The sequence below is a fragment of the Prinia subflava genome, assembly GCF_021018805.1.
Source record: "Prinia subflava isolate CZ2003 ecotype Zambia chromosome W unlocalized genomic scaffold, Cam_Psub_1.2 scaffold_32_NEW, whole genome shotgun sequence".
Taxonomy (NCBI): Eukaryota; Metazoa; Chordata; class Aves; order Passeriformes; family Cisticolidae; genus Prinia; species Prinia subflava.
In genome coordinates this window covers 408,550-480,638 of record NW_026960609.1, presented here as the reverse complement: position 1 = coordinate 480,638, position 72,089 = coordinate 408,550, and the positions used below count along the sequence as shown (strand labels likewise).

At 44.8% G+C, this 72,089-nt stretch overlaps 1 protein-coding gene across 2 annotated transcripts; it reads right to left on the bottom strand.

Annotated features, from left to right (window-relative positions):
• Positions 1–12,758: 12,758 nt before the first annotated feature.
• On the bottom strand, positions 12,759–45,224 carry LOC134565066 (uncharacterized). Of its 2 annotated transcripts, XM_063424443.1 has the most exons (6): positions 44,390–45,057; positions 19,915–20,084; positions 19,324–19,446; positions 19,096–19,154; positions 18,004–18,171; positions 12,759–15,913 (listed from the first exon to the last, which is right to left on the bottom strand). In XM_063424443.1, the coding sequence occupies exons 1-6, from the start codon at positions 44,679–44,681 to the stop codon at positions 15,676–15,678; spliced, it is 1,050 nt and encodes a 349-aa protein (XP_063280513.1). In that variant the 5' UTR covers positions 44,682–45,057; the 3' UTR covers positions 12,759–15,675. The 2 variants fall into 2 exon arrangements, with proteins under 2 accessions (XP_063280513.1, XP_063280514.1); XM_063424444.1 differs by lacking the exon at positions 44,390–45,057 and adding an exon at positions 45,065–45,224 and having other exon boundaries at positions 12,759–19,446.
• Between the last annotated feature and the right edge of the window lie 26,865 nt (positions 45,225–72,089).

Sequence of the window (72,089 nt, the reverse complement as noted above, 5' to 3'; positions counted from 1 at the left end):
ATCATTTGTATCTCCAGTTTATGGCAAACCAAAAACAACCTTGGTATTTATGCTTGTCAAAACACAGGGGGCTTTTTAAAATGTAATGGCCTCTCCTTCATTCCCAAACTAAAGAAATTATACAGAGACTATCTTATTTTATCCTACGATATCTCAGATTACTATTGCTACTTCCAATGCATGTCTGATACCCTCAGACATGAACCAGACATGTCCTCTGGAAGAGCCCACAGGACCAAGAAGGAATCTTGACACTGGTTCCAGGCAATAAATAAAGGTACTGTAAAGTTTTGTTATACAACTCAACAATGTGCACTCAAGAACACAGATATTTCACTGTTGTTATGATTTTTGGACGGTACAGAAATAACATACGGGACCCCAAAGTTCCGACGAAGTCAACGCAGCCGAGACTGATCACTGTAGCAAAGCTTGAAAAATTGCTACCTGCTTCCTCAGAGAGGTAAGAGAAATATCACCATGCTTTCCTAAAGAATGTTGGTCCTGCTGACCACGGGGAAAGATGGATCCTGCCAAAAAACAGCAGGTTGGACGGCACCCCGCAAAGGTGGACTTTGATTCCTAGAACAGACAGCCGGGCAGAGGTTCCAAAAAACTTGGGGAACCAGCCTCTCCTGAAAGAAGACAGTTTGTACCTTTCCTGACAAGAGCAGCAGGAACTCTTTGCTGCCGACAGCTTCTTTCGCTCCCCCCCGACCTCTTCCGTTTCTATCCGAGGGAGATCAAAGTGAGCGTCTGCACTGCCACCCCCCCCCCCCCGGCTGGATCGGAGATGGCACTTCCCTGGCTTTTCCTTCTCCTTTCTTCATATCAAGGATGGCTGGGCAGCGGTTCCTGCTTTATCAGCCACTGCGACTGGTCTGTACCATGACTTTAAAAGATGCCAGCCCATCCCAGATACAGCTGGTCAGATTCCCAGACCCTGAGTGTGACACAACAATCCTTTCTTCCTCTGCATGGCCCAGCACCTGGCCTGTGGTCGGTGGGGACTGGGATCGAAACTTTTAATCCCCTCGGTATCCTTGTGTGAGTTTAGGGCAAAAAGTTCGCCTTATGAGTGTTTTATGCTTTTAACTTTACCTATGCTTGTTTTTATGATTGCCTGTGTGAGTTTAGGGCTTAGTTTTTTCTTTGTTTTCTATGTTTTAACTTTGTTTCTTTCCCTCTGCGGGGGTGGGGGGTGGGGTGAGAAAGGAATGCAGCTGAGAGCACCTAGCCGGTCTCTCTGTTTTCTCTCTGTCTCTCTCTCTGTGCTCAGCCCCCTCTTTCTCCCCGCGGTGGTGGTGGGAAGGGGATCGGACCCTCCCCCCTCCTTTTTCTGTTTTCCTTCCTGCCATTTCTTCCCCCGCTCCTGCTCCAACGGGTGCAGTGAGAGCGGGGAGACTGCCCCCCAGGCAGGAAGCCGGCAGCTGGGGCTGCACAGCAGAACCTCGCTGCCGCCTTCCCTTCTGGCTTCCCGGGCGGGCGGGGAACACCCCGAGCCGGCAACTGCGATCTCTCTCTCTCGCTTGCTTTTTCTGTGCTCGTTTTTTCCCCCATCCCTGCGGGTGCGGGGGCTAGGGGGGTGTGCAGGGCCGCGGGTCCCTTCCCTTCCCTGTGTTATGAACAAGTTTCCCGGTCGGGAGGGGCTGGGCTGCCCCTGTCACAGCCCCGTGGCGGGACGGTCGCCCCGTCCCCCCCGGGGGAAAGCGCAGAGCACACATTGGCATGTTAAAAGAACTCTGGGAGTGCAGTCCCCCTCCTCCCAGTTTGTGCCGTCCCCCAGCCTTTTGGAGGAATGGGGGTTTTTCCTGTTTAACCCCCACACCCCAGCCAGTTTGAGTAGGGAGGGAAGCTGCCCTGAAGAAAAGTTGCCTGGCAACACTTTCCTACCTCATTAGAATGTGAAAAGGAGCGGCTCCGGCCTTGATTGCCTGGTTATTGTTCTTTGTAACTACCTTTTTTTCAGCAGGAATACCTCTGCTGCGACCAGGACAAATGCATATGTATTTGTATATGCAAATAAAACTGACCCGGTGGATCCTGGGAGGGTTTTTTAGGGAAAATGCACCCCAAGACAAGAATCTAGATTTGTCAGAGGAGAATTAGATAGTGCCCTGGCCGAGCAAGAAGTGGATGCACCCCCTGGCCTGGTTTGAAGATTCACCATGACCTACGAGGAGCCTGAATGGAATGGGAACTGGCCAGCTGAACTGACTGAGATAGAGAACGGGGAACTCTCAAAGGTTTTTCCCTGAGGGTAAAGAGCTGACTGCACTCCAGTGGCAGATCCCCCCCACTGCTCTGCCTTCTGATGGTTAACCAGAGAGAACTCCCAGCTGTTCCTATGGGAACAAGGACTCGGCATCTACTGTTTGCAGTGGAATGATGAACTGGGACAGCACCTGCTCCTTTGGATGGCTGCAGCAGGGTGGAAAACTCCGATTGGTCTCTGCAATCCTGCTGATGACTTTAATAATGAGCTGATCACTTTAATAAAGAGCTGAATATTAATAAAGGCATATGCCCTGTTGAAGGCTGGGACTCGATCTTGGGATTGGAGACAGAGCAACGCAGATCCAATCAATGTGATTAATAACATACGTTCTCCCCTTTATTCACGAGATGGCTGGTTGTATACAGTAAGAATAGTTTACAGTAACAGGTGCATTTCTATTGGCAGTGAGCGTGGACAAATATGTAAGCTATTACAGTTTAAGGCAGCAACCATATTTCCATGCTAACTATCTTAGCTAAGGCATGCACACACCTTAAGTGAATTTTCTAACTGCACCACAGGTTTATCTACTTCTAGGCAGGCCAGAATCTGAGGCCTAGTTTGGGATAGCTCAACCTTTATTCTATAAGTCATCCTGCTCCTGCTACACCCTGTTCCTTTCACCTGCACAGTGCCACCGAAGAGAGTGACTTGGAGTGGCTTTGCCGCTTCGTTCTCCCCTTCCCCCCCCCCCCACCATGAGTGGCAGGAACTGCTCCTTTCCCCCCTCCCTCCCAGCGGAGCTGCACGGCGCTGCGAATAGGGCATGGGGCGGCGTTTGCCGCTTCGAGACAGCTTATTACGCTGCGGGAGTGCTTGCTTGAAATTTAAGGTATAGTTTTTTTTACAGAGAAATGAGGGCCTCGTTTGCCTGATTTCCCCCACCCCTGCAGAGCTGCAGCCATGTGGGGCGGGCCTGGGGCCCTGAAGCCCCCATTGTCTCACTCAGGGCAGGGCCAAATAGCGTCCACCGCCTCTGAGGTGGGCGAAAGAATTTCTTTTCAGAGGGACTGGTTTATTAAAATATTAATATAGATCTAATATCAATATTAAACTGTGACGGACAAAAGACTCTCTAACAGGTAAAGTTAGAAAGTGTATGTTTATTGCGACGCTGGGCCAGCGCGTGGGATAGCTCCCTAATGCGCACTGCAAAGATCACAGGTCATTACAAAGCCTTTTATTTACAAAAATGTTGAATACACAAAATGCAAATGCATATTCATACTTCTGTCACTTCCTCTTCTCCGCTTCATATGCTAATTGACAACAAGGCTATTAAGCATGCGTAGTTTGTTCCCTGAAATGGGTCGGTGGTCCTTTTGTGAGGAGTGGTCACCAAAAGGAGGAAGTAAAACGAGTCTTCCTCGTTCTAAACTTTCAACCTTTTCAATGCAGATGTGATTAATGGATGGTAGAACTCCCCGTTTCCTGTTTTCCAGGACTATTTCAGTGGTTTCTGGAAACAAGAGGTCTGGTGTTGTATTGATTCGTTTCTCTGTTTGTTAAGCAATGAGTTATTAGATCCGGGGTAGCTTATCTTAAATCCGGTTTCTTTTAACCATCCTCTAACTTTTGACTGATTTCAGCAAAGCTTATCTATTCATTTCAGCTAAATCAGCAACATCTACTGTTAAGTGTAACCTTAGTTTTTCTCAAAGCTTCAAAATTAGTGTCTCAGGGATGAGTTGATTTTTGTTTGTGTTTTTCCCTCCCACGCTCCCTCAAAAATTTTCTTCTTAAGGCATCTCCAGTGAATAGAAATGGAGCTTTAAATGCCTATTCATAATAGAAGAAAAATGCAAAGAAAAACAAATAAGCCACCTTTGTTGCCTTTTGCAGATAACACAAGTATTATTGATAATTCTATAACTATCAGTTATGAGTTTTAAGTGTTATTGTTAGAAATGAGACACTTGACACGGCCAATATATCAAGCAGCAATTTAATAATTAATTAATTAGCATGGTAAAGTGTGAGCAAAGTGTGCCGGGTACAGTGGTAGGGGTTTTCCCTTCCAACTGCACACCGATTGCTGGACTTGCTGGTGTTTTATTGGCTATATTCATACATATTCATAAGTTTTCCTCAGCAGTTTCTATTTCCAATATTTAACGTCATTATTCAATACCTATTGTGGTCTATTTTAAATTTCAATATTCCAGGATGTATTTCCAGGATATGTTTTCCAGGTGGTGGGGTCCAGCATCCAGATGTGGGGTCCAGCTTCCATTTTCCAGGTCTATCAATCTTTGATAGTCATGTTCAGTTTTCCTTTTTCGGGAACCATAAATCAGCGAGCTGAAGTCTTTCTTTCGTGTCTAGGATGCTTTCCCACCTTCTGTGAAAGGCCTGGGCCCCCTTTTTATTTCCTTCTTTTGCCTAAAAGCCTTTTTACAATCTAAAACTACAGTTAAAAATTCTTTAACACAAAGCAAGCTTCTAAAGTTATAATTAAAAGACACTTATTACAGAATAGCTTGAGATTTATAATAGGTAATTGCAAGCAAAAGATTTATTCAAAAACTTCCTTCCATGCTTTCCTCAGCTGTTTATTAAAACTCATGTTTATAACTGTCCCATGGCCGTGTTTCACAACTACAATTACACAGATTTTCTTCATTTCCCTGACACAAAACATAACTTTGTATTTCACATTATCTCAATTTTTAAGATATTTGTTGATGATATATTGATTATATAATGGGAATTCACTGATATGATAGTTATTATCACAGTTCTATAGCCGACTGCTGCTGCTGCTGCTTCTTCTTCTCATGTACTTTGCTATTTGTCTATAATTGCCTGTAAGACACGTGTCACCCAAGAATTTTTCCTTGTTTTCTAGCTGTCTATGCTAGTTTTGCATTCATGATTTTTTAAATATTTTCAGATTTTCGGACAAGGTTATCTGAGTTTGTAAGAATGCCTCCTCTGTCCTGACAGTTTGGGATGCAGTTCCAATCCTGGTCAAAGACCATCTCCAGAGCCTGCTGAGCTCAGAGCATCTCTATCCTGACAAATTCAGGAGGTGTCAATTATTATATTAGTTTTTATCATAACATTTTTAAGAATATTGGCTTAAAATTGGTGTAAGGGATTCCTCTGCAAGTAGAGCTTTCGGCAGTTACCATGCTTGGGCTCTCTCTGGATGGGAATTGCCTGTTTGCCCAGATGTTTTAGCAAGAAATTACATATGAGTTATTTGACTCAGCAATTTGACCTTTAAATATAATAGCTGAATTGATCTTTGAGGTCAACCTGGAATTCCTGCCCAGGAAGGATGAACAGGTTATCACTGGAAAAGAAGCACTTCAGCTTTTGCAGTTCCTGGGCTGATGAAAATAATTATCACAAAGATAACTTGCAACAATGTAACATTTATGTTATGAACCTGAAGAAAAAATAATTCTGAAACCTGAATGTTGAATTTAGACAATGGAGTCTGATGAGTTATCAGTTTAGGGCAGTGGAGTCTGACAAGTTTGTTAACTTAAGGAGAAGATATGCATGTGTTTTATCATTAGCAGGTTCAGCAGTCGTGTTTCCCATCACCTCTGAGGACTGAAAAGGGACACTGCATAGCCTTAGTGGCTGTCACATAGACTGCAAAGATGACCATGTGGTTGGAAGGTATGGAGACAACAAAGTCCTGTGTCAGCAGCATGGTTCTGTTTCCATCGATCTTCCTTGAGTCACTCCCTGCTTCAGACTTCAAGAAGACATCCAGTGATACCAAGGATCAACATCTTGGCTCAAAGGACCTTTTCTTTTTCATTTGTTTTAATTTTATAGTAGATGCTGTTTCATTTCTTACATAGATGTAGTTGCATTTTAGGTAATATTTCACGTGCCTTTGGTGTATGTTTTGTAATTATCAAGGGCTGTTGTTTCACTTTGTGGTTTTTCCCTTGTGGTGACTGGGATCACGTAGATTTTTTGGAGTCAGATATCTTTTTATTGATATTTTATTAATTTTATTATTCTTTTTTTCTAGGTTACATACTACAGATATATTTTTAATTGATATTTTTATTAATTTTATTATTCTTATTATTCCTTTTTTCTAGGTTACATCCTACAGGTATCATGGGCCAATTGAGTGAACAATGGTCCAATCCTGCACATCCTGCAACATCCTGCAATGGGTCCCTGACTCATCAGGATCGCATGCTTTTGCATTAAAAAAAAATAAATAAAAGGGTCAACCAGCTTGTCTGAATTATTGGAAAATTTTAAGCACAATGTGCTTCAGGGCAGATTGCTTATCACTTGCCCAGTCATAAATTATCAAAATTGGAAAAATAAACCAGTTTGTGGTTGCAGGTGTTGATCAAAGCAGGAAAAGCCCATGTTATCTGAAAGGATGATTCCTAAAGTGATGAATCTTGATTAATTAGACCACCATTTTTGAGCAGGCTAATGATGTTTTGTTTTCTGTATTAGAATTAGCAAATAGCTAGGCTTGTCGCTGGTGCATGGACCTGATTGTGAAGGGTCTGACAGCAAATGCCAGAGAACTTCCCTGACCATTTAAGTCGGTGCCCAATGGAAGTTCTATTTAGTGATTGTTTGATTACTAAAGGGACTTCTGGTGTCATGTTTGTCCTTTTCTTGCAAGGACCCTGCAGGAGAGGACACTGACACAGACGCTGCCCTCAGCCTTAGACAAAAAGGGGGAGATGCGGTACTGACAATGGTCTGAAATTAGGCATCAAGCTCTGCTAGTGTCTGGGTGAAATCATCACATACTACCTTCACGCAGGCCTGAGAAAGTGGCCTGGGAAAAAATAAGGAGGAAACCAAAGCAAACCCTGGGAAGTGAGAAACCATCTGCAGGTGGTGTTTTTCCAACATGTTTACTGGCAAGGTTGTTGACAAAGGGTGTGGACTCTGAATAACCAATTATGTTCTTTGCACCGAACTACTCTATAAAAGTAGAATTTAGAACAATAAAGATTGCTCTCATCTTCACCATCATATCAAGAGTCATGTTATTTCCTGCCGTCCAAAAATCATAACAACATTTCATAATATTTGTCTTTGAAATAACTTTCCTTCAAAGTTCTGCTGTCAAGCAATATTTCAATGCATAGTAGATACAAACTCTGGGTAGAGCACAAAGGTTTCCAAAGCTGCACTCAGTGATGCAAGTGAAAGCAGAAAGTAGGTGACTAATTAAACATTTACTCTAGCAGTCAATCTCTTCTGGTATTAAAGGAGGGAATATAGCTGGATCCCCATGGCTGAAAACAGTTACCACACCTTGGACAATCAAGCTTCAAAATTCCTCTTTAAAGCCTTCATTTTGATTTTTGACTACTCTGTATTTTCCCTCTTTAACAAGCTGTCAATTATGAGGACACATTAAAATTCTCTTGGGTACACATTAGCTTATGCCAAATGGTTTTGTCTTAAATACTACATTCTTGTAAAGTTGAATGCATACCTACTCTCCTGTCCTGTTGCCTTTCGATAGAAAGGCGGGCGACCTGGTTCCAGAAAGCCAGCACGGCAGCTCGACGTCCTCGAGCTACTCGGGCCACTGACACGCTGACACCAATGTGGTGGATGGCAAATGGCGTTTATTGGATTAGCACGTGGGGTTAAATAGTCTAAGGGGTCTTTACTACGTCAGAGGGGGGGCGGAGGGTTCAAGGTGAGAGGCCAATGGGGTTAGGAGGGGTCACCACCGGAGAGACGGGGGGAGGGTCCTTATCTTTCCGTGACATCGCGAGATCTTCCGAGCGCCTTTCCTTATCTAACACACACATCTCCCCTCCCCGCCTCACAAATAAATGAGGCAGTTAGAACATAGGCATTAAAAAAAAAGGTACAAGGTAGTAACTTAACAAGGAGAACAAGGGGGGTTTGGAGAACCTGAGTAGGTTTTGCAAGGCAGATCAGGCAGACCTCGCGACTGGCAATGTTCATAGTTTGACTCACAGCATTTGTTGTTGTCCTACAAACAGAATGTTGGCCCGTTCTAAGCGTGTTTGAACAAATGTGACCAGCTTGTTTAGCAGGCACAGTCCAAAGGCGAGAGCTAAAAGCAGCATTGCCAGTGGACCTATCAGGGTGGAAATTAGGGTGGTGAGCCACGGCGATTGATTGAACCAGGCCTCGAACTAACCCTGTTGGGCTTCCCTGTCTCTCTTTCTCTGGGCCAGTCTGTCTCGGAGTTCCATCATGGAGTCTCTAATGACTCCTGTATGATCGGCATAAAAACAACATTCCTCTTTCAAGGCGGGACACAGGCCTCCTTGTTGCATGAACAGGAGGTCCAGTCCCCGCCTGTTCTGCAGGACGACTTCTGAAAGCGAGGAGACTGATTTCTCTAGGAAGGAGATGGATTTCTCGATCCTTTGCAAGTCCTCGTCGATGGTCATTTGTAATTGAGAAAGTCCTTGGTGTCGGGTCACGAGGGCTGAGACACCTGTGGCCGTGCCGGCTGCTCCCAGTCCGAGCAGCATCGCGATGGTTACCCCTGTTATCTCTCGTTTGTGGAGCCGGCCAGTTCCTCGAAAAGTTGGCACACCTCCTCGTCTGAATGGTACAGGACCCTAGGAACAATCAGAACTTGAACACAGAAATCATCAGTCTCATTGAATTTGGCAAGGGACACACAAGGACTCACCCCAGACCGCTGGCAAACCCACATCCCGGATGCAGATGATATCACCCACTTATTGATCTTCTTGTCAGGTTTGACAACTTCGGCGCAAACATTTCCTTTCCGCCTGGCTAAGGTTGCGTTGCCAAAGCATTTTCCTTGACCCGTGACTTGACTCAGGGTGATTCCTCTGCGGGGAGTGTCCCACCTGCACTGGTGGGGGACATCAGCTGTGGAATAACTGAATGGGATGTTTAGAGCAACTCCTTCATAGAAAGGAGGTTTAACGTCGTAACAGAGCCAGCATGAATCGGTTAGGTTCAGGTTGGATTCATTTAGAGATGAAAAGGTAGCTTCTAACATGCGGAAAATGGGGTTCGGGTCAGACACAGCTAAGCGGTCTATCTGAAAGACATCTGCATAGCCGGTCAGGGTATTGGTGACCTTTGTGGGCAAGGCTTTGGGGCGGGTTGTGTTTTCCCTTTTTAGTGAGTCTCTAATAACTTCATTGGGTCCAACTGCTCGGGGCACTGGCAGCTGGAGCCTGATAATCTGCACATTCACCCACTCTTTTGGCAACTGGAGGACTACTGTCCACGTCCTGCCTGTGGCCCAGCTAGGGTGATCCGGCTGTAAAATGGTCATGTTATAATCGGTGCATGTCCGGCAAGCAGGGTCCTGATAATAGTTTCGATAGAACCCTGTCCTGAAGAATGGTTTGTTACAGCTGGTGGGTGCCCAGGTGAACTGTAAGAATTTATCGGGTTCCTGTGGGTCCCACCCATATCCTGATGGTCTGGCATCTGTAACAATGGTTTCACACCCCCAGTAGCCACAGTACCCCCACCCCGGGTAGTTGCAGTACCTTTTCCCTGGGTTGGAAGCTGGGCACCAGTAGGCCATGTACATGTGCATGAGGTGTGGGGCGTGGCGGTCTATTTTCGGTCGCCCCGGGAACAGGTCAGTGATGTGGAAAACGAAGGATGGGGCGCCATGTGTGGTAATTTCTTTGAGCACCTTGTCACTTGAAAGGTGTTTCATGACCCACCTGAATGGTTGGTGGGGGTAATAGTCTGGGCTGGCTTGCACTCTGGCAACAAGCCCTAGTAGCAAAATCATGCAAAAGCACCAATGTTGTTTGGGTATCACCGGTGCGTGACTCTTGGGTGCTCTCGGTTCGTCCCTTTCCTCTGGAACTGGAGTGTACACCTTACGGGGGCGTCTCACAGGCATGTCCTGTAAACAGAAACTCACAATTTTCATTAGTCTCATTCTGAAGATCAGGCTTGATCGACTTAAGTGGACACCACCTGATTCTTCCCTCCCTTTTGACAGCTGCGTACCCTCTCCCCGTGAGTACCAACCTCCAGCCCCGTTCCCATTCACCCAGCTCATTTTTGATTACAACTTGCGGGCCCTCCTCTAATGCTCGGGTGGCCCAGTGCTTTTGAGCAGGACTGTTTGTTTCATCCCCCTGGGGAACTGGTTCAGTGCTAGCAGGGCAGTTGCCAGCAGCCATGACTGGTCTCCTGGGGGAATGGCATTGGTGAAACCCTCTGACTTCGCCAGCACCTCTATTCTGGTTTTGAGGGTTTGGTTGGCTCGCTCCACTATGGCCTGACCTGTAGAGTTGTATGGAATGCCTTGCACTAAAGTGATGCCCCACTTTGAGGCGAATTCTTGCACAGGTTTGGAGGTAAAATTTGAACCATTGTCAGTTTTTATTTGCTTGGGGATACCAAGCCATGCCATGGCTGTCAGCCAATGTTGAATCGTGGCTTTGGAGTTAGTTTTGGAGTGCTGTGTGGCCACAATCACTCCGCTGTAGGTGTCCACTGTCACTGCCAGCCATGCTCTGGGCTTCAGCAGTTGACATAAGGTGAAGTCCGACTGCCAGATTTCTGAGGCTTTGAGACCTCTTGGATTGACCCCACTGGTCCACAGGGGTGACTTCTGGCAATGAGGGCAGGTGGCCACTGCATGTTTTGCGTCCGCTGTCGAGATCCTGCACCTCTTTGCCAGAGCTTTGGCTCCGATGTGGAGATACTCATGTAGTTGGCGAGCTGCCTGCAATGTCCACACTCCCTTTGCTGCAGCGTCCGCTTTGCCATTGCCAGTCTGGAAGAAGCCCTTGACTGGGTTGTGGCTGCTGATGTGAATGACAGACACGGTACCCTGTCGCGAGGAAAGCGCTTCTTCCAGCATTGTGGCTGCTGCAGATGTTGACACACCTGGTCCTGACATGGCCAGGCACAGCCTTGCCACGAATATAGAATCTGTCACGATGTTAAGGTGTTCATCTTGGAAGAGTCCGCACGCCAAGACCACAGCTGCTGCTTCCAGTTGTTGCACTGACAGTGTGGGGTCACATGCTTTGACACAATGCCATTGTTCTCCGGTCTGCCACACCGCCGCTGCAGTGGAAGTCGCAGAGGAGGCGTCTGTGAAGACTGTCGGTCCTGGCAGTGGTCGGTCCATGACCTTTGGTGGCAGGTCTATGTCAACAATGGTCAGTAGCTGAGTCCAAGGTGGTCTGGTGGCGTAGCAGATTTCTCCTCTGAAGCCAGTGAGGGCAAGGGCCAGGTGCTCTGACGCTGCGGTTGACTCCGTGGTCAGCTGCTTGCGGAAGGGGAGATGGATTCTTGTTGGTTCAGTTCCCAGTTGTTTCAGGGTGAGTTTCCTGCCTTTCATGATGATGTTGGCGACACATTCGACTCCCGGGGAAAATGCACGAGCTGGTTTTCCAAGGACCACCCATTGGATCGGCTGGGCCTTCTCAGAGGGTCCTTGGGCCAGTGCTCCCACTCCTCCTTTCTGAGTGAAATGGACGTACAGATCAAGGGGCGCACCTGGGTTCCACCTGTCAAGTGTGCCAGTAGACATCTGATGTTCGATGAAGTCGAGGGAGCTCGCTGCTTGTGGCGTCAGCTCCTTGGGTTCCCAGGGGTGCTTTCCTTTCAGGAGATCATACAAGGGGTCCATGACCTCGGGAGGGATCAGGATGATGTTGCGGAGCCACTGCAGAGATCCCACGAGTCGTTGCATGTCATGGAGTGTCTTGATGTCTCGGCAGACCTTCACCTTGGGAGGGGTCACGTAGGAGTTTGTGATCCCCACTCCCAGGAAGGCCATGCAGGGTCCTCTTTTGATCTTTGCGCTTGCAATCTCAAAGCCGTTTGCCTGGAGAGTCTCTGTGATTGTGGACACTAACTGATCCACCTGGCTGGCTGATGGTGCGGCGATGAGGACGTCATCCATGTACTGAATGATGGTCGCAGCAGGGTGGGAATGTCGGACTGGCATCAGTGCTCTGTCCACGGTGATTTGGCATACCGTAGGGCTGTCTACAAAACCCTGTGGTAGCATGCGCCATTGGAAACGGAGGCTGGGTCGCTCGCCATTTGGGAACACAACAGAAAAGTCAAACCGTTCCTTGTCCTTGGGGTGCAGGGGTATCGAGAAGAAACAGTCTTTGATGTCCAGCACTGCGCATGGCTGCCCTTCGGGGATGGCTGAGTTCATGGGCATCAGTGCCTGGACAGGACCCATAGGTTTGGTTGTCTTATTCACTTCCCTGAGGTCGTGGACGAGGCGATAGCCTTCTCCAGACCTTTTGGGGATCACGAACACGGGGGTGTTCCAAGGGCTGGTGGTGGGTTCTATGTGACCCTTTTGCAGCTCACGGTCAACCAGTTCCAGCAAGGCTGTCATTCGAGGCTTTGGCAGGGGCCACTGCTCAACCCATACAGGGTCTGACGATTTCCAAGTCAGTTTGATTGGCAGCAGTGGGTGCACGGCAGTGGCCCTCAGGATAAATTTGTAATCCTTACTCCTAACACGGCAAGGACATCCCTTCCTATCAAGGGTGGTGAATTTTGCAAAATGTAGGGGTAGATTGCCACAGTTTGTTCTGGTCCTTTTTCTGTGTGGAGTGTTATAGCTACCAACTGGGTGCTTCTCCACGCCCGGGTCTGCCCTCTCACTCCGTTCAATGGGGGTACTTCTTTAAATTGCCAATGCCGGGGCCAGTATACTTGCGGGATTATTGAACAGTCAGACCCCCTGTCCCCCCAAAACTGAAGCCCTATGACATGGGGGTCCCGGCTGCCATAAAGGCGGCATGTTCCCCAAATCACCAGGGGCTCCTTCCCGATTTTCATGGCCAGGGCCACCCAGGGGTCCCGCTCTGGGGCGACTCCTGCTGGCCCTGTGCCACAGGTGCGGCCTGCGGCGGTGGTGGACACGAGGGCGCCGCTGGCGGTGTTGTGAAACCTTACCATTGTGTCGCTGTGGGGGGTGCAAAACCGGCTGTCCCCTGTGGGGGCATGGGGTATGAGGGTTCCCTGCCCCACTGGGGGTTGGCATAGATGGGCCGCCTCGCATTCGCAGCGGGAGGAGGCTGGGTGCGGCCCGCACGCCCCCTCCCTTTCCCGTTTCCCTGAGGCCGGGACCTGCAGTCTTTGGCAAGGTGCCCCTTCTTCCCACAGCCCCAGCAGGGCCCTCTCGCACGGGCTTGGAGCGGGGGCACCGCCGGGGATGGCTGTGCTGGCTGGGGACAGCTCACCACAATGTGGCCTGCCTGGCCACATTTGAAACATGCCATCGCACTGGTTAAGGTGCGGACGGCTGCCTGAGTGGGTGTCAGTTGCTCCTCTTTTACTACATGTTTAATCATGTCGGCCAGGCTGGCTCCAGCCGGCAAGGAGCGCAGAATGTCTTTGGTAATTGAGTTACATTGTTGCCGCAGGCAATCAGCTACTACGGGGCCTTTCGCCTCTGGGGGCAGGGTAGACGAATGCGCCGCTGCCTGAAGGTGATCCACAAAATGAGTGAAGCTTTCGCTTTCACCCTGTTTTATGGTGGACCATGGAGAGGGCCTGACCACCACTCGGGATGCAGCTCGAATGGCCTCCCGGGCAGCCTGGGTGGTGGCTCTGACCTCCTCAGCCTGCATGTTCGCGGCTTGTTGCTGAGGGGTTATCATGTCGTCATGTTTTCCCATCAACCTGGATAGGCTGGAGTCGTGCAGTGGCTGCCCTGCTCCAGAAGACTGAGCCAGTAAATTTGTACAATTGTCCTTCCACTCTTGTCTGAACACAATCATTCCTGCCCCATCAAATATCATACGTCCTATCTGTTTAACATCAAAAGGGAGCAAATCAGACTTGCCAAAAAGGCCATCCACCAGGGTGGAAACCATGGCTGAATTCAACCCTTTTTCTGAGATTGCTTTTACAATTGTTTGTATGTCTTTGGGGTTTACCGGTGTATATGTTTTTTTGCTGGTTACCCTCCGGCCCGGTAACCCTTACTGGGAAGGCTTTCACTGCGGCCGCCGGTGCCCATTCGGCACAAGCTATTTTTATTTTTCCCCCATCAGTGAACTGGGCTGGCTCGTATTTTGAACCCCTTCTGGAGTGGCTTAAGGTTTTATTAGGTTTTGCTCTAGACCTTGCTAGCCTCTCTGTCTCTAAATCCCAGTCAGTGTCTGACAGTTCTCCCGAACTGCTGCCGCTGGTGGTGTCCGACTGAGAGTCGGAAGCGGACTGCCAGCGCACTTCCAGGTTCGGGTGCCATTTTGTGCGGCTCCAGCCCCGCCCCTCCCCTCGGGGGTGGCGCCGCTCCCGTCCCCTGGGCTCGTCCTGCCTCCCGCGGGGGGAGGTCTCTCCCTTAAATGGTGGCAGTGTTAAACGCAGCTCTTGGCAGGGCGTGTTCTCCCTGCCACTGTTCTGCGCGTGCGCGTTTGAGAAAGCCCGCGGTTCCGAGGCGAGCGCTCGCTCCCCGCCGCTCCCCTGTGCATACACGTCTGCGAAAGCCTGCAGTTCTGAGCCGAGCGCTCGCTCCCCGCCGCTGTCCCGTGCATAGGGCTCTGCGGAGAGCTGCCTCTCCGAACCGCGCATGCGCTCTCCGCCACTGTCCCACGCGCACGTGGCCGCGGAAATCCGCGGCGCCACTCCAAGCATGCACTCCCCCCCCTTCCTGCCGCTCTACGCGCCAGCAAAAGCCCGCGGCTCTTGTCTGAGCACGTGCTCCTCTCTCTCTTCCCCGTCTTTCCCCCGCGCATGCGTGTCGGCGAACATCCGCGGCTCCGGGCTTTCCCCACCAAGAACATCCAGACCCCGCCCTTCCCCGCGGCTGCCGGTGTGAGTTTCAAACGCGTATGGCGGCGGTGCCGCCCGCGTGTTCTCCCGTGCCACGTGCTTGGCGTCTCTGGCCTTGCTCGCCAATCCCTCCCAGAAAATCTGCGCGCGCTGCCGCATCTCAGGCACCGAAATGCCGGCTGACGGCGAAGAGACGCATTGGGGACCCGTGGATTTTCGGGAAGGTTCCGTGGGCTAGGGGGAGGCCGGCGGCTTCGGCCGGGGGGCCGGGGGGTTCCCGGAGGGCCCCAGGGGGTTTGGACTCGGGCTCCAGGAGGGGGGAAGCATGCCTGGCTCCCGCGGTTCCCCACCCTCGGACAAATCATTTTCGGATGCCGTTTGCGTTGTAGCTCCCACCCCCACCTTGGGGGTAGCTAGCAAGCACACGCGCGCGGCGCTCCAGGTCTCTTGTTCCTCCATCGCCTTGCGTAGAGCCTGCTCTACCTTTCCCCACGCCTTGAGGCTTTTAGCGCTGCCCGTGGATTTAGTATCTTCGGCCAGGGCAACCGTGCACCTCCCCCAAACCTCCGAATGTAATACATCTACTGGTCGTTCGACAACCCCAAGCTCTAATAACCTTGCCATAGCAAGTTCAAAATCCTTGAGCTTGCACTCAATTCCCCACTGTTTATGAATCGAACTTACTACCTTCGCCATGGCTTCCATTGGCTGGTCCGACGGCGTCCCGTCCGCCTAGGGTCAGATCCTTTGTCCTGCCCTGGCCGCTGCTCCTGTCCAGGTGAAAATCCCGATTCTCGAGTGTTTTTTCCTCTTGGGTTTTCGGCACCACAATGTTGCCTTTTGATAGAAAGGCGGGCGACCTGGTTCCAGAAAGCCAGCACGGCAGAGCGACGTCCTCGAGCTACTCGGGCCACTGACACGCTGACACCAATGTGGTAGATGGCAAATGGCGTTTATTGGATTAGCATGTGGGGTTAAATAGTCTAAGGGGTCTTTACTACGTCAGAGGGGGGGCGGAGGGTTCAAGGTGAGAGGCCAATGGGGTTAGGAGGGGTCACCACCGGAGAGACGGGGGGAGGGTCCTTATCTTTCCGTGACATCGCGAGATCTTCCGAGCGCCTTTCCTTATCTAACACACACACTGTCCTTACCCTAACTGCCCCAAAGCACCTCAGCCACAATGGCCCTCCCCGACCCAGCCCCTTTGAACCTCACTGGAGGAGGACAAGAGCAATGATGGCTTTTCTGTTGCTACACAATATCATAAAATCATTAGGTTGGACCTCTAAGATCATTGAGTCCAACCATTAACCTAAGGCTCCCAAGTCCACCACTAATCCATATCCCTGAACAACACCTCTATGCACCTTTTAAACACCTCCAGAGATGGTGATTCCACCACTTCACTGGGCAATCTGTTCCAATGACTGACAACCCTCTCTGTGAAGAACTTTCTCCTAATATCCAATCTAAACCTCCCCTGGCACAACTTGAGGCTGTTTCCTCTTGTCCTGTCACTTAATATTGGAAAGGAGATACCGACTCCCACCTGGCTACAACCTCTTTTTGGACAGTTGCAGAGAGTGATAATTGCAGAGAGTGATAAGGTCCCCCCAAGCCTCTTTACTGCAGGCTAAACAATCCCAGCTCCCTCAGCTGCTCCTCATAGGGCTCATGCTCCAGCTCTTTCACCAGCTTTGTTGCCCTACTTTGGACACGCTCCAGCACCTCAATGTCTTTCTTGTAGTGAGGGTCGCAACACTGAACACAAGATTCGAGGTGCAGCCTCAGCAATGCCACAGGGAAATGACCACTTCCCTAGTCCTCCTGGCTGCACTGTTTCTGTCTCCGCAGAGAGCGGATGCTTCTTTTACTTGTTTTATAAATCTACAAAATAAAACTTACAGACACTTGTAATACTAATTCCCTCTTGGTGCTCATGTAATTTTAATAATTAAGTATGTTTCTTCTAGTTTTTAAGATGTTCTGTATCCACCACACTTCACAACATTTCTATGGTGAGGACAAGTACAATTTTTAAACTGTGTGCATCAGATGTCCTGTGAGCCTGCAGGGTTAATGCAGAACTCCCAGATTTTCTCCTCTTTGTTAGGGACTGCCTCTGGCTTGCTGTCCTGCTTGCTCCTCTCTGCTCCCCACAACTGGCTAATAAAAATGGATGGCAAACCAAAAATCTCTACTATGAAAAAAAGTCTGCCTTAAGACATCTGAATTTTTTTTCTGTGTTTTTAATTTTATTTTTTTTTTAATAAGGGACAGTACTGCTCCTCCCTGCACAGTATTGCTCCTCCCTACACATGGAAAAAGACTAAAGAAGCTCAAAACTTTCTCTTCCTACTTCCATTTTCTCCTCAGATAGAAGGAAGTTTTATTTGCAGTATGAAAACAAACACAAATAAATACAGAGAAGAAATTTGAAAGATAATAATACTTAAACCAGGAGGAGTGGCTTCTGTCTCAATATATGACCTCCATGATTCCCACAGTATTCAAATACACTGCATTATCACAAGCAGTGCTCACAATATACTGCCTGAAAGTTACTGTACTAGTTTTTCTCTTTAATCATTGATTCAGAAGAATCAAATTCTCACAGTTAAAGGCTTTATGTATTCAGGAACAAAATACACATCGTGATCAACATTATCACAACAATAAAGCACACTGTTACTCTTTAAGCAAAACAGTAACAACACCAAAATTAGCCAAATTAAATACAAATTCAAATCTGATTAGATACATCTCTCTGTCCAACCCATTCCAACACTGATATAACATAACCCTTTTTGTTGGCTAGAAATTGAGTGCATCATTCAGCACTTTCAAGCTTGCCCCAAAACCCTGTATTTTTTCATAGGGTTCAATCAAATTACAAGCTGTAAGTCTACAAAAACTTAAGAAAAGTAATAAAAATTCATACTAACTCTCCCCTCAGATATGCTTATATAATTGGCAGGGATAAAATAAACAAATAGACACAATTTCCATACCTGTGGTCAGACCACACTGATACTGTCAAAACCAAGATTTCCATTGCTCTCTCTGACAGCTGAATTTGCATAACATGTGCCCTCATTGTTGGATGATGGTGTTTTGGATGAGTTAGTCTTATCCTGAGAATGATTCTCTTCTCCATTTTCAAAGTAATTATGGCCAGTCTAGGTGACAAATAAACAAGTAGGTAGCTAATTAAAACAAAAGCAAAATAGCAATGTCAGAAAATAAAGACAAAAAGGAAAAGGTGGGGGGGGAGATCATATTGATGCTGCCTTGCTTTCAACACCAAGTGATTACTGAAATGAACAGCAGTGAGCATTTAATTTTTTAATGAACTTCAAACATATCTAAGTTCCTAACTTATCTCTTACTTTTAGCTAATCTGAAAACATGGGAGACTTTTCATTTTTATACCTTTATGTAGAACCTCCCGAGCCAACCTGACCAAAATAATCAACATTTGCTGGTTATTCATGGTTGCTTGTCAAATAGAGCTTAATAGCCTTTGTCTGTTTACATAAATAAAGAAAAAATAATTTTTTCTATTTCTAGATATTGCAAATGAGGGACAGATTATCATCATAATTTTCAGTATCAGCAACACTTGGGGAGGAGAAAACTGAAGAGGGGTTAGAGTAGGAAGACAGGGCAGTTTCTTTTCACCAGTAGTAGGCAGGCAGGACCAAAAATGTTGAGGCACCCTTCTCTGAGACAAATTTAGCCTCGCTCAAGTGAGCATACAGAAGACAAGTACTCTGACACAGGGGTAGAAAGCAGAGCCCTGGGCAAGAGGAGACAACTGCAGTGTTCACTGAAGCAGGTCTATGTACCAGAGCTTGGGGAAACAGAGCTGAAGTTACTGAAGGCCAAAATCCGGCCCTATCAGCACAGCTGCCCTTCGCAGATGACCAAGGTGTATTTGTCACACTGATTTCTCCTGCCCAAAGAGGAGCTCAACAGGCAGGCTTCATTCTCTCCACCTCTCACATATTTCCACGTCTTTCTGGTGTGTTCAGCTATCACAGCAACAACTTGGCTGTTGAGAGCAACTGGAGCATATACCAAAGAGAGCAGATCACACTCACATCTGGATTCCATTCCCAGAGCTGCTTGTAACTCCCTCAAAAAAGTGAGATTTCTTCCCCTATTCATATGGGTTTTAAACAGATATATCAGAACACACAGTAAGGCTGAATTCCTCAGATAAAATAGAAACACCCCCTCCCCCCATTTTATTCATCTAGCAAGTATTTCACAAAATATGACAGGTACTTTAAGGCAAGGCTCGTTCAGTCAGTGATAGGTTTCATTACCTTGTTGTAGAGCTTTAGTATCACTTTAAGAATCCTTTCCACAAAGAAGAGAATATAGAATCCTCCAAACACTGCAACAGCTTTCTCAACATAGTTATCTACTTTCAGGTCAAACCCAAATGCCTAACAGTGAAGAAAAAAGCAATGCAAATTAGTCTGTAGTCTTAGTACATTTCCAGAAAAACAAACAAACACACTGCACAGATACCCCTCTATTACAAAAACTGTCTCTATACCAACCATCGGTTTCCATGAGCAGAAATTGTAAAAGATTCTGATATAATTACATTTTTTAAGCTTGGACAAAATGGTAACAGTGTAGCCTATTAAAGTTCACTACAACTTTATCCAATGTATTTCTCTTTTTGTTTAGAGGCAGAATAGCCCTTGGTCCTTCCCAATGAACAACAAGGCATAGATCTTGATGGCTCTGACACATTCCAGAGAGGGATCATAACTAATGGCACTGAAGCCCACACAAAACTCCTTGGAGACTGCAACCCACACACAGAACCCCACTGTGTCATGCTTTTAAAATCAATACACTTTAGAAACTAGTATGCAAACCAAATAATGATTCCCCTTGCTTACCTCTGGAACGAGCTGGAAAATTGCATTAGAAAAGAGAGTACCAATGGCCAAGCCCACAAAGTAAGTTAAAACCTTGGGGAAATATGACTTCTTTAAGAGAGGAGTTAAAATCAATCCCAGAAGTGATGCCAAGTTAATGATAGACACAGCCAGGAACCCAAATCCCCAAACTGTGGATAAACAAAGAGAAATACAAAATATATTAGTGTAACACCCACTTCAGCCTGCTTGTGATTTCTCTAATTGCTAAATTGGTGTTGAACTGGTAAGAGACGTTCCTTGGTTGAAATTAAAACTCACAAATATAAAATTCTTAAAATGTATAGGCAGTTAAGATGTATTCCTGTAGAAAGGAAATATCTGAAAACACTTTCTGAGACAACCATATTAAAAATGGAAACCATGCTAGTAGAATATATGGGCTGGCCTATCTGCTGCTAATATAAATGGTCTCTCTACAGTCAACGAAGAGTAAAAATTAAGGCTTAGGCCAATAATTGAAGCAGCTATAACATAGAGAAAAAACAAAACTTCTTACTAGTCCCAGAGTCAGAACCAATTGACATTTACTTCTAAGAAACTCCATGACAAAAAGACTGTTGTCTTGGCTGTACTAGATATAAAAATCCTTCCTGATAAAGAATGACTCCTTCACTCTGAGGTGGTATCTCAGTTCCTAACCCTCCTCCTTCCCCCTCTCATTCAAAGAAATTCTGCTGGCTGAAAATGCTGCCCATCACTGTTTATCAACAGGTGAAGTGATAGCTGATAGTTGAGATAATTATAATAGAGAAACAAAAGTGCATACAAAAGAGGTTCTAGGTTCAAAAAGAAGGACATGTGATGTAGGTATGCAAAGGGAAAAAATCTTTCCTAAGAATCAGTAAATGCACCAGGGCTCAGCATAATTTTGTTTCCTTCACCATAAGCATAATCTCAGATATTTAATGTTCATGCACCAGGACTTGCACAAATCCATACCACAAGTATTCTGGAGCCTGAATTATAGGTTGGAGACGTGTGGTGTGGTTGTTGTTACTCGTAAGCATGTACAAAGTTGTAAACTCTATGGAGAACTTTTTTTCCCAGTGGCATCTCAAATCCCTGTGAGTACAGAAAAAAACTTTTAAAGTTGTGCAAAGAGGTCTGCAAGGGTGCCTCAAGTGATGCCACAGAACTATGAAGTAATCCACGTGGACAGAGGGTTTGTCTTTAAAAATTAACCAATAATAATAATTCATGCCAATACAACGTTGCCTAGATGAGAACAGTTTCATATAATCCAGAAAGTTGCATCATTATAAGCTTGCATGTATGTAGGGAAGTTACCATAAATTCCTCTCTGCATAGCAGAAACTAACAGATCAGATTATGGTCTGATATTATTTTCTGGAACACAACAGGCAAACACACTAAGCTAGATTCCTCACGTGCAACTGGGATGGTTCTACTCCGTACAGTGTCACAATGTTTTTATGAAATAAATTTTCTATGTCAAGAACAGAAAGCACTGGAAACATTCAAAGTATTTGCAGATGTATCAATGCCAATTACAACATTCATTTGCCAATTTTGAGAGAGCTACACAGAAAGAGGGAAAAACACATAATTAGATATGGGTAGAATCACTAAGATACATAGACTATTTTTTATTAAACTAAATTACAATTAAGATTGTAACTATATTTTTGAAATCAAATTTATAATAAACGGGTTTCCAGTGTCATTGCGAGTCAGAAAACACTGTCTAAATTTGGGATTACCAGAGAAGTACAAGAGTCTTTTAGTTTAGTGCATGGACATCTACCCATATTCTGTGCAAAAATGTACATTTTAAACTGAGTTGAAAAAATTCCAAGACAACCAATGTTGCCAAAATTCCTGCATTAAGGACTGTATTTCACAATATCATGTATGCACTGCTGCCTTAAAATGGTTTTATTCATTAGGACTCCATCCACACTAGCCTTTTGATGAGTCCACACATCTCAGAAAGCTGGGTAGTCTGACTTTATCTACCAGAGCAGGGCCCTCAGATGCAGTGCTAATTGTTCCCCTGAGACTGATGCCTCAGTCATTTTTTTGCTAACTACTATTATTCTTTCTGTCTCTAAACTGTAGCCCCAATAAAGAGACAGCCAAGATACCCAAAGGCACAAGACATCCAAAAAACTCCAAAACATCCAAAACTGCCGGAGTGCAAGTAAGATGCCCTCCTTAGAACACTGCTGATCAGCACTGTTCCTTATAACAACAGGCAGGCTCAGGCTCAGGCTCTTATTTAAACTTGTCCTAGGATAAAGAGGAAGCAACTGCATAAATGTCTTTCTGAAGAAGTCAAGCAGAGAACACAGAAAGTGTTTGTCTTGGACATGAGGAATGCCACTGGGCAGTTTCAGCTGTTTGATGTATCTCTATACACCTCCTTATTATCTTTCAGAGAAGCAAGCAAGGGGAGGGCTTGAATGTGCCCTGAGATCAGATAGGTTAGATGGGAATTTTACAAATCCCAAGAAAAAAAGACGTAACATCTGTTGTCTTCCAACTTCTACTCTGCTTTGGCATCACTTATTTTTTATTCTGAGTAGCTGTTCCTAAAGCTCATTGAACTGGCTTCTTCTGCATGTCTTGTCCATTAGTATTTTGGAAGACAGTGTATTGTTAAGAGAGTGGGGGTCCCTGGGGAGAAAATTCACATAGGCACAGCTGGGAACAGACATGGAGGATTTTGCTTCATGGGCAGCAATTGAAATCATCTGGTCTCAGTGCTACTGCAATACAGATTCACTTTGTGATGGGGTGAGGGTGTATAAATCAACAGCTGCGTTGGGCACTGGGCTTTTCTAGGAATCTCTGTTCAAACAGGTCCCACTATGTGTCGCAGTGGTTTAAAATGCCCTAGCCATGGGCCTTGCAGATTTCTTGTGCTGCAGCCAAGGGAGGGGCAGAGAGAATGCTGCTTTGCTTATCTGGCTACTGGACATCGTTTCTGAGACGGTCAGATAAAAGAAAAACAAGAGGGATGGTCTAAGTAGCTTAGGAGGTTAACAGTAGGTCAAGGATTCCATGTTCAACCTACTCAACCAGCACACCCCACCCCCCAAAACAAACAAACAAAAAACAAAAAACCAACAAGAGATCCTACTCTCCAATGCAGATCTTATGGTCTTCTTGTTAATATGTGAGTCCATATGATACAAGCAATCTAGAGCAGTCATGCTAAATTGTTGCCATGGTTTCAGTGATTACTCAATTAGAATTCTAATCTTTCACTGACACAGCAAAACACAGCTATGTTTTAGGAATGATCTCTAATTCTTATTAAAGATGATCACCTATATTAATCAGAATGCTATTAATTCTAGTATTTCAAATACTAGTATTCAAATGCTAGTATTTCAAAATACTAATACTAGAATTTCAAAAGTTACGAAAAGCACTTCTGTATCTCTTCTTATGAAGACCAACATTAGGCACTAGTAATCCAACATCCTAGCTTTTAACATTAATTCAGCTGACTCCCTTGGAACATTTGGAATACTGACTCAAATTAATAAGTCATTATATATTTGATCCTTATTAGTGAACGTCCTAGGTTACAAGGTAAGATGTGCCCAGAGTATGTATTCTATCACCATCTTCATGAGCTGTTGAAACTAGGTGGGGCAGTGTTTCCCTTGCCCCCTCCCTCCGGACTATCTTCTATTAATCAATGCCTTGCCACATGACTCATAGGTAACTCCCTCTGGGAGCTATCTCTGTTTAATGGGCAATCAAGGACTCACTGCATGACTCATAGAATGAGATCAGCCCATTGTGAGATGCTCCACCCAGGGGGAGGAGCCAAGCATTCCCACCTGGATATAATCTGGGATTTGGGACAGCACAGGAGGCCTTACCCACTGGATTCCCAGAGGAGAAGAGCTACCAGACCTTTCTACAGGATCACTGCTTCAACAAGACTGCTTCATCTGGACTGCTGCTACCACTCTAACTAACAGGGTGTCAGGTTGTATTCTGACTCTGTCAGTGGTCTTTTGTTCTATTGCTTTTATTTTATTTTACTTTTTTTTTTTTCTCTCCTATTAAATTGTATTTCTGACTTGGAGTCTCTCACTGGTTTTGCTTTCAAACCAGCACAGTGAAAAAAGTGATTTCTTTAATCACGTAAATATTCCTTGTTCACTGCTTTTTATTGCACTGTACAGTTCTGTGCATAATATAGAAATAATAGTGAGAAAAAGAGGAAGAAAGAAGATTAAGGCTACTTAACCATGCAACAATCTTCCTCACGGAGGAGTCATCACAGAAGATGACACGGAAGCAGGAGTCAGAATTTGGAAAGAATGTGAGTATTTTTCCTCAGTAAACCAGTCACTGGCTTACTCGACAGCCCCCTTGCAAATAACTCCACTCAAATGTAGCCCAAGCAATTTTAACTTAACCTGCCTCCATACATGCAGATTCCACCAAGTCTCATTTCCCACTGCAAATCACCTGCACAAACTTCCCTTCTGTACACTCAACTTTTCTTCTATTAATCAGCTATAAGTCCGAGTCCTTACATTTCAAGGCACAAACCATTATCCAAACAAAACAAGTCAGAAAGGCTCTTCCTTAAGTGGGCAAAATATTCCATAACTTTCTAGTCAGTTCCTTCATCTTTCTTGAAGCATTTTAAATAGATCACTGTCAAGAGGTACCACTTTGGTTTGGATAGTCTGCCAACCTAAAGCAGCAGTTTCTATTCCCCTTCAGAACCATATCTTCCCAAACAAAACACTCCTGTTATTTATAGATAAATGCTTACTATTCCTCTAAGAAAACCCCACTCTGGTCACAGCATTAATGCAAGTAATAGTAACTAACTGTTGGGGGTTAGATTTGCCTTTTTTTTTTTTTCACTTACAGAATTTTTTCCCATAAGTTTCCAAGAAACCTTAATGACAGTACTTAATCAGAACAAAAGGGAGTAGTTGAAGGACATGGCAGCACAAGGCTACACCTATTGTTTTTAAGTCTCTGGGAGTGTCCCTCAGAGGGGAGAGATAATGCGAGCTTTGGGAAAGGTAAAAAGACAGAGCTGGGGGAGGGAGTCTCACTCTTGCTGTCAGCGCCGAGGAAGACAGTCAAGCTGCCCCTCGCTGCAGGAAGAGTTCACGGCCATCACTCTGCCTCTGCCTCGTCCTGGGAAATCTATCGTCATCTGCTCCTGTACCCAGGAATCCTGAGCTTGCCTTCTCCAGCCCTCCCCCCACCGCCGCTGCTTCTTCGGAGCTTTGAGGTTCCCCTGCTACTCTGTAGCCCTGCACTGCCCAGCCCTGCCGGGACACCCCCTGCCGCTCCAGCTACCAGCGCAGAGCTCCTCATCTCATCCACCAGCCCGGGACTTTCCTCCCTTCCAGCTCAGCCTCTCGGAGTCCTGCAGGGGCACCAAGATCAAACAGCCCCGGGCTTTTTGTGAAAGAAAGCCCTCAAGGTTCTTGGTTCTGTTTATTATTAATGCTGTAATTGTTGTTTGTTGTTTTGTCATATATACTAGTAAAGAACTGTTATTCCTATCCCCATACCTCTCTCTGAAAGCTCCTTTAATTTTTTAAAAAAATTAGAATAGTTTGGAGGGAGGGGATTTGAATTCTCCATCTCTAGGGAGGTCCTGCCCCCTTCCTAGCAGATACCTGTCTTTCAAACCAAGACACTAACCTTGCAAAGAATGTCATTTAGATGTGTCTACAAAGCTTTCCTGATGATCACATGGTTGAAAAATTAGCTGTTGCAAAACTGCAGGACATATTGTAGAGAGCTGGAATTTGATATGTGACTGTTGTTCAGTATCCCATGCAAAGAAAAGATTTACTCACTAGTCAAGCACTGAAACCAAAAGGCATTTTGACAACACATTAATGCAAACCAAAAAATAAGACATACAGGGAGAAATCCAAGAATTACAACATGGAAGTACTGTAATGCATTTTCAGGGAAGCCTATAAAATGTACCTTGTGCATGAAAATACTGTGATTGCTTGATATGAAGGAGAAATGATTCAAAGTACTTTAATTTAGATAAATCACAAATCAAAAAACCACATTTTTAAGAGACATTTGCATATCTTTTGCCTTTAGAACTCGGACAGTTAAACCTCCCAATATATTTGGGAAAATAGCTTCAAGGTACTTAAACCTTATGTAATTACAAAATAATTAAAGAGCAGACTAGATACAGTTAAAATCTCAGTAACAGAATATGCCAGAAAATGATTGGTAGTTCAGTGACAGCTTATTCATGTAAGTGACCACTTCTACTTTACAACAATGCTTCTTATTTATCTCCCCAAATTAACTCCTTAAAAATGGTCTAAAGCTAAACATTTTTCGTTCATCTTACAGCAGTAACTCTTAGGGGCAAACACTGTCCTGTAAAACCATAAGATAAACTCCTGCTTGGGATCTTCACTTTAGCTCAGGACATAACAGTGTCTGATGGGTCAACAATAAATGTACTTGGCAGAGCTAAACCAGTCCAGGGGCAAGGCAAGACTGGTTCCTCTGTTTGTCATTTTCACCCAAAAAGATAAAATACAAACCACGAAGTATCATAAAAGATACATCTACAGAAACATTGAGTGGTTTTATGTGAAATGTTTCAAACTGCTGAAATCTTTCATTAACACTTTCTGTTCATTTACATTCTTTATTTCCTACAGTGATAAGGGAAAGTGTTCTTTTTCTGGGTGTAAACAATAGTTTTGTGCAGTTATTGCTGCACAACAAACACATACCAGGACTGAGTCTCAAGACCAAAAAAATCGAATGTTTTCTTCTATTTGAGACATGAATTACAGCACAACTCTCCCTGTAGCAAATCTCAGTGTGGTTGCAAGCACAGAGCACTGGAAGCCTTAGCAAAATAAACACAAATAGTCACTCCCTGCTCTTCTCAGTTTTGCCAGCCTTCAGATTCCACAGCACGTTTCCAATAATTCAACATTATTATTTATAACTGTTAGAGATAAGGCAGAGCGATTGCAAGTAATTTATTTCATCAGAGTTGTTTCTGCTCCTGTTAATAAATATTTTTATTACTGTCCAAAAGGTGAAAGGCATGCACTCATCACCTGAATGTGACTCTCTTTGATTTGCTTGGAGGAAGAGAACATGCAAGCAAATTCAAATGACTTTATCTAAATTACATCCAGAATGTTTCTGTCCTTCCTCTTTAACAAGCCAGTCTAGCAGAGTACTCAGGCACATGCTTGAACTTAAACCCAAGTGCAAATTTTGTTAAGGCCTTGAGACCCTGAAGACTCAAATATATAGAAGCAAGGTACATATAATTTAATCTTTTGATGTCAATACTAATGTCAAAGAAGTATCATGTATAAAATAAACAGAGCTTACAACAGATTTTTTTGCTTTAGAACATGTTGCTCCATTTAACCTACATGAAAGTAGTGAATAAAGATAGCATCACTGAAGATAGTCTTTAACAGGTCAATATAAAAACCACCGGAGCTTTCTAAACTGGTTATGTGTCTAATCATTTTACTCTTAACTCTGCATTTTGGAATAATATAAATAATGCATGTATTCATGGCTAATATGCCCACAGCAAAATAAATAGTTGTGGATAGTTGTGGTCTACAGGAATAGTTCCTGTATGGTGCTTATTACCAGCTCACGGAGCCATTTCTGGACATCTGTGGTGTGAAATACAAAGTTATGTTTCGTGTCAGGGAAATGAAGAAAATCTGTGTAATCATAGTGGTGGAACACAGCCATGGGAGAGTTACAAAGATGAGTTCTAATAAACAGCTGAGGAAAGCATGGAAGGAAGTTTTTGAATAAATCTTTTGCTTGCAATTATCTATTATAAGTCTCAAGCTATTCTGCAATAAGTGTCCTTTAATTATAACTTTAGAAGCTTGCTTTGTATTAAAGAATTTTAAACTGTAGTTTTAGAGTGCAAAAAGGTTTTTTTTGACAAAAGAAGGAAATAAGGAGGGGGCTCAGGCCTCACACAAGGTGGGAAAACATCCTGGACATGAAGATATGACTTCAGCTCACTGATTTATGGCTCCTGGAGAGGGAAACTGGACATCAGCATTGGAGATTGATGGACTTGAAAATAGAGATGGGACCCCACATCTGGAAGCCAGATCCCACCACCTGGAAAAACATATCCTGGAAGTACATCCTGGAGTATTGAAATATCAGAATAGATCACAATGGTCTATAGAATTATACAGGACAATCTATAGATTTATGGCTGTTAGGTATTGAATTGTGACGTTAAAACTAGAAATGGAAACTGCTGAGAAAGCTTATGAATATGTATGAATATAGCAAATAAAATACCATCAAATCCAGCAATGGGTGTGCAGTTGGAAGGGAAAACCCCTACCACTGTACCCAGCGCTGCCTTTTTGCTCACACTTTACCATGTTAATTAATTAATTATTAAACTGCTGCTTGATATATTGGCCGTGTCAAGCGTCTTATTTTTAACAATTTGGTGGAGAATGCGGGCACCTCCAATCCATTGAGGGAGGCCCCTGATCTCGGGGAGGCGCCCCACCTTGCAGGCTTTTGCCTCAGGTGGCCCTGAGTGACTGGGGAATCTTTCAGGGAGAAGGAGATCCTCGAGGTAAATTGTGAGCAAAGGATTTTGAGCTCCCGGATAAAGCTGCAGTGAAATTCACCTGTAATAACTCGTGCACAGAGACCCAGGCGAGAAAAGGAGGCTGTAAGTATCGCTTGGTTAGGTGGGCTAAGAACGGGTACACACGTGTGAGAGTGTGAGTGGTGTGTGTGTGAGACGTGGTCTGACCACGAAGTGATTGTGGAGTTCTTCTAACCTCGGTTCCGTGTCTCCGCGAGGGGAGCGGCAGGTGAAGGAACAAAGCGAGTGTTGGTAAAGGGAATTCTTTCATATAAAAAGGTCGGGGGCGGGATGCGGCAATAGTTGGGGAGGATTTCTTTACAGTAAATCAGAGGCGGGAAGCGGTATTGGTTGAAGGGACTTTTTATTAAAGAAATCCTAGACAAGTGAGAAAATAGGAAGGCCTTTCATTACTGAAGTCAGAAAGAGTGTGGTCGAGGCAAGTGAGGGAATACCCGTTTCTTAGGATGGGTCAATGCCAAGGCAAGGACCCAGGGGTTGGTATAAACCAACAGGAAAATAGAAGTACTAAAGGTACTGGGAAAAGAGGGAGCTTTTTACCAGATATACCACAGGACAGTCCCCTGGGGTTAATGTTAAAATTCTGGGACGAATGTGAATCCAGGAAAGGAAAAAGTAAAGAAAAAATGATACAATATTGCATGGTAGAGTGGACAAAGGAAATGATACGACCCGATAATTTGTACTGGCCAATATACGGGTCATCTGAGGGGTGGATCTGTCAGGCTCTGAATGCCTATGTAAATAAAAAGGATCCAATAAACCAAGAAGAGAGCGATTATGCTGCTCTATGGAATGGGTCCTGGCCTTCTCCCCTGTATACTTTAAAAACCAAAAAGGAGAAAAATCCGTGGGACCCCTTAGATCACCTCCCTCCCCCGTATCTACCACAACCAGCTGCCCCACCAGAGGTGCCTAATCCAGCACCTCTGGCAGCTCAGGCCCCTATGGCACTTCTTGCAGCTCAGGCCCCTATGGCACCTCTTGCAGCTCAGGCCCCTATGGCACCTCTGGCAGCTCAAGCTCCTATGGCACCTTTGGCAGCTCAGGCCCCTATGGCGCTGCCTCATCCTCCAGATTCTCCACCTGCACATAGAACAAGAAGCAGGGAGAGGATTCGAGCAGAAAGGTGCAAGGATAGTGATGATGAGACTGAAAGAGGTCAGCTGTATCCACTAAGGGAGGTACTGATGGCAGGAAACCAAGGGGGGGCAGCTATTGGGTATGTATCAGTACCACTGAACACTGGGGATGTGAGAGCTTTTAAAAAGGAAATGGGGAGGTTACTTGAAGATCCCCTGGGGGTGTCTGATAGACTAGATCAGTTCCTGGGGCCCAACACCTACACCTGGACAGAAATACAATCAATTCTGGGCATTCTATTTACCACAGAAGAAAGACAAATGATAAGACAGGCTGGTATAAGGATTTGGGAAAGAAATCATCAGCAGGGACCCCTGGGAGATGTGAAATGGCCAAATGTGGCCCCTAACTGGGATCACAATAATGATGTCCATAGGCAGAATATGATAGATCTCAGGAATATGATTATTCAAGGGATTAGAGAAGCCGTCCCTAGAGGACAAAACATTAACAAGGCTTTTAGTGAACACCAAAGGAAAGATGAGTCACCCACTGACTGGTTAGAGAGATTGAGAAAAAATATACAGATGTATTCAGGCTTGGACCCTGACACAGCGGTGGGAGAAGCACTAATTAAATCCCAGTTTGTAGCAAAATCATGGGTGGATATAAGGAAGAAACTAGAAAAACTGGATGATTGGCAGGAGAGGGCATTGCAAGAATTGTTGAGGGAAGCACAGAAGGTTTATGTGCGTAGAGATGAAGAAAAAGTAAAAGCAGAAGCTAAGGTTTTTGTGGCAGCAGTTAGGGAAGCACAGAAGGGGAGTTCGTCCCCAGGGAACAAAAAGAAAACTACTATTGGAAAAACAGAGGGGGGTATAAAGAAACCTGAAAATCCTACCTCAATGACTTGCTTTTACTGTGGAAAGAAAGGACACATAAAGAAAAATTGTAGAAAACGAGAGGCAGATCAAAAACTGTTTGACCAAGAATAGCGATGTCAGGGGCTCTATATATTAGGGACCAGAACATCTCAAGAGCCCTTGATAAAATTAAAAATAGGTCCCCAAGAAGAAGAATTTACATTTTTAGTTGATTCAGGGGCAGAACGGTCAACAGTTCAGAGGTTACCAAAAGGATGCAGAATTAGCCGAGAAACAGCTCAAGTAATTGGAGCGAAGGGGGAGGCCTTTAAAGTCCCCATTATTAAAGATGTATTAGTAGAATCAGAGAAAAAAATAGAAATTAGCAATTTGTTATTAGTTTCAGAAGCTGAATGTAATCTGTTAGGTAGGGATTTAATGTTGGCATTGGGAATAGGCATTAAACCTCAAGAAGGTCAACTACAAGTACAGCTGTACAAGCTGACTGACCAAGATGAGGAGAAAATATGCCCTAGTGTATGGCATACTCCTGGAGAAATTGGTAAGCTACCTATTGAACCTATAAAAGTTACCATTGTAAATCCCGAATTCCCAATAAGGGTAAAACAATATCCTATTCCCCTGGATGGCCGACGAGGACTTAAGCCGGTGATTGATGATCTGGTGAAACAAAGAACTTTGGAACCATCTATGTCACCACACAACACACCTATACTCCCTGTAAAGAAAAATGATGGGAGTTATCGTTTGGTACAAGATTTAAGGGCTGTCAATCAGCGGACAGTCACTCGATTTCCTGTTGTGGCTAATCCGTATACTTTACTGAGTCAGATATCTCCTGAATTTTTGTGGTACAGTGTTGTAGATTTGAAGGATGCTTTTTGGACCTGTCCCTTAGAAGAAGGAAGCAAGGATTATTTTGCTTTCGAGTGGCAGGATCCTGAATCTGGGAGAAAGCAGCAATTAAGATGGACAGTTTTACCGCAGGGTTTCTCAGAAGCACCAAACCTGTTTGGTCAGGCTCTTGAAAAAATTTTACAAGATTTTGAGCAATTAGAAGGAACTAAATTGATACAATATGTTGATGATTTATTAATAGCAGGGAAAAATCAGGATCAAGTAAGAGAAGCCACAATTAAGTTATTAAACTTCTTGGGACAAAAGGGTTTAAAGGTTTCAAAGTCCAAGCTGCAATTTGCAGAAGCAGAGGTGAAATATTTGGGTCATTGGTTAAGTAAGGGAACAAAGAAACTGGATCCCGAAAGGATATCAGGCATACTTGCCTTACCCTCTCCCAGAACAAAGAGAGAAATAAGGCAGCTGTTGGGGCTATTAGGGTATTGCAGGCAGTGGATAGAAGGATATAGTCAAAAGGCAAAATTTTTATATGAAAAGTTAACATTAAACACAGTAAAATGGAGCCAAGAGGATGAAAAGAAATTAGAGCACTTGAAGGGTACCCTAATCCAGGCCCCAGTGCTCACCTTACCAGATTTAGATAAACCTTTTCAGCTATTTGTAAATGTTTCTGAACAGACAGCTCATGGAGTACTTACCCAAGACTGGGGGGGGATAAGAAACCTGTGGGGTACTACTCTAAATTGCTCGACCCGGTTAGCAGAGGATGGCCAGTGTGTTTGCAGGCCATTGTGGCTACAGCACTTTTAGTAGAAGAAGCAAAAAAGGTTACTTTTGGAGCCCCTCTAACAGTGTATACCCCTCATAATGTTAGGAGCATACTACATCAAAAAGCAGAAAAGTGGCTTACTGATAGCAGGATTTTGAAATATGAAGCCATTCTAATACACTCCCCTGAGTTGGAACTTAAAGTTACTCCCGCTCAAAATCCAGCTCAATTTTTATATGGAGAACCAACAGGAACACTGATTCATGATTGCATAGAGCTAATTGAATTGCAAACAAAAGTAAGACCAGATTTAATTGAAATAGAATTATCTGAAGGGGAGAAATACTTCATTGATGGCTCCTCCAGGATTGTAGAAGGGAAGCGGAGGTCAGGATATGCGATTGTGGAGGGAAAAAACATGTCAATAGTGGAAAGGGGAAGATTGAGTTCCAGCTGGTCTGCACAAGCTTGTGAATTATACGCATTGTATCGAGCTTTAGAACTACTAAAAGACAAGGTTGGGACCATCTATACAGATTCAAAATATTGCTTTGGAATTGTACATACTTTTGGGAAGATCTGGAAAGAAAGAGGGTTGATCAATACCCAAGGGAAAGGGTTGATCCACCAGGAATTAATACTTAAAGTGCTTGAATCATTAAAGGGCCCAAAAAGGATAGCTGTCACACATGTAAGAAGTCATCAAAGAGGCACAAGCTATTTAGCAAGAGGAAATAACATGGCTGACCAAGCTGCAAAAGAGGCAGCTTTTGAACTGAAAGAAACAATTCAGTTGAATACTGTAACAGAAGTTCAAGGAGAACTGCAAAAAATTTATAGCTCCCAGGAGGAGGAGGCTATAAAGAAATTAGACGCCAAGAAAGAACAAGGAAAATGGATACTCTTAGATGGGAGGGAAATTCTACCCAAAGCCTATGCACGAAGGATTTTGAGCCAATTACATCAGCGTACCCATTGGGGAACCAGGGCCTTGTGTGATCATTTTTTAAAATATTATGGGTGTATTGGGATTTTTGAAATAGCAAAACAAGTAACGCAGGGGTGTGTTACTTGCCAGAAAGTCAACAAAAAGGTAATGAGGCAAACCCCAACAGGGGGTAGGAAAATAGCTTATCGACCTTTTGAAAGAGTTCAGGTGGATTATACTGAGCTTCCGAAAGTCAGTAGGTGGAAGTATCTGTTAGTAGTAGTAGATCATCTAACTCACTGGGTAGAAGCTTACCCAGCTGTAAGAGCCACTGCCAAATTTGTAATCAAAATACTATTAGAACAAATTATTCCCCGATTTGGAGTTATTCGAGCCATTGATTCTGATCAAGGCTCCCATTTTACCTCTAGTGTCATCAAAGGGGTAACAGAAGCCATGGGTATCTCCTGGGAATACCATACCCCTTGGCACCCTCAGAGCTCTGGGAGGGTGGAAAGGATGAACCAAACGATAAAGCAGCAATTAACCAAATTAATGATTGAAACCAAGATGTCCTGGGTAAAATGTTTACCTTTAGCATTGCTTAATATAAGAACACTTCCTAATGCAGATACTGGGCTATCAGCATACGAAATGCTTTATGGAATGCCATATTCCCAGGAGATACCCCAAACATCAGTAATAATTGAAGATATGACTATTCAGAAATATATTCAAACAATTGGACAACATGTATTAGAATTGAGAGAAAAAGGAATATTGGCTCAATCCACCCCTCTAGGATTTAGCATACACAAAATAAAACCAGGTGACTGGGTGCTGGTTAAAAGATGGAAAGAGGAGAGCTTATCTCCTAAATGGGAAGGCCCATATTTAACCCTCTTAACCACTGATACAGCCATCCGAACTGCAGAGAAAGGCTGGACCCACGCATCTCGCATTAAAGGACCCGTGGGACCACCGACAGAGGCACCGGCCGAGTCCCAGTGGAAAATCACTTCTGCTCCTGGGAAACTGAAAATAAGGTTTAAAAAGGACTGACGCATGTTTCGGAAACACTTGTACCTGAAGCTTCAGAATCAAAACCTTCCAAGAGAAGTGAAATGTCCTAACCAAAATTGTGAATGTTTTCCTTGGGGTTGTTTCAGGTGCATTGAGTGTCAGAAATTGTGGTATACAAACTTGGTGGGGGCAAGGATCCCTAGTACCCTTTGCTGGAGTTGTAGGAATGAGATAGAGAAAGAGACAGATAGAACACTAAGGGCTGCAGTAGAGAAAGGATACATCAAAGTAGGTGATAAGGATTGGTGGGGGACCTGGTTGCACGGGACACGGGCTGGGATCGATCTGCAGGAAGAAGCAAAGGCAAAATTGGAAAGAATTGAGTGTGATTACAACAATTGGATACCAGACGGATACCAAATTGAAATAAGAGAGTGGCACAGAGCTAAGCTTCAGTGGGCCTGGCAACAATTCACAGGTAAGAATAAATAGAGGGCAAGACCAGATTGACCTCTGCCTTTGCCACCAAGAAGATGAAAATCCCAACTGTTGGCAGCAACCCAATAGGTTGGAGGGGTGGAAAGGCATGTCATACTAGACCTCTCATTATATACCTGATCATGTGTGTAAGCACTGCCAAGGCAATTGACAATTGCCACCGATGTCACCAGGCGGTGAAATGGAGAGGAGTCACAACGGTATCCTTTGTTGGTCACACCCATATAAACAAAGGTTGTTATGATGAAAGTCAGTTAAGGGTTTGTGAAGAGCAAGGAAGAGAATTTTGGATGGCAAAGAATTTAGGAGCAAGAGGAGGAGCTGGCCGTAATTACCAGACATGTCCAAGAGGAGAAGAATATATATGCTTTACCAAAGCAGGTATGTGGGGATACACTGATGGGGGAGGAGTTCAAGACCAAAATAAGGAGAATTTAGTACAGAAAGCAGTAGAACGGTTAAAAACCCACTCTAAATCTAAAATTGCTTCCCAAAATTTGTATGATAGATTAAGGAAACAGCTGCCAGAGTCAGATCTTTCCACTTTTGGACACAATTTGTTCATGGATTTAATGCAACAAATTGTAACAGAATTAAATGTTTCCAAGTGCTGGATTTGTGGTGGGACCCAAATGACAGAGCAATGGCCCTGGAGAGGAGAAGGTTTAGAAGTAGCACAAATTTTAAAGTGGAACCGAACAGGAATTACAAAACCTGAAGAACGGCCAGAAGGATGGGTACTAACAAATGTAGTGATGGGCCAGGAATGCATAGCCAGGAAAGGGAAAGCCTTTGGGACAAGAGTAGGGGAAACCTCTTGCAAAAGAGTGTATACCACAAATTTATCTAAAAATCGGTGGTGGCCACAAAAACCTGAGGGATATTTAAGTAACAGACAAATGCCTGATTGTGAATTAGATGCTGCTACTGGACTGTATTGGTGTAACAAAAGTGGAGCAAACCCTTTCCAGGAAGCTGAGAACCTCAGAAAATATTGGGAAACTCCTGCAAATCAGACAATTGAGTGGGATGCTCCAGAAGGTTTGTTTTGGATATGTGGGAAGAGGGCATACAGTAAATTGCCAAAAGATTGGAAAGGGTCCTGTACAATTGGGATAATACAACCAGGATTTTTCCTGCTACCCCAAGAACAAGGAAAGGTGTTAGGAAAACCTTTATATGAGCAGATGAAAATGAGGGAAAGACGAAGCTTGGTGGGTGTAATTCAAACATGGAGAGACGAAGAATGGCCCCCAGAAAGAATAATTGAGTACTATGGTCCTGCTACATGGGCTCAGGATGGTAGTTGGGGTTATAGAACCCCAATATACATGTTAAATGGTATAATTCGGCTGCAAGCAGTAGTGCAAATAATAACAAATCAGACCTCCAGGGCATTGGAGCTGCTAGCTACACAATTAACCCAAACTCGAGCGGCAGTGTACCAAAATCGGTTAGCTTTAGATTATTTGTTAGCTGAAGAAGGTGGAGTATGTGGAAAATTTAACACTTCTGATTGTTGTCTAGAAATAGATGACAATGGGGAGCTTGTCTCACAAATAGCAGAAGACATTAAAAGAATAGCACATGTGCCTGTTCAACAATGGAATTCTATCCTTCAAGCTTCATGGTGGGACCAGTTGTTTGGAGGGGGGGCTTGGTGGAAGAAAATAGTATTTATAATATTATGTTCATTGACTGGATTGTTGTTTTTACCTTGCTTAATTCCATGCTTTGTTCGGCTTATCCACTCTGTGATACAAGGTATGCAGGTCGCTGTGATGCCAGTAGACCCTGAACTAGCTACAGGGGAATTTGGCCATTTTGGGAAAACATCTAAAATATCCAAAATAATGAAATTAAAGAAGAAGGATGAAGAGGGAAAAGTTGCTAAAGTTTTGGCCAGGTTCAAAACCCAGACACGAATAAGCAAGATAAATAAAAATTTATACAAGCAGAGTGGGGACTGTGAAATACAAAGTTATGTTTCGTGTCAGGGAAATGAAGAAAATCTGTGTAATCATAGTGGTGGAACACAGCCATGGGACAGTTATAAAGATGAGTTCTAATAAACAGCTGAGGAAAGCATGGAAGGAAGTTTTTGAATAAATCTTTTGCTTGCAATTATCTATTATAAGTCTCAAGCTATTCTGCAATAAGTGTCCTTTAATTATAACTTTAGAAGCTTGCTTTGTATTAAAGAATTTTAAACTGTAGTTTTAGAGTGCAAAAAGGTTTTTTTTGACAAAAGAAGGAAATAAGGAGGGGGCTCAGGCCTCACACAAGGTGGGAAAACATCCTGGACATGAAGATATGACTTCAGCTCACTGATTTATGGCTCCTGGAGAGGGAAACTGGACATCAGCATTGGAGATTGATGGACTTGAAAATAGAGATGGGACCCCACATCTGGAAGCCAGATCCCACCACCTGGAAAAACATATCCTGGAAGTACATCCTGGAGTATTGAAATATCAGAATAGATCACAATGGTCTATAGAATTATACAGGACAATCTATAGATTTATGGCTGTTAGGTATTGAATTGTGACGTTAAAACTAGAAATGGAAACTGCTGAGAAAGCTTATGAATATGTATGAATATAGCAAATAAAATACCATCAAATCCAGCAATGGGTGTGCAGTTGGAAGGGAAAACCCCTACCACTGTACCCAGCGCTGCCTTTTTGCTCACACTTTACCATGTTAATTAATTAATTATTAAACTGCTGCTTGATATATTGGCCGTGTCAAGCGTCTTATTTTTAACATGTGGTTAGAAAAATGAGCCAGTAAGAGTTGAGAATTTACACCATAACTATCTCTGAAAGAAATCACCTTTAACTCTTTAATTCCTGAAATACAGAATAGGGTATTAGCATTTTAAAATACCAATACGTTAGTATTAACATTAATTCACAGAAATCCAAACAATGTTGTAGGTAGGAAAACAGATAGTGGAGAGAAACTAAATCAGACACAGCATAAATTAATAAACCTGACACTTGTAGCTTTGCCTACACACAAACATGGAAGTGAGAAATGTCGTCAGATAAGAGCTCTTTCATGTGAAATTGAGAAACAGCACTGTATTTAATTACTATTATTATTTTGATCAGGGACAAACCCAGAGGATAATGATTCTTATAAACTGTTATGAATGAATTCTCAGTGGGTGTGAGTGCTCTAGGGGCTGCCCCTGTGTGGCTGCCGTGGCCCAAGATGTGGCGAGGTTGTGTCTGCTGCCGTCACCACCAGCCCTGGCGGATCCGCTGCCAGACCCCTGCCACCATAGGTCGGGCCCTGCCCTGGGGGATGCCTTGGCAGGCACCGGAGCCACTGCAGCTGCTCGTGTGGCAGCCCCCGCCTCCGGAAAGCGGCAGCCCCGCCACCCAGCCCTGTCACTGTTGGCGGGAGCCGTGGCTGGGCAGAGGGAGTGCCGAGCATGGTTCTGCGGGGCTCTGGAGGGGGCAGTGGGAGGCGCCAGTGCCCCGGCGCCTTGGGGACAGGTGACCCCCATCCCTGGCGGGAGTGAGGCGGCCACCATTCTCATGGAGGCTGTAGTGCCTTACTGGGCAGCTATCCTGCCAGTCCTGCATTTCTGAATTAGCATGTTAAAAGCTAGTTGATTGTCCTGATTATATCTACTATAATCGGAGCTCACCTAGCCAGCCACCCCCCCCCCCCCCCCCACTGCCTACTCGAGGAAGGGTGCATATGCAAATAAAACTGACCCTGTGAATCTTGGGAGAGTTTTTCGAGAAGAAAAGCACCCCAAGATGGAGAGCTGGACGCAACAGAGAGGAACTAGATGGTGCCCTGGCCGAGGATGAAGTAGACTCACGCCCTGGCCTGGTTTGAAGACTAGCCATGATCTATTGAGAGGCTGACTGGTATGGGGACTGGGCCAGCTTGAGTGACTGATTCAGAGAGAAACTCTCGAGGTTTTTCCATGAGGATAAAGAGCTGACATCTGCTGCTTTGCACTTCAGCAACCAGACTAGCACCAGTCTGCCTTCTCAGGGTTGACCAGATAGAGCTTCTAGCTGTTCCCATGGGAACAAGGACTCGGCACCTACGGCTTGCAGCTGAGTGATGAACTGGGACATTTCCTGCTCCTCCAGATTGCTACAGCAGCATGGAAAAACTCCGTCGGGCTCTACCACCCAGCTGGTCATTTTAATAAGAAGCTGAATGTTAATAAAGGCATTTAGCCCTGTTCATTTCATAAATGATTCATTGTTATAGGTCACCTCATACTCTCAGTAAACTCCTACATACATCCAAGACCCTAAAAGCAAGCTTGCATGAATTCATCAGCACAATTAAAGGATTAATTAAAAGACTGAATCTATTAGAAGCCTTGGACTGGAACAAGGCATGTTTGCACACTGCAAAACTCTGCATTTATCTTTGCAGGATAAATAAATACATTAACACAGCCACACTGCTGTAAAAACATCAGATATTTACTTTATAAGACTGATGGACCATCTCATCAGAGAGAAAATTTAGCCTTGTGGAACAGGCGACTGAAAATGATGTCCTGACTCACCAAGTCTGCAGTTGTGTCTGTCCCCTGCTGTGCAGCAAGACCTTATCACAATGATAAGGTGAGAGGATTTCCTCTAATGTGACTGTCACCAAGTGTTTAGCAAACAATTGCAAAAAATATATAACATAATCAATCATCCCTGAACTGTTAAAAAATAATTTTAAAAATGCTTTCATCAAAACTTGGGAGGACTTGAATCATAGATTTTACACAGTTACAGAATACTGAGACTTAGAAAAAATTAAACTATCAACTATGTTATTCAAACAGATGTTTACTTTTACCCTGGTAAGCCTCTCCCAAAAATGATCGAACAATAGGGGATTCTTCTAACTGGAGAAATTAACAAAAATGCTACAATAACAACCACCTTTGAAATGCACCAGTCCCTTCTCTGATCTTCTGCTGTGTTCTTATCATTGCTCTACCTGTTTTATCTGTAGCATTCCACATGTGAAGCACTAAAATACTCAACAGCATCCTGCACTGCAATTCCTAGATGTTGCCAGATTAAATACCAGCCCAGCCCACCCCAGGGCTGAGCAGTGAGTTCCACAGTAGCAACAGCAAACAGTAAATGCAGTGAATGCCTATTTAATAAGTTGTTTTTTTCCTTAACTTAGTCTGAGCATGGATAAGGCAAAATAGAGACATACAGCTGTGCCTTCCTCAACTTACTTGTAAGAAATGAAAGCATCTAATGCTGATGTGGTAACACCCTTGTGTCACTTAGGACAGGTAAAAACTGGATGATACAGATGAACAATCCTTCAATAAGCAGCACTCCATGTGAAAGAGTCAGATGAAGCTGCTCAAATGCACGTGTTCTTTAGGGATTTCACACACCCCACAACATGTGTAAGGCAGCTGTCCATGCTGGGAGCTAAGAACTGTCCACAAATACTGAAATTTGCTGAAAATATTGTAGAAATAAGACACTTAGAGGGTAAATCAACTAAGCCTATTTAGCATCTCACTGGCCAGGTAACATCAGGTCATGATGTTGGATGAAGCCACACTCTGTCACTCTAGTCTCCATTCTTTCAAAAGGACAAGTTGTAACTAGTGAAAAACTACCCAAAAAATCCTCAAATCAAAGCATATACTAGCCTGGTTCTAGTCTGTCTACTAAACTTACTAGGTTTTGATACATCCTGAGATGAAAGGTAATTATATCCCATTACAAATATTAATAAAAAAATTAATTTTGTCAAAATATTTTATTCAAAATAAAATGCATTACATTAAAACACAGTATTGAGGTATAACATCTAGACTGGCATAAATATAGATTTAGGAAAGCCAAAGAAGGAAATAGAGGCATGATTTTAGTACCTACCAATTACATCAAAGCATTAAAAAAAGGTGATGTTAGCATGCCTTCTTTCCAATGCTCATTTACATTCCAGGTATTTTTTGACAACAAATTTTGAGCATTTCATTTAACCCTTCGGCACACATGTGTATGTCTGCCATACTCTGTTGTTGTTTAAATTTATGGGGGGTCCTCCGGGAGTGCCCCCCGGAGACCCCCGGGGTCTTTTGGGGTCGTGGTGTTCCCGGGCTTGCAGGCAAGGAGACTCAGATGCCGGTGGGGTGCTGATGAGGTGAGGGTTTATTCACTGAGGGAGAGGGAAAGGGGAGGGGGGAGGGGGAAGGGGGGGAGAGGAGAGAGGAGCGTCCGGACGCCTCCAGGGGAAGAGGGGCAAGAGGGGAGAGCCTTCTGCCTTGGCATTCTTATCACAGAGGTTCAAAGGGGCGCGGTAACATTCTCCAGCCAATGAGGTTACAGATACAGGATACTGCGGGGAGGGTACAGACTGGGGATAAACCATACATTTTCCAAGGGTGAGCCAGAGCAAACCATTTCCATAAAATGCAATCCCACAATACTACAATGAATTTGGTGATAGACGATCAAGTATGGTTTCATGGCTTTTACATCTTGCTAATAATGTAAAATACAGAGCAAGTAACAATCCATCATCCCTAGTAGACTGCAATTCCTAATTTTACCCCTATTAGTAGGACTAAAATATGTGCCAATTCCACAGTAAAAGGTGAAAAAACAGCACTGATCAGTATTTGTGCTTGCTCAATTACCACTTATTTCTCTGACAAAGTCTTAGCTTACATGTTTGTCCTGGTTTAGGACAAATTAGGGAAAAATCTCCAAAGGAGCCCCTTAAAGGAAACAAACCTCCACAACTCCTCCCCCCCAACACCACCAGGTTCGGGAGGAATTTCCTCGGAGGAAAAGTGGAAAAAACTTGTTTATTAAGAAACAACAAAAAACACTCCCCAACACAAGAAAAACAGCCCCAGCTGACAAGAAATGTTTTCACCAGTCCAAGAGAGGACGAACGGCTTGGACAGTCTCTGCTGGGGAGGGTGCCAAAGCTTCTCTCAGATGCAGACTCTGGGGGGAGTTCCTTGACGTTCCCAGATCAAGGTCCAGAGCCGGTTCCGATGTCTTCAGGGAAGGGGAGGAATGAAAGAAGGGGGAAAAAAAAGCAGAAAAACGGCAAAAAGCAAGCAAAAAAGAGAAAAAAAAAAAAAAAAGGCAAGAGAGCAAAGCCAGCAGAGTGAGCCTAAAGCTAGCAGCAGCAAGCGAGAGCCAGCAGCTGGGGGGAGGGGCGTGGCTAATAGACAAAACAAACCGGGAGCACGGGAACAGAAACACACGATTGGGATACAAAGCATGAAAATGTCCTATCACCCCAGGACAATGTTAAGAAAAGGTGATAACAGAAAAATTGAAGAGCAAAGGAAATATAAACACAAAATAAAAATAATTATAAAAGTGCACGATGAAAGCAAAAAGAGACAAAAAGTACAAGAAATTGGTGACAGTTCAATCCAAATTTCAAAAGGGTGCTCAAATAATCGTTTTTTTCCTTCTACCTTAAAAATTAGCATCTTTACAGACATCATAGGACACAAGTTCCCACAAACACCTACACTCAAACACTATCTTAAATCATTTTTTATTCTTCCTTTTCAAGTCAACCTGGTATTGAAGGAAAACAAATCTATCCATCTTCTTTTGGCTTACACACTCAGACTTTCAATCTTTAAGAAAATGGATGAGCTTCTTGTGGATCTTTTCATGAGATTAACAGGCTTACCAAAATTCTTGTGAATGAGACATTAAAACTAAACACTGATACTGGGATAAAATTACAGAGACTGTTCCTTCCTGCCAGGTGCTGTATCACCTGTCCCTTACAGACCAATTCTCCACTAAAAATTCCTTCAGGCTGGGGATGAAGGACTCTCTGAAGAGCAGGGGTATGTTATCTTGATTTGAAGAAAGGCCTGGAAGTCATCCCACTAGCTCTGGACACAGAAGTTAAGAACTGAAAGTCTAAGATAAACTTTGTGCCCTCCTACGGTCAGACAATTTTGCAGCCTGAATGGATTCAGCTGCCTTGAGGAAGACTAATCATTCTCCAGAGGTATTCACTTTCCTCTGTCAAGAATCAGTAGAACTTGGGCCTCTGATGCCTTCCAACACCCAAACTTGTATTAGGCCACCTCATGTCTTTTGTCATAACCAGCAGATGCCGAATTATCAAGTTGTAAGCACAAAGATTCACAATGTATAAATACAGTCACACAGGATTTACGTGGTGCGAGTATGTATTTGCATGCACCCCATGCCCAAAGTCATGGACATACCTGACATCTCTGAGGTATCAAAATGCACTTGCTTTAATGGTTCAAGCTGATGGAGCAGCCATAAGGCAAATTTTAAGAAAGAATACAAATAACTCAGCAAAAAAGTAGACACATTTCAGTGTGATATCCTAGATATTATTCAACATGAACACAATTAGAACAGGCCTGTAAAAAAAAATTTGTTTCAGTTAAACTTCAAGTTACTAATGAGGAACATGCATTTGTAGTAATAGGAAAGAGCATTACTTTTTTCCCCTTCTGTAGCCTGTGCCATAGCCTGTGCCAAAGCCTGTGTACGAGAGTTATGTGCTTTTGCAGATGGAAAACCTGAAGGACTGAAGAATCTACTCATTTCTGTACCCTTTTAAAGAAAGCTGCTTTTTATAGCCATACTCAACACTTCAAACTTGTATTTAGCATGTGTGGCTGGGAATGTTTATATTTGTAACACACTGAGTTGGAACAGTGTTCAATTTGTGAGATTTGAAAGCATCGGCTCCTGCAAACATTGCTATGCTTATACTGAATACTACATTGATTTCAGGGGAGTTAAGTCCCAAATAAACCTTTCTAAAACAAAGAGCTTATTCAAGGTTTGTCTCCTTCACAGAAAAAGCAGAACTACTACTCCATGTTAAAAAACAATTCTCAAGGTCCCTAGAGCCATCCCTCTTCTGTTTCTTAGGGAGTGGAATCAAACCAGAGAAAATAGTCCTTCCAGCTTTCATTTTTCGTGACTAACTTTGTGTCTGATTTCTGAGCATATGGAAATTGCCACCAGTCTCAAAGTTTCACTTCAAGGAAACAAATTCAATCCAGAACGGTCCAGGTAAGTGAAATTACACAGGGTTTAAAAGTAGCAACTAGATCTGAGTTTCTTATGGAGACATTAAAGAGAGTACAAACGTTTTAAAGAGAAGTAATATTCCAATGATATCCAGTCAGGAAATTAAACTGATATTTAAGGCTTTTGGTAGATTAATCAATGAGTGTACAGTTTGTACTCAAATTAGACAAAAGACATGACAATTTCTGAATAATTTTTTTTACACAAGGAGACTTGTTTCTATAATCGAGTTTTTGCTGTCTCACGACAACTGTATTTTAACAAGTCCTGAAGATTTGCTTATTCAGCTCTGGGAGGGAAACACTAGCTGGCTCTCATACATGCCTCGCTGCTGGACAGATGCTAGTTAACCGGGAAAAGTGAGTTTAGGAGCCGAGCAGCGAGGACGGAGTGCCAATCCCGCGGCAGCCCGCGCCGCAGCAGCTCGCTGAGGCACGGCAGCTTCTCCCGTGCCGCAAGCTGCTCTCAGCGGCGCACCGGTACCTGTGCCCAGAGCTCAGCAGACATTTGCTCCCTTCCTCTCTCCCTCCCTCCTTCCCGGCTTCACCGTGAGCAAACACGAGGGCGGCGAGACTTAGGACACTACGGAGCTGCCCAGCCGGCCCGGCGCCCTCGCTCCTGGCCGCTCCCAGCCCGGCGGTGGCCGCGGAGCCCCCGCGGTGCCGGTACCTGGTTGTGCTGCAGGTGGGCGAGCGGCAACGCCGAGCCCAGGGCGGGCGCGGCTCCCAGGCGCTGCAGCAGCGCGGAGAGTTGCCCCCCCGACAGGCTGTGGTTGGCCCCGAAGACGCGCAGCACATCGTCGGTGAAGCTCGTCGCGTCGGCGGCGCCTGGGCGCTACCCCTCCATCCCGGCGGGACGCGGCGAGTGTGGCGGATGGCGCAGCCCCACCGCCCTCGCCCCTCCCCACGGGCCTCGCGGGGCGGGAGCGGGGCCCGCCCGCCAGGCCCCTCCCCGGGGCCATAGTGGGGACGCGGGGCGGGCGGTGCCGCTCACCGAGCCCCGACGAACCCCGCCGCCCGGGGGCTGAGGGCAGCCACGGGGCTCCCTGCCGCCCTCTGTCACCACAGGAGGTGGCGCGGGGCTGTCCGAGATCGCCCCATGCTCGGGCAAAGGGGGGGGATGCAAAAGTCCCGCTTGCCGCCAAGCCCGGTCCAGGGGCCAAGGGTCACACAACCATCAGGGTCATTGCCCCCGCTGCCCCGCGCAGCTTGCCCGCCTGCCCCACCTGCCATGCAGCACCTTGCCCCACACCCAGCTGCCCTGACCCACTGGATGGCAGAAGGGATAACGGAGGCCAAGGTCCAGGTCCAGCCAGGCACACAGGTACGGCCCCGCCGTACCCACCTCACCAATGCTATCTCCAGAGCCGAGGCTCCTGGACCTTGGAATGAGTCCTTCGGTTGGCAGCCAGTTAGGCAACCTGCTTCTCTCAGTCCCCTCCTATCACCGTGGAGGCCCAACCAGGAAAACAGACTGGGGACACAGATCTGGGTGCATCAACAGCAGCAGGGCAGAAGACCTGCCCATAGTTTATTTTTCCATTATATATCTGTGGCAAGGTGACCATGGATTGGAGAAGGGTATCGCCACCTCTCCTGTCACATTGGTCCAGGAGGCTGTCATTCAACCTCCCCTTCTCTTGGAGAAAGTATTCATAACATTGCCAATATTTACAAAACATGGTCCTGTGTTTACAATTCACCAGCGTGAGAAACTGCACATTTCTCCTTTAATATGAACGCTCAGCAAACCAGGAAAATTCATGGCAACACCCTCCCCTCCCACGGGCTGAGACACGGATTTGTGTCTAGTCTACCTTTTCAGGCAGGATTAATGCACAACAAACCATGTGATTTCATGCACGCTTTTTAACAAACAGAGAAAATTGTGACTGGTCACAGGTGTCTTTCTGGGGGCTATTGCTCAAATGGTTAAGATAAAAATGCTCATGGTGCAGGACAGCAGCCCCAGCTCAGCAAAGATCTGTACTATTAAGTTATCCTGCTACTGTGTTTTACAAAATACTGCTACATGTCCATGTAGCAGGCAGAGACAGTGTGTTTTCAGAGAATTTGGGGGGTATTTTTAAGATTCTCATTTCGATCACTGTGAAACTATGCTGAATTACGTGAGCTGAGGCACAGTTCCAGATTCCAAATTTTCTGAAACCAGAATTTTGTACTGTCTGTGCCAAGTAGTCCAGGTAACAGCACTATGAAGGAGGCATGGTTAAAAAGGTACTTAATGAGCAACAGAACTGATTTAGATAAATCTTTCATGAAAAACTTCCATGCCACAATGTACAAAGCATCTAGCAGGAAAAAAAAAAAAAAAAGCCAGCAGCATAACCTACTAATGGGCAGGGGGGAGGAAAATCAAGAGAGCTACAATAATATTAATTTTAATACTGAAAAACCTGTCACTGCTCTTGAATTAAAGCCTGAATCACTGATATACTTTTACACTTCCATCTTACTTGGTTGGTGGCAGCTAAAACAGCCTGGGCACAGCTCAGCTACAAGTTGTTCCAAATGTCCCCATCTGTACTGGTTCTACCAACAGCCGAGGCTGAAGATACTCCACTTTACCCACTTCTTTATTTGCATGTGCATTTTGGCTCTCTTCCAGTGAAATCAACACAACATTCTCTTGCTGCTAAGAGAATTGCAACACTGGTTGGGCAGCAGCTATGTTAGTAGCAAAACTGGCACCTCCTATAGTTTCTTCTGTGTGTGTTTCTAAACACAGCTATAGTAACAGCAGATTATTGCAGTCATTCTGAAATTTTAAAAGTCTAGATTTGAAAAGTGCCTTATAACCAGCAGCTAAATTGGAAGTAACCGTAACCTGGCTATAACAGGTAAATCAAAACAGGTTGCATCAAGATTTGTCAGTGCTCTGTTCTGTGAAGCCAAAGAGTTCATCTCAAAATTTATTATTTTAAGACTTCCTTTTTTAGCAGAAATATAAAAGATCATTTAAATTTTTATAATTAAACTCATATTTGCATTCATTCTTAGGCTCATATTTGCATAATGCTGAAAAGTTCAAGGAATTCCTGGATAATTCCATTAAGATTTATTTTCTGTTGGGAATCCTTGGCAGAATGAAAATCCTACTTTATTTCTGAGAGACAGCCAAAATTTTTTCCTCCAGGTGTGATGCATTCATACTGCTCTAATTTAAAAGAAATACAAAGTTTCTAAACTGTCACTGAGAAAGCCTGCAAGAACTAGAAGGGCACAGTAAGACAAGAGGTCATGTACCTTTCCAACTGCACATGCAGCACTTGAAGAATAACTCCAGCATTTGTGTATATTTTTGGGATGTACAGACCTAATCAGGAAGTCTGACCTTTGTTATGTCAAGTCTGATAAATCTTAAGCAAACACTAACAGAGCCCAATTCTCCCTCTAAAACTGACAGAACAATCTGTTTGTACACTGCAAACCAGGTATTGCCCAACAGTACTTCACAGTCCTGATTCGCTATTGTTTCGTTCCTGCTTTTCTTACACCTGTTACAGGTGTTGCTGTTACATTTAAACTACCACTAAGTGCCAGGGCACCAGATGGTGACTGGCAGTGGGCAAGATGACAAATTAATCAGCTTCCCCAATCTTATATGGGGCCAAAACCTCTCTGAGGTGGATTTCTTATAAGAAACTCACTGAAGCTGTAGCTAATGACATCAAAGCTAACATGATTTGTAATCATACTTGTTATTTACTTACCACAAAGTCAGAAGAACCCTGTTTATTGTCATTCAAACTACTGAAAAAAATCTATTTGAAAATGGAAATCATATTATAATGCTGTAATTTGGCAGGTAAAATAGACACACCCAGCCTTTGTACCAACATTTTCACCTTTTTTCTCTCAACTCTTATTTGAATTAACTATTTAAAGAGGATTTAAAACTTATATCCTGTAACTAAACACCCTTTCATGAAATGGTATACAGCAATGGATATTTTGAGGGAAGTACCCAGGTAGTTAAGACTGAAACCCTTTTTCAAATATTTTCTCTAAATAATTGTCTTCACTGGGGTGAGTGAATTCCCTGCAGTTCCATTTGATCATTTTTAACTTGACCAGAGAGACTCAAACTCTCACAGCCACTATACTTTAACTTCCAGAGACTCACATCATGAATTACAGATGAACCATATGCTAAGATAGATACTCCAATATTGCCAGCTCGGGAATCTTGCCGTTATCCTCAGTTATATGGTCTTTTATACTGAAAGGGAATTCTAAGATCAGAGCTCTAGAAACACAGTCCAAGTGTATTGTGAATACTCAAAACCACCAAAGCCAAACAATTTGGCTTTTGTTTGGCTTAAAATTCTTAACATATAAAAGCCTGAATCTCACCAATCTGCAGATCTTCACTCATTTTTGAAAGCTTGGGTACATGGACTGGCACTGGAAAAGTGTTCTTATAGGTCACAGTAGAAAAGTTTCTGAAGCTAGAGAATTAGAAGGGATCTTTACTTTGAGGCACAAAATTCCTCATACTTGTACTGTTCAACTTTCAAAGGAAAAAGTGGGATCTCAACTTTCACAAAATAGTTTGACTCTAATTCAAATAATTTAATAGTGAATTACAAGTGGCTGGGGCACGATACGGACCTCGAAGTACGAGAGGTATAATGGCATTGCTATGGTAAATCAATCATAACCTGCTTCGTTTCTTAGGCTGCACTATCAGTACCTGTTTTGTGCTGTTCACTACCGTGAGAAGCTTGGCTCCCACAAGAGGTTAACATTAAGCAAGATTTCAACCAGCAAGAGGTATTACTTGTTCTACAACCTACACTAGTCAGTTCATTAGCTCTCTCTGTGAAACTTTAAAACACACTGTTTCTTATATGTGATACATTTGCTCCTCAGGACTAATTATTGTTTTAAAAAATCTTTAAAACAAAACCTCTGTAATAAAATAACTCTCTTAAATCCTTCACTGTTTACATTTTCAGTTATAGAGATATTTAAGGCTCTTCAACCACAACAATAAGAATTGTCTTTAATGAAGATATGCAGATGAAATTATCTTCAGCTCATAGCTGCTCATTAATAAACTAAGCTTGTAAAATTCCACTGACACTTTAGAAATATTATCTGTACTCACCTTGTTAGCATAGGGTCAAGATTATTTAGACCCTATTGCTACTGTCAAGGCTTAAACATGTTTGGAGTCTGAAGTTTTAGCCTAGGACCATCTCTAATTTTCAGTTAGTAAACAGGCATCTGACTCCCAAAGCCAGAAGCTGTTGGGCTACAGCTTTGAAGTGAGATAGTGTCTGGAGAGCTGAGCCAGCCTATAGCAGTTGTCAGTCATAACTCAAAGCATCTTAGATAGGTGTGCTGAGAGATAGGAAGTAATAAACTGTCTTAAAAATAGAGCAGTATTCACCATGAAGATGAACACTGCTCATTTTGCCTCACATTGCTAAAACAATCTTTACCAAAAGTCCTCTTCTGGAAAAAAAATACAGGTCCTCTGCAATTTTTTGGGGAAAAAAAAGCAAAATAGACACTGCACATTTTTATCAGTTAAATTCATCTTGTAGGAAAAGGGAAGTTCAACAGTTTGGAGTTCTTTTTCAAACCTTATTTTAAACCGTACCATTATAGAAAAGAAATTTTACATTTACAAATTCAAAGCGAATTTTAATAGTATTTTAGCCTAGTCTTCCCAAGTCTTGCAAACACACTTCTAAATTTAAATTTTTTATTGTTCTAAAATTAGCTTTAGCAACTTGAAAGCCTCAATAACACTGATGAAACAATACATGTTTTGTGGGAACATGTCTAGTAGTGACCTCTTACCTGCTGATGACCTCTAAATCCACCAGAGGACCCCAGGGGATGGTTGGTACATGACAGAAAACTACAAGCTCAGATTCTATTGACATATCTGCACTGAATTGTATGTATCTAAAGAACAAGGGTTACCTCAGAAAAAAGGAGAAGCAGCCATTTGTCAATATTAGTTTGATTAGAAAAGCACAGTGGTGTCAGCAGGACATCTGAGACACGATATGCTGGCATTGTCTTTCACAGGCTGGATTCTGCAGGGATCAGGATGACCCCTGTGAGACAGCGAATCAGCGGCAGGACTCCTCTAGGCTTTTCCCTCGTAATCCAGTAGGATGAAAGAGTAAGTAGAATTTCTGGGGAGCCACCAGAGCAGCCTTTCTAGCTCCCATCACAGGATTCAGGCAGAAAATTGTTTGGGAGACTTTTCTAGATAAGTGGTCTTCAATACATCAGTCTCTCCCTTTGTTTCTTGGAAATAAAGCTGCTAAACATGCTTGAAATAGCAAATTCTTACTGAAAACATGAACACAGAGCTCTGAGTTCATGTCAGTATGCTTAGCACATCTACAAAATAGGTGCTGTATCAGTCCCTGGGACTGGAAGCTGTGCATTAAACTCAAGTTTTCAATAAGCACTAAAATGAGAGGGCAGAAAAGGGGCTACAAGGTACAAGATATTTTACTTCAGAGGAAAACCACATCTGCAGCTCAAACCTTCCTACTTTGGGATGCATTGGTTAGCATAGAGCATCAGGTCTTTCAGTCACTTCTACACAATTAACACTGACATTTTAAAAGTCCTAACTAGCAGACACTACTCCAAACCTGCATGAGTTCTTCAGTACTGTCACCATGCCAAGTTTCAGTTCAGCATATACCTAAACTGTGGTGCTTTAATCTATACAAATAATAGCGCACAAATGACAAAGTATCTAAATTTGAGACATGGTTTTTAACCAAGTATTAGTTCAGTCATTTTGGAGCTATTACTTGAACACAGATAACATCTCAGTTTTAACTCCATCCTGAGTGTACTTTTTTATCTTGACTTCAAAGATATTTAGTATCATTCTGCTGGAAGACCAGCAACATCATCACAATGGCACACCATTTCACACAACATGACTGCATAAATATGCACAAATAAGAGAGGTGTTTAGCATATTCTACCACAAGCAGGTAAAGATTTTATAGGAAAATCTTGATCATATGCAGACAGAGGTACAAGGACACCTGTAGGCTACACTCAGCATTTGAATCCTAGGTTCTGAAGGGTCTAGTAAATAAAGAAGAAAAGATTATATTCAGTGTTATCATAATTGGAATCTGCAAATTTTCCAGAACTTATCTTAGGAATCTGAAAGCTATTAATAACTCATGTAGGTCGAGTATTTTCAGAATGCTTGTCCCTTAAAGTAAAATATACACAATTCAGTAAAACAGAGAGCTATTATTGTTTTGATGTTCTCTACACTTTCACAAAGGTCATGGATACATTCGACTTCAGGGAGTTATTTGAGATGATGCTTATGTGCTAAAAATCATGGAGTGAAACAAGCCCTGCCAGAAGGGTAATCCTGACACTAGGTCTTCCTTCAGCAATTAGAACTGAAGCACCAGACAAATACTTGTTTTGGTTACGTGTGTAAATCAATAAATAAATTCAACTTATGTAACAGCATGTTCTAGAGCTCAGTAGAATTTATGGGGAGAAGAGCCCCTCTGTGAGGGTTCCTCATCTAAAGAGGGAAGCAATACTTCTAGCAAGCAGCTGTTCATCAATGTTCATTCACTAGTTTTTCCTTTCTGTCCCAAACAGATTTCCTAGCAAGTAGAATATTTCAGCTATTTCATCTACCCACAGTGCCCTGTTTTCCAAGATATGTCACACTGTTGAGCAAAGTATGAGAGGATATGCAAAATTCATATATTCCCTTGTCATTCTCACTTAGCAGTAAAGGAAATTTGTGTATATGCACAGTGGCATTTCAGTATTATTCAACTGATTTGTCTGCAACAGCAAGAGCAAAATGAAGTACAAAAGTCCGAACCTTCTCTCTGTGGTACACAAAGTCACAAAATGTTAACGGAATAGTTATATCTGACAAGCAGGTGTTTAATGTGTATCTAGCTAGACAGTTTTCAGATTTGAGCACTTGCTACTTATGTAAGAATTTCTAACGCCATTTGTAATTGGCACGGCACACGCATTTTAAGAGTTTTATTTAGTGATGGAGTTGGATATTACTCTCTGTGTGTGTGTGCTTTCAGGTATTTTTGGGAGTGGGAGTTGTTGAGGCAAACCATTTGTACATGACAGCAGATTATCAAATTCAACTGTTTTGTCTTTAAAACCTTGCACTCTCTTTTAGGCCTAACATAATTAAAACCTGCTGAGGCAGGAGTACAGCCAGCTCTGCTGAGTAGTCTTTATACACAATGTGTACAGAAGGCCAAGGTTGGAATAATGAATGTAGCAGAGCACTGATATTACAGGAGTTGTGAGTTTACAGAAACAAAAAGGTTCTATGACTAAAAAATATGCTAAAAAAAAAAAGTTTTGGAAGATGTACATTAACATATCATCAGGTCAGAGTACTAAAAAAAAACTCTAAAGAACCACCACCTTTGTTTACCACAACTCAGACATGGAAGTGTTTGACTGAAATCTCAAAAAGTAATTTAAAAAGTGAGGAAGAAACTCCAAATAAACAAAAAATACCACAACCTTCCAATGTGTATTTACTACCAGTTGTGGAAAACTGTGGAAAGTGTTAAATTGCCTAAAGGACAACACAGTACAAACATTTGACAAAGAATACCACCTGAATAAGTTACAGATTAAAAAGGTTACAGATTCACAACTGCAGGTCCCATGAAAAAGATCACTAAAAAATTAGAGAACTAGTTCAATACCATTAACTTAAGGAAGCTGGCTGTAGAAGTGTTTAATTACTTTATAGCTCAACTCCCACACTGGATTCTAAACATCCTAACCCTTAAATGCTGTAGAGGATTTACACAATTAACATTTTGAAAGGTCTTTAAAGAGTAATAAACACTACAATCGGTCATGTGTGTCCATTTGTGCTCTTTGGGTATAAATCAGAATGGAATCTCTCTGGCAAAGGACAACAGAGGATGAAGTAGAACCACAATTTATGTCAAAATTTAAGTCTCAGTCTCTGTTTGCTTGGCCAACAAAAGGAGTTCCCTCAAGCAAGCCTAAAAAGGAGAAAAGAAACAAGAGTTCAGGTCAGCTCATTCCCTTTTTTGTGAGCTTGTGAAGCTAGTCTGTGGACACAATTTTCTAAACTCTAGGCTGCAGAAACAGATAATAAGTTGGCACAGATGAAGAAGTGACCTCTCTATATTCATTTGTATAGCTGTCAGAGTATACCAACATGAACAGATTATAAACTTATTCAAAAGTAATTCTTATTTTTAACAGAACTGAAAAGCTTTATGAACAAATGCTTATAACTCTAAGAGAACCAATTGAAAAAATGGCCTTAAGCAATTGCCCTAGAAATGGTCCATTTTGGGGGTGAGTGCAGACCACCACAGGACAGAAGAGCACACCACAACCAGTGAGAAAGCTTCATAAGTAAGCAATTATCAGTCTAGTGCTCAACACCACGAGTTGTTGAGATTCCTAGCATAGCTGCTGGTGGTTAATTATGATCCCTTAGGAAAGAAAGATTCACCATCTAATCCCTGTAAATAATCACAGTTCAGTCCTCATTAAAGAGCAAGAAAGCAATAGTTTAATAGCACTAAGCACCTCAAATGTGACATCCATCTGAGAATCTCAAGAACATTGAATTTCATGAGCTCATCTTCCCAAAACCTGGGAGTGAAGGAAACACTGCATTAGTTTGTCCTGACTGGCAAACTTACAAATAGCGTAGTTCAGTGACTTAAATGCAAACAAGTGCATGGAATCCACTTTTTAAACTCTTAATACATATCACCTCCTGATGCTCTACAGAGCAGGTCTGCAAACACTTCAACAAGGGCAAGGATGTATATAGGATTAAATGCCTAAACAAGAGAAGCAGAAGGTGTTAGCTCCAAATTTGAGAGGCATGTTAAGCATTTTACCAACTTTTTTTTTTAAGTAAATACACCTCAGGACACAGAAAATAACAGTATTTAAGGATATGTTGTAATTGTATTGTTTGGGAGTGAAGAAGCAAAGTTCAACATTGGTTCAAAACAACATGGGAGAAGCACTTTTATTTCCAGCAACACATTATTTACCTGCAGAAAGAGATGACTCCTTAAATGATCCAAACTTTTAGCTGATCTCTTTAGTAAGAAAAGCATTAATCACTGTTATAAATGCCAGGACAATTTATTCCCAAATTCAATAATTTGGTTTATTAAAAATTCAAATCACAAAATTTGGAATCAAATCACAGAATTTTAAGCAATAAAAAAACCCCACACAAACAGCGATACCTACTTGACAGAGTTTCTCCCGGGAAAAAGAGCCAAGGGTGACCCTTAGACACAGACCCTGGCCGTCTGTGTCTCTAGCTGGGTACACGAATTCGCCTGCCCAGAGGCTCAACTTAAATACGCTGTATTTCCCCCTCGGCAGCACTCTTCCCATTGTTTCTGCTAAGCACCGGCAATTGAGAGTGTTTACACTAAGCCCTGAAAAAGTCCCTTGGTCCATTCAAATGCTCATGTCCAGAGTAAGTCCTTGCTTTTAGTAATCTAACCACCGTAGAAGTGTGTGATGACTTCTCTGCACGTAGGCGACCGATCAGAGTAAATCCTTGCTTTTAGGCAATCTTCGCTGCACGTAGGCAGGGGTAGGTTGGTCAATGTCCATTGTCTTATTAGTGCCTCGTATTTTCACCTTCTATTTCTGGACTAGGAAGATCAGGAGTCTGTGAAGCACGCGGGTTGAGCATATACACATACTTTTATACAATATATTACAGTTTCCAGCTTATAATAATTTATAGAACATGAATTAAATAACCCTATTTTTCACAATCACTAACACCTATGAGATAAAGGATAGGCAAAAGATTTTATGTGTGGCAAAGATGCCATGTCACTGAAATATCTGCCATCAGTGAAATATCTGCCATCAGGTCAAGTGGCAACTGCCAGGTCATACAAGTTTTCTCCCAAAGACCAGCTGAGGCAGAGCATTTAAACACGATCTTTTTATTGTACAGCCCAGAAAGAATAGGAAGGGGAGTATTTGGAAAGCATCAAGTAACTATTGGGGGAGGGAGGGGCCAAGAAGGGAGTGCTGAATCTGTAACTATACTGGCAGTAGAATCCAACAATAAACAAAGGATAGCAAATGTGCTCCTGCATTTTAATATTTTCATGCTTTTCTCATTGCCAACATACATATGACAGTAAGAAACATAACCATCCCAAGTCCTGACTTAACCACCTACACAGTGTTTGAGAAATCTGAAGCCATCTCATGTGGAATTGCATTTTATGGAAATGGTTTGCTCTGGCTCCCCCCTGAAAAGTGTATAGTTTATCCTAAGTCTGTAACCTCCCTGCAGTATCGTGTATCTGTAACTATTGGCTGTAGAATCTTACCACGCCTACTTTGAACCTCTTTGTTAAGGGTGCAAACGGAGAGGGCTCATCCTCTTTTGCCCTGGTGGTCTCCGGAGACTGCTTCCTCCCCATCCCTCTCCCCTTCTCCCTCTCCCCCCTTCCCTTCCCCCTCTCCCTCAGTGACCATGCTGCCTTCCTGGGGTAAGACTGAATAAACCCTCATCTCATCAGCACCTCAGCAGCCATCTGGAGTCTGCCTGCCAGCACACGAACACCCACGACCCTAGAGCCCGGGGGGCTCCTGGGGAACCCTCCCTGGGATCCCCCCCAAAATTTAAACTACAACAGTCTCACACAGACTGATAACATCAGAAGCTGTCAGAAACTGAAGTGTGTAAGAGAGCAGAACCAGCCTATTTGTTCCTGCAGTGCCCAGTGCAGGTGATTACAGCTCAGGCCTAGTAAGCTCAGCATCAGGTACTACCTTACTCTGCTCTGATGTCTAGAGAACATTATTAAGAACAAATTCATTTCTGTGTATTGGTATATCTTCCATCACTTTGAACAGTATTGCTAAACTATCCCATATTACAGCACTCAAGACCCAACAACACACACAGGTTTTGCATTGTAATACTTAAGGATATGTGACATTTTAGGAATTTCCAAGGCCTAAACCTTTTAAGTGCCATGCAACATCACACGTGCTGCATTCTGTGAATATTTTATGGCATTCTAGGGGTTGTTTTTACTGAAATGTTTAAAATTTTTGTTGTGATGAATAATAATGCTTGCTTTATCTTTTAGTTATTAAACACACAGCATAAATTCAAAATGGATTTTCCTATAGCCATTTGGTTAACTGAAAATAACATCAGTGAAATAAGCAATTCAGTGAGTATACAAACCTTTTTTTATGGAGAAGAGGTTCTGTCACAGTGTTAGCCAATACATATTGTGACTATGTACTCAAACACTTCTCAATGCTTCCATCTTCTCAGACACAGTATTTTCTTACTGTTTATAAAATAAATCTCTCCCCTCTGTGTCCTTCACTTGATTTGGTAATATGATAATGTTTGAAATTTGAACAAAACGTCCTTGTCTTGGGAGTGCAAGGGGTGGAGGAAGATGCAGTTGGAGCAATAGGTGGTTCTCAGAGCCTTACACCACCCCCTTTGATAAAAGCCAAAGGACAGGACACGAAAGAGGCCATTCCAGGGCAACTGTTCCTGGGTCACTTGTCTCCAGCTCCTTCTCCATTCTTTCTTAGAGTTTTCTGGCAAGTGAACTCTACACTGAAAGTTGCTTCACTGTTTTTATTTTATCAAAATAATGGAAAAATGCAATGACTGACACCTGCCCTAACATTACCCACATTAAATGGTTACTTAATGTTGCCTGACAAAGGCTGTACATATACACAAGTTCCCTTTTGTTCTTTTTATTGAAGCAATAGGATTTGATTTATTAAATACCTGGCAAGGATAAGGTCCTATGACACAAACTGGAAGCAGATAGGGGGTGATCATAATGCCATACTGAAGGAGAAATATCTTCATCTCCTGCTGCAAGATTCAAGGAATAAATAACTTAATGTTTCCTGTGAAGTCATTCCCATACTCCAGTATGTGAAAACAACTGTCAACTAAAGAAAGGCTGTGTTAAACAGCTGAAACACTCTCAAATGATTTATCCAAAATAAACTTCCATCAGAAAGCTACCACAAATACTTATTCATCTTAACTCTTAAAAATGAACAGTTGCTCTGGTTTTAAAGCCATTTCACATTCTTGAATTGAAACTTCAGAACTCACATTATTTTAATTTGACTAAGTACTGCTGTGTTTAACACTGAACAGAACTAAGGCTTTGCATTACTAAAACAAACAAACAAAAAACCCCTCTTCCTACCTTATGAAGAGCCACAATTTTGTTTCTTATCTCACAGGGAAAGGACTGGACTAGGATAGGGTACTCACTCTCTCCTCTGAAGTTTGTAAGGAGGGTGCCGAAACCCGGGAACAAGAAAAACGCTCGGGAGTCGAGATTTTTCGCCTGGACAGGAGCAGCGGCCGGGGCAGGCCAAAGGAACTGACCCTCGGCGGGGGAGACGTCCCCGGACCAGCGAGACTCATGGAGGCACTCGCGAAGGTCGTAAGTGTAATTCACAGACAGTGGGGGATTGAGTGCAAGCCCAGAGATTTACAACTTGCTTTGGCAAGATTACTGGAGCTTGGGGTGATAGAGCGCCCAGTAGAAATCCTCCATTCGGAGGTATGGGGGAGGTGTACACTCGCGCTGGCCGAAGATACGGAATCCACAGGGAGCGGGAAACACCTTAAAGCATGGGGGAGGGTCAAGCAAAGTTTACGGAAAGCGCTGGAAGAACAAGAGACCTGGAGTGCCGCCCGTGTGTGTTTGCTGGCCACTCCTAAGCTGGGAGTGGGGGCCACCACACAAACAGCGTCTGAAAATGATTTATCCGAGTGCGAGAAGCCGCGGGAGCCAAGCACGCTTCCCCCCTCCCGGAGCCCGAGCCCAAAGCCCCCGGTGCCCTCAGGGAACCCCCCGACCCCCACCCCGAGCCCGTCGGCTTCCCCCCCGCCCGCGGAGCCTTCCCGGGCATCCGGAGGTCCCTCCTCAGTCCCCTTGCCGTCGATCGGTAGTTCGGTACCTGAGGCGCGGCAGCGCGTGCGATTTTTCTGGCAAGGACTGGCCGAAGAGGCCAGAGACGCCGAGCACGTGGCTCAGGAGAGCACGCGGCCGGCACCACCACCGTACGGGTTTGAAAATGGCGCCGGCGGCAGCGGGGAGGGGCGGGGTCTGAACGTTTGTGGTGGGGAGAGCCCAGAGCCGTGGGTGTGTGCCAGTGCGCATGCGCAGGGGAAAGCCAGGGAAGAGGGCGAGGAATGCGTGCTCAGACGGGAGCCGCGGGCTTCTGCTGGCGCGTGCGCGCAGCAGGAGGGGAGGGGGTGCATGTTCGGAGCGGCGCCGCGAGTTCCCGCGGGCGCGTGCACACGGGAGAGCGGCGGGGAAAGCGCGCCCGGCCCGGCGCCGTGGGCTTCCGCGGGCGCGTGCGCGCCGGGAAGCGGCGGAGAAAGCACGTTCGGGGAGGCGCCGCCGTTCCCTGCGGACGTGCACACGCGAGAAAGCCGCGGAGAGCGCCCGCGTAGTTCAGAGCCGTGGTTTTCCGCAGACCCGCATGCACGGGACAGCGGCGAGGAGCGCGTGCGCGCCTCGGGGCCGCGGTTTCCCGCAAGCACGCATGTGCGGGAAGGGCGCGAAGAGCACGTGTCCCGTCGAGAGCTGCGTTCAGCACTGCCAGCATTTAAAGGAGAGACCTCGCCCCGCAAGAGGCAGGACAAGCTCAGGGGGCGGGAGCGGAGCCACCCCCGAGAGGAGGGGCGGGGCCGGAGCCGCACTGAACGACACTCAAACCCAGAAGTGAGCTGGCAGTGCGCCTCTGACTCCTTGTCAGACAGTACCGGCGGCAGCAGCTCCGGAGAGCAGACAGACAGTGATTGGGATTCAGAAACAAAGAGAGCAGAACCAACAAAGGAGAAATAAAATTGTTTAGATAACAAAGCAACAGAGCTGCTGTGTAAGGCCTAAATCAGTTCCATCATTTCTCGCAGATGCACAGACACAGCAAACCGGCATGGATCTGGACAACAGAGCACTCACAGAGGACTGTTAGAAGACAAAAGGAAGGAGAGGAAGCTCAGAGACAAATCTCAACAGGAGATGACATAATCAAGTGTGCTGCTGAGCAGGGAACTGAGATTATCCTGAGAAAGTCAGTGTGCTGTTATCTTAAAAAATACTTGCTTCCTATAAAACTGTACAAAATCAAATTCCTTTCATGCAGTAAAGGCTTAAGACTATATCGCATTTTTATTTTCATCTATATGATTAAAGCACTGACTTGCTTCTTTAGGGCATTTACCTTTTAGTCCTGTTACAGCAAACCCTCAGTATCAGAGAATTGTGTGTTAGAAAAGGAAAGGCGACCGGAAGATCTCGCGATGTCACGGAAAGATAAGGACCCTCCCCCCGTCTCTCCGGTGGTGACCCCTCCTAACCCCATTGGCCTCTCACCTTGAACCCTCCGCCCCCCCTCTGACGTAGTAAAGACCCCTTAGACTATTTAACCCCACGTGCTAATCCAATAAACGCCATTTGCCGTCCACCACATTGGTGTCAGCGTGTCAGTGGCCCGTAGTGGCTCGGGAGAAGGTCGAGCCGCCGTGCTGGCTTTCTGAAACCAGGTCGCCTGCCTTTCCATCGAAAGGCAACATTGTGGTGCCGAAAACCCGGGAGGAAAAAACGCTCGGGAATCGGGATTTTCACCTGGACAGGAGCAGCGGCCAGGGCAGGACAAAGGATCTGACCCTAGGCAGACGGGACGCCGTCGGACCAGCCAATGGAAGCCATGGCGAAGGTCGTAAGTTCGATTCATAAACAGTGGGGAATTGAGTGCAAGCTCAAGGATTTTGAACTTGCTATGGCAAGGTTATTAGAGCTTGGGGTCGTCGAACGACCGGTAGATGTATTACATTCGGAGGTTTGGGGGAGGTGCACGGTTGCCCTAGCCGAGGATACTAAATCCACGGGCAGCGCCAAAAGCCTCAAGACGTGGGGAAGGGTCGAGCAGGCTCTACGCAAGGCAGTGGAGGAACAGGAGACCTGGAGCACTGCGCGCGTGTGCTTGCTAGCTACCCCCAAGCTGGGGGTGGGAGCTGCAACGCAAACGGCATCCGAAAATGATTTGTCCGAGGGTGGGGAACCGCGGGAGCCAGGCATGCTTCCCCCCTCCTGGAGCCCGAGTCCAAACCCCCCGGTACCCTCAGGGAACCCCCCGGCCCCCCCGCCGAAGCCGCCGGCCTCCCCCTAGCCCACGGAACCTTCCCGAAAATCCACGGGTCCCCATGGCGTCTCTTCGCCGTCAGCCGGCATTTCGGTGCCCGAGGCGCGGCAGCACGCGAGGGTTTTCTGGGAGGGATTGGCGAGCGAGGCCAGAGACGCCGAGCACGTGGCACGGGAGAACACGCGGGCGGCACCGCCGCCATACGTGTTTAAAACTCGCGCCGGCGGCCGCGGGGAAGGGCGGGGTCTGGATGTTCTTGGTGGGGAAAACCCGGAGCCGCGGATGTTCGCCGACGCGCATGCGCGGGGGAAAGACGGGGAAGAGAGAGAGGAGCACGTGCTCAGACAGGAGCCGCGGGCTTTTGCTGGTGCGTACGAGCGGCAGGAAGGGGGGGAGTGCATGCTCGGAGTGCCCCCCCCGGATTTCCGCGGCCACGTGCGCACGGGACAGCGGCGGAGAGCGAGCGTTCAGCCGGGAGCTGTGGGCTCTCGCAGACGCGTGTGCGCGGGGGAGCGGCGGGGAGCGGGCGCTCGGCTCGGAACCGCGGGCTTTCTCAAACGCGCACGCGCAGAACAGTGGCAGGGAGAACACACCCTGCCAAGAGCTGCGTTTAACACTGCCACCATTTAAGGGAGAGACCTCCCCCCGCGGGAGGCAGGACGAGCCCAGGGGACGGGAGCGGGGCCACCCCCGAGGGGAGGGGCGGGACCGGAGGCGCACGAAACAGCACGGGAGCCCGGAAGTGCGCTGGCAGTCCGCTTCCGACTCTCAGTCGGACACCACCAGCGGCAGCAGTTCGGGAGAACTGTCAGACACTGACTGGGATTTAGAGACAGAGAGGCTAGCAAGGGCTAGAGCAAGACCTAATAAAACCTTAAGCCACTCCAGAAGGGGTTCAAAATATGAGCCAGCCCAGTTCACTGATGGGGGAAAAATAAAAATAGCTTGTGCCGAATGGGCACCGGCGGCCGCAGTGAAAGCCTTCCCAGTAAGGGTTACCGGGCCGGAGGGTAACCAGCAAAAAAACATATAGACCGGTAAATCCCAAAGACATACAAACAATCGTAAAAGCAATCTCAGAAAAAGGGTTGAATTCAGCCATGGTTTCCACCCTGGTGGATGGCCTTTTTGGCAAGTCTGATTTGCTCCCTTTTGATATTAAACAGATAGGACGTATGATATTTGATGGGGCGGGAATGATTGTGTTCAAACAAGAGTGGAAGGACAATTGTACAAATTTACTGGCTCAGTCTTCTGGAGCAGGGCAGCCACTGCACAACTCCAGCCTATCCAGGCTGATGGGAAAACATGACGACATGATAACCCCTCAGCAACAAGCCGCGAACATGCGGGCTGAGGAGGTCAGAGCCACCACCCAGGCTGCCCGGGAGGCCATTCGAGCTGCATCCCGAGTGGTGGCCAGGCCCTCTCCATGGTCCGCCATAAAACAGGGTGAAAGCGAAAGCTTCACTCATTTTGTGGATCACCTTCAGGCAGCGGTGCATTCGTCTACCCTGCCCCCAGAGGCGAAAGGCCCCGTAGTAGCCGATTGCCTGCGGCAACAATGTAACTCAATTACCAAAGACATTCTGCGCTCCTTGCCGGCTGGAGCCAGCCTGGCCGACATGATTAAACATGTAGTAAAAGAGGAGCAACTGACACCCATTCAGGCAGCCGTCCGCACCTTAACCAGTGCGATGGCATGTTTCAAATGTGGCCAGGCAGGCCACATTGTGGTGAGCTGTCCCCAGCCAGCACAGCCATCCCCGGCGGTGCCCCCGCTCCAAGCCCGTGCGAGAGGGCCCTGCTGGGGCTGTGGGAAGAAGGGGCACCTTGCCAAAGACTGCAGGTCCCGGCCTCAGGGAAACGGGAAAGGGAGGGGGCGTGCGGGCCGCACCCAGCCTCCTCCCGCTGCGAATGCGAGGCGGCCCATCTATGCCAACCCCCAGTGGGGCAGGGAACCCTCATACCCCATGCCCCCACAGGGGACAGCCGGTTTTGCACCCCCCACAGCGACACAATGGTAAGGTTTCACAACACCGCCAGCGGCGCCCTCGTGTCCACCACCGCCACAGGCCGCACCTGTGGCACAGGGCCAGCAGGAGTCGCCCCAGAGCGGGACCCCTGGGTGGCCCTGGCCATGAAAATCGGGAAGGAGCCCCTGGTGATATGGGGAATGTGCCGCCTTTATGGCAGCCGGGACCCCCATGTCATAGGGCTTCAGTTTTGGGGGGACCCAGGGTCGGACTGTCCGATAATCCTGCAAGCATAATAGCCCCGGCATTGGCAATTTAAAGAAGTACCCCCATTGAACGGAGTTGGAGGGCAGACCCGGGCGTGGAGAAGCAACCAGTTGGTAGCTATAACACTCCACACAGAAGAAGGACCAGAACAAACTGTGGCAATCTACCCCTACATTTTGCAAAATTCACCACCCTTGATAGGAAGGGATGTCCTTGCCATGTTAGGAGTGAGGATTACAAATTTATCCTAAGGGCCACTGCCGTGCACCCACCGCTGCCAATCAAACTGACATGGAAATCGTCAGACCCTGTATGGGTAGAGCAGTGGCCCCTGCCAAAGCCTCGAATGACAGCCTTGCTGGAACTGGTTGACCGTGAGCTGCAAAAGGGTCACATAGAACCCACCACCAGCCCTTGGAACACCCCCGTGTTCGTGATCCCCAAAAGGTCTGGAGAAGGCTATCGCCTCGTCCACGACCTCAGGGAAGTGAATAAGACAACCAAACCTATGGGTCCTGTCCAGACACTGCTGCCCATGAACTCAGCCATCCCCGAAGGGCAGCCATGCGCAGTGCTGGACATCAAAGACTGTTTCTTCTCGATACCCCTGCACCCCAAGGACAAGGAACGGTTTGACTTTTCTGTTGTGTTCCCAAACGGCGAGCGACCCAGCCTCCGTTTCCAATGGCGCATGCTACCACAGGGTTTTGTAGACAGCCCTACGGTATGCCAAATCACCGTGGACAGAGCACTGATGCCAGTCCGACATTCCCACCCTGCTGCGACCATCATTCAGTACATGGATGACGTCCTCATCGCCGCACCATCAGCCAGCCAGGTGGATCAGTTAGTGTCCACAATCACAGAGACTCTCCAGGCAAACGGCTTTGAGATTGCAAGCGCAAAGATCAAAAGAGGACCCTGCATGACCTTCCTGGGAGTGGGGATCACAAACTCCTACGTGACCCCTCCCAAGGTGAAGGTCTGCCGAGACATCAAGACACTCCATGACATGCAACGACTCGTGGGATCTCTGCAGTGGCTCCGCAACATCATCCTGATCCCTCCCGAGGTCATGGACCCCTTGTATGATCTCCTGAAAGGAAAGCACCCCTGGGAATCTAAGGAGCTGACACCATAAGCAGCGAGCTCCCTCGACTTCATCGAACATCAGATGTCTACTGGCACACTTGACAGGTGGAACCCAGGTGCACCCCTTGATCTGTATGTCCATTTCACTCAGAAAGGAGGAGTGGGAGCACTGGCCCAAGGACCCTCTGAGAAGGCCCGGCCGATCCAATGGGTGGTCCTTGGAAAACCAGCTCGTGCATTTTCCCCGGGAGTTGAATGCGTCGCCAACATCATCATGAAAGGCAGGTAACTCGCCCTGAAACATCTGGGAACTGAACCGACAAGAATCCATCTCCCCTTCCGCAAGCAGCTGACCACGGAGTCAACCGCAGCGTCAGAGCACCTGGCCCTTGCCCTCACTGGCTTCGGAGGAGAAATCTGCTATGCCTCCAGACCACCTTGGACTCAGCTACTGACCATTGTTGACATAGACCTGCCACCAAAGGTCATGGACCGACCACTGCCAGGACCGACGGTCTTCATAGACGCCTCCTCTGCGACTTCCACTGCAGCGGCGGTGTGGCAGACCGGAGAACAATGGCATTGTGTCAAAGCATGTGACCCCACACTGTCTGTGCAACAACTGGAAGCAGCAGCTGTGGTCTTGGCGTGCGGACTCTTCCAAGATGAACACCTTAACATCGTGACAGATTCTATATTCGTGGCAAGGCTGTGCCTGGCCATGTCGGGACCAGGTGTGTCAACATCTGCAGCAGCCACAATGCTGGAAAAAGCGCTCTCCTCGCGACAGGGCACCGTGTCTGTCATTCATGTCAACAGCCACAACCCAGTCAAGGGCTTCTTCCAGACTGGCAACGACAAAGCGGACGCTGCAGCAAAGGGAGTGTGGACATTGCAGGCAGCTCGCCAACTACATGAGTATCTCCACATCGGAGCCAAAGCTCTGGCAAAGAGGTGCAGGATCTCGACAGCGGACGCAAAACATGCAGTGGCCACCTGCCCTCATTGCCAGAAGTCACCCCTGTGGACCAGTGGGGTCAATCCAAGAGGTCTCAAAGCCTCAGAAATCTGGCAGTCGGACTTCACCTTATGTCAACTGCTGAAGCCCAGAGCATGGCTGGCAGTGACAGTGGACACCTACAGCGGAGTGATTGTGGCCACACAGCACTCCAAAACTAACTCCAAAGCCACGATTCAACATTGGCTGACAGCCATGGCATGGCTTGGTATCCCCAAGCAAATAAAAACTGACAATGGTTCAAATTTTACCTCCAAACCTGTGCAAGAATTCGCCTCAAAGTGGGGCATCACTTTAGTGCAAGGCATTCCGTACAACTCTACAGGTCAGGCCATAGTGGAGCGAGCCAACCAAACCCTCAAAACCAGAATAGAGGTGCTGGCGAAGTCAGAGGGTTTCACCAATGCCATTCCCCCAGGAGACCAGTCATGGCTGCTGGCAACTGCCCTGCTAGCACTGAACCAGTTCCCCAGGGGGATGAAACAAACAGTCCTGCTCAAAAGCACTGGGCCACCCGAGCATTAGAGGAGGGCCCGCAAGTTGTAATCAAAAATGAGCTGGGTGAATGGGAACGGGGCTGGAGGTTGGTACTCACGGGGAGAGGGTACGCAGCTGTCAAAAGGGAGGGAAGAATCAGGTGGTGTCCACTTAAGTCGATCAAGCCTGATCTTCAGAATGAGACTAATGAAAATTGTGAGTTTCTGTTTACAGGACATGCCTGTGAGACGCCCCCGTAAGGTGTACACTCCAGTTCCAGAGGAAAGGGACGAACCGAGAGCACCCAAGAGTCACACACCGGACAACAACAAATGCTGTGAATCAAACTATGAACATTGCCAGTCGCGAGGTCTGCCTGATCTGCCTCGCAAAACCTACTTAGGTTCTCCAAACCCCCCTTGTTCTCCTTGTTAAATTACTACCTTGTACCCCTTTTTTAATGCCTATGTTTTAACTGCCTCATTTATTTTTGAGGCGGGGAGGGGAGATGTGTGTGTTAGATAAGGAAAGGCGCTCGGAAGATCTCGCGATGTCACGGAAAGATAAGGACCCTCCCCCCGTCTCTCCGGTGGTGACCCCTCCTAACCCCATTGGCCTCTCACCTTGAACCCTCCGCCCCCCCTCTGACGTAGTAAAGACCCCTTAGACTATTTAACCCCACGTGCTAATCCAATAAACGCCATTTGCTGTCCACCACATTGGTGTCAGCGTGTCAGTGGCCCGAGTGGCTCGGGAGAAGGTCGAGCCGCCGTGCTGGCTTTCTGAAACCAGGTCGCCTGCCTTTCCATCGAAAGACAACAGAGAATACATGGCTCAGCTCCTGCCAAGAGGAGGAGATTCAGAGCTGTCCTCTTGGCCTGCCCCCACCCCTGAATCCCAACACTCTGTGGATCAACAGTAGGGGCTGTGTCCCTGCAGTGTGTCCTGCTCTGACAGGTGCTGGCATTTGGCAGCATTCTCAGCAAGCAGGCAGTTATCAGACAGGAAGATTTGGCTGCAAGTCGGAAAGCCAAGCTCATGGAAAGCATGGAAAGATACAGAGGATACAAAGGTGTTACATCCCTTCTGTCCTTGAACAGCCAAAGACTGCTCTAAACTACACTGACTGCCAGAAGTTGTAGGCAATTTTTCAGAAACTAGAACACCAACAAGAAAAAATAATTTGAAATTAAGCATAGACAAATATTTACCAGAAAATTTAGAGGATGTCTCTTAGCTCTTCATCATCTTCTGGCTCATGACACACTAAATTATTTGAGGTGCTCAGATCATGCTGTCTGGTTTAGCTGCAGCTTCAGATCTGGCTTGAAGCAGTATACCTACTGTTTTTCCTCCAAATGAAGTCTAGCCTCTCCATCCTCCAACATCAGATACCATCCATCCACTTTCTTCCGGAATTGCAAGGGCTGTTCTGCTTCCACTGTTTTATAACTGTGACCCTACAGCTTTAATGCTATACCAACAGGTACGACTCTCTTAAATCTGCTAAAGACATTCCACTTGCACAGAGCTTGTTTTCAATTAATTGTGTGTAAATGCCAAGAATTCCTCTTCAAGCAGCACACAGAGCAGAAAGGCAAGTTATTTTCCCTTTTCCCTCCCTCTCCCTGATAACACATTTCCAAAACATCAGCACAAGAGCAGTCTTCAATTAGTAAATCTCAGCTAAACTTTAGAAAAAAAGGATTGTTGTCAATTAAAATTGCTTTGTATCTCAGTTTACTAAACTAATGTTCTTAATTACAAATTAGCAACGATGCTCAAAGCATGGTTACCCCAGTCAGGGAAAGAGGTCAGGAGAAATTACTTCATGTCTTCTCAGCCAACTTCATCTACTTTTAGCACACCACCTTCCCCTGGATTGATGCTATTCCTGCTAATTTACCTTACACTAAACAGTGACATTGCCAGGACACCTATGCATGTAACCTACCAAACCAGAGACTGATTTTCCATAAAAGTCTATTCAAAAATCTGCTTTAAAAATATCATGATGGTGTCATCCTACCGCAAGCTGCAGTTTTGTCTTTTTAGGCGGAGTTTTACCATAGAAAATGGGCATTGTAATGACATGGCACACTTGTCAGGAAAAGCATTTTATACTTATTAGGTTGCAACCACACTAGATTATTTACAGCTACTTGAAAATTCTAAGGTTCATCAAAGCAGAACGATTTTGTCCTTCTAATTCATATAGATCAACACGGATACTTTTCTTCCAAAATTGTACGCATACTTTGCACAGATGCTGAAACTACCATTTTACCTAGAGATTTAGGACAGTATAAACATGAGATCTGTTGACCTGTACAACCTAAGTATGTTACTCTTCAGTTACTTTAAAGGCACAGAACTGCATACAGGACAGAACTGTAAAAGAAATCAGGGTAAACACAGACAAATTGGCAGGATTTGAAATATTTGTCTATAGCTATGCAAATTAAAGTCACAACTTATAACAATCATAGAGGCCTTTCATCAATGTATATTTGATGTATTTTCAAGACAGAGTTTGTCAAACACTGATGGATTCATTCCTAAAACTTAAAATTTGTTATGGAAGTTAATGAAGTCTATCCTTACAATGAAAAAATGAAGTACATTCTGGAAAAGTTGTTCTTTTTTTACAGTATAGATACCAAATAGATGTAGATAGGTTGTTTTCTTTTTAAATAGGCTGAAAACAGTTACTCAACATTTGCTGGGCAAAGAGCTAATACCTCTCATTTACATTGGGGTTAGACATAGCACACTTTCTAACCCACAGAAGCTATCTTTAATTAGAGAGTAACCATAGTACAAAGTTACATTAGAATCCAGGTTCTGAAAGCCTTCAAATGTAAGTGGAACATTAGTTTCTTTTAAGTGCAGTCTACAGGACTCATTTTAAGAAGTTGTCTTGGGTTGAAAAATGTAACCAAAAATGCGTATTCTATTTTCATCTGTTGAAACTGGTTGGGAGATATTGTTCTTTATCTCTTGTAACTCTAGGGGTGGAAAGAGGGTGGATGTCTTCTGTTAATGGGACAACTGATAACACCAGATATGGCAGTGCCTTCTTATCTCTTCCTCCACCCATCCTCCTCCAAGAGATATCACCTGTGAATGGATCATTTAAGGCCTCTCACATGACTAATAACATTACTTCATTCCATTGTGAGATGCTCCACCCAGTGGGAGGAGCCAAAGCCTTTCCACCGGGATAAAAACAGCAATCCCAAACACCAAGGTAGCCTGTTTCCACTGGATTCTCAGAGGATGACCGGACCCTTTCTTGAGGATCATCTCTACTCCAACGGAGCCACATCTGTCATTCCAGGAGGACTTAATTCGGACTGCTTCCAACACCTTGACCAACAGGGTGTCAGGTTTGCATTCTGACTCTGTCAGTGGTCCTTTGTACTATTGCATTTATTTTTATTTTTATCTTTTTGTTGTTTGTTTCTTCTCTCTCTATTAAATTATATTTCTGACTTGAAGTCTCACTGGTTTTGCTTTCAAACCAGTACATGGCCACAGCAGCTGCTGCTAACATTGTCTGGTCGACTTACTTTTGATTTCCAACTTGTATGCTCAGGTTATGTGTAAGGCCTTCTTCATTTTGCAAAAAACATATTTATATAAGTAATCATTGTCCAAACCCACTGACAAATTCAAGCCTAGAAGACCAATTAGGCCCATGAGAGTTGGATTTGATTGATTACTATCTTTAAGACACTGAAATGAAAGCTATAGTGTGACAATAAACTTTTTTTAAAATCTGAAGCTGGAGCTCCTATAATTAATAGAAAACTAACCTGTACTTTTTATACATTACTTTTAAATGGAATTAAGCATCCTACTAATATAGCCTAAAGCCTGAAAAAACCCTCTCAGACTGTTAAATACATGTTTAATAAAAAGGTTTTGCAAGAATTTTCATTTGGTATCAGATTACCAATCAAACATAGGCCCAAGAGCATGTGTAACTTCCAGTAGAGGGTGACACAAATATCACCACTGAACAGATCTGCACCACATTGGCTGGTTAAAGATGAGAGTGAGGGGGAAAATAGATAATGCAGCTGGTCTGAGTGGTTTATAGTATCTTCTTCTCCATAAAGATGACTGAATTCCCAGAAGATATGCTATTTTCTGCCCTTTTTAAGAGTAGAATCTTTGAAATCTAGCTGTCACCCTCTGGAAGATGATGGAGCAGGGGGAGAAAAAAAAAACAAACCCTGCCTTTTACTGGCAGTAATAGGGCACTTGAACAAAGAGCACAGCTTTAAATTCCCACTCTTAGCAAGTTTTTTTTCCATGATCTGTCAGGAGTACTTCTGGTTCATCTCTTGCTTCAACCTTTTGCTCCCTCGGTGTCAGGAAGATCAGGGACAGCTACTGCAGAGCTGATCATGGTCCCTTTTCAAGCTTTTTGGAACCCTCATGCTTCTTGGGACACACCTCACATCTGCTCACCTGTGCAACAGCATTCATCTCTATGGTATCAGTAGAAACTCATTCCTTTTTTTTACCTGGTGTCTACTAAAGTGTTTCATTCACCACATAACGGGGGGGAATTGAAAGCTGGGATCAGATAAGATCGGGGACTAGAGAAACGAGGGTCTAAACTAATATGGTTATATTACAGCTTCTCCTACTTTATTCTGCGAGATGTCGGGTTTTATACAGACAGAATAGTTTACACGAACAGGTGCATTCTGATAGGCAGTGAACATACAGAAGTATGTAAGCTATTGCAGTTTAAGGTAGCCACTGTGTCTTTCCAGTAACTATTCCATGCTAGCAGCACGACTACCTTAACACATTTCCAGTAACAGATAAGGTTATTTGTGCTGCGTATGTGGAACGTACTGAGGCCTGCTAGACCAGGCCTGAGGCCTGGTCTGAGGCCTGGTTTGAGGCCCAGTTTTGCGGATAGCTCTACTTTATGATATAAGCTATCCTCCTACAGGGAATGGCTTTAAACTGACAGCGGGTAGGTTTAGATTGGATATTAGGAAGAAAATCATTAATGTGAGTGTGGTAAAGACCCTGAACAGGATGCCCAGAGAAACTGTGGATGCTCCATCCCTGGAAGCATTCAAGTCCAGGCTGGATGGGGCTTTGAGCAACCTGATATAGTTGAAGATGTCCCCATTTATTGCAGGAGGTTTGGACTAGATAACATTTAAAGGCCTCTTCTCTCAGGGTTGCTTTTCCCTGAGATTCACCTCGGGGATGCTGTTCCCCGAGGAATATAGGGTTTTCGAGCTTTTCTTGCCCATAAGGTCCTGCGCCAGAGCCAAAGAAGACAGTCTGCCAGTGCATGTTTCCAAGGTTGTTTATTCTTTCATTATCTCTTAGTTCTTTCTCAGCTCTGCAAGGCGTCCCCAGCAGAGCAGGACATGTGGCAGACTCGGCAGATCAGAGGGTCCCAGACTTTATGTACGGTCTCTCTGGTCCAACCACTGTCCACAACATACTTTTTATTTGCAAAATCTTACCAATACTTACTACCTATGTTAACATGTCATTTCTACTCTAAACCAATCCTTGTAATACAACTCAGCAGAAAATGGGGGATGAGAACAAGAACAAGGAGGACAGGACCACTCCCCAATTCCTCCATCTTGCCTCTTCAAGCCCATATACTAAAAATCCTAGATTCTACATTTACACTCTGTGATAAACTAGCTACTACTTATTTTGAATTCTCTCGGCTTGTGATTCTTCGTACAATGTGGGCATTCACTCCCATGGCCAGGGATCAGAGGCAGTGTCCTCCTGGGCTCTGTGTGAGGCTGGCTGACCCCTTTGTACAGATCCCAGACCCCCCTGTCCAGTCTCCAAACCCTCCAGGGTGGCCAGAGGGATGTCCTGGACTCCGACACCCTTCCAACCCAAACTGTTCTATTATTCTGTGATTAGTATTTGCAAGAAAAATTAACTATCACATAATGAAGGCTAGGCAAACAGGACCTGATTAAGATCTCCTTCAGAAAGACATTTCAGGATAATAGGTGAATCCTAAATCTACTTAAAATCTTTTGCATTATTTTTTGTGGTGTCTTCTGGGTGGACATTTAAGACCCAATTAATGCTATGCTGCTTTCTCCCGAAGCCATTTTTCAGTGACTGTAGGTGGCAGTAGCTATACAGGTATTTATTTTCCTGGTTCCCTCTTGCAAACACTTCTGGCTGCTAAAAAAAAAAAAATCTTTCTTCCTTTTTTGTGAAACAGGTCATGGGAGGACAGTCAGAATCAATACCCCCAAAAAAGACATTCCCTCTCTATTTGTCAGAATTCTAGGATGCAAAATGTGCTCATTTTCAAAGATTCCTCTTCTGCCCCCCAAATAAAATCAGGTTCCTGAGGGCATGTTGGAGGGAAGTAAGGGAGATGTGTTATAATCTTTTCAGGACATAACTTATGGTTGGATTTTTGATAGTTATACAAAAAAATATAGTTATTTTGATGTCTAAAAGCAATATTGCAGTTTTCCTTTAAATCATCCATCTTTGTAATTTTTTTTAATATTTGCCAAGTAGCAAGGGCTAAAATAAGCATTTTTAACCCAAAAAATTGCTTAAAACCTTCAAAGTGAGTTTTATGGATTGTGATTCCACATTCAGGATAACAGTGAGAAGCCCAGATTAGTGGCAAGGACACTAGAAATAGGAGGTGGTTTCTCTGCTGAGTTACCCAGGTAGCCTGGTTGCCACAAGGTTGGAGCTAGTAAGACCCAACTAAACTTATACAAAATCATTTATATTTCACTTAATGATTTTAATACAGTTAAAGTGCACTTTTTTACATGTAGTTCAATAAAGAACATTATGGTTGTGTGTCGCTCTGTTCTTTTGTAATTTTTTTAGCCTTCTGATTTTTTAATTTCTTGGAGTCAAGATTCTCATGCTTCTAACAGTTTCTTAATGTAAAAATACCTCTGTTTACCTAATGGTAGTTTTTGTTTACATTCCTTTTTGGAGGAAGAGAAGAACTGATTGACTGTTTGACCAGTGTGGTTGGAGGGGTTGTGATCCTATCCTCCAATCCACAGCTGGTGCCAAAAATGTATAAATATGGAAGAAAGTAAAATTCATTTCTTTCTTTCCTTCTGAGACATCTGTGAGTTGCATGGTTCTTTCGTGTCCAACTGTGTCAATTGTGATATCAGGGACAGCCACAAGGATGTCAGCATTTGGGTAGTCTGCATATCCTTACTTCATGTACCAACACTTGTACTTTATCCAAATACACTGTAACTACTTATATCTATATGATACCATCGTTTTTA

What these genes read in the sequence shown, in the direction of transcription:
- LOC134565066 (XM_063424443.1), bottom strand. Translation starts at nt 44,681, where the DNA reads ATGGCCCCGGGGAGGGGCCTGGCGGGCGGGCCCCGCTCCCGCCCCGCG. An exon ending in TCTGGGAATGGAATCCAGAT is followed by an intron (nt 18,172 to 19,095) that starts GTGAGTGTGATC and finishes TTTGTCACCTAG; the next exon opens with ACTGGCCATAATTACTTTGA. An exon ending in TCAGTGTGGTCTGACCACAG is followed by an intron (nt 15,914 to 18,003) that starts GTATGGAAATTG and finishes CATTGGTGTCAG; the next exon opens with CGTGTCAGTGGCCCGAGTAG.